General features: G+C 33.4%; 3 protein-coding genes across 6 annotated transcripts in view; all 3 read left to right on the forward strand.

Annotated features, from left to right (window-relative positions):
• Positions 1-18,873: 18,873 nt before the first annotated feature.
• Positions 18,874-39,182, forward strand: Rab1 (RAS oncogene family member Rab1). Of its 2 annotated transcripts, none has more exons than XM_074176019.1 (7): positions 18,874-19,058; positions 21,092-21,164; positions 21,435-21,482; positions 32,437-32,484; positions 32,566-32,793; positions 32,878-33,095; positions 38,418-39,182. In XM_074176019.1, exons 1-6 carry the CDS (start codon positions 19,045-19,047, stop codon positions 33,073-33,075), a joined length of 609 nt encoding a protein of 202 aa, XP_074032120.1. In that variant the 5' UTR covers positions 18,874-19,044; the 3' UTR covers positions 33,076-33,095; positions 38,418-39,182. The 2 variants fall into 2 exon arrangements, with proteins under 2 accessions (XP_074032120.1, XP_074032119.1); XM_074176018.1 differs by having other exon boundaries at positions 18,876-19,058; positions 32,878-33,087.
• An 8,823-nt stretch (positions 39,183-48,005) lies between these two features.
• LOC141482540 (uncharacterized) lies at positions 48,006-56,325 on the forward strand. Of its 3 annotated transcripts, XM_074176022.1 has the most exons (4): positions 48,041-48,631; positions 53,811-53,947; positions 54,012-54,120; positions 55,982-56,325. In XM_074176022.1, the coding sequence occupies exons 1-4, from the start codon at positions 48,377-48,379 to the stop codon at positions 56,018-56,020; spliced, it is 540 nt and encodes a 179-aa protein (XP_074032123.1). In that variant the 5' UTR covers positions 48,041-48,376; the 3' UTR covers positions 56,021-56,325. The 3 variants fall into 3 exon arrangements, with proteins under 3 accessions (XP_074032121.1, XP_074032123.1, XP_074032124.1); XM_074176020.1 differs by having other exon boundaries at positions 48,006-48,631; positions 54,012-56,325; XM_074176023.1 differs by lacking the exon at positions 54,012-54,120 and having other exon boundaries at positions 48,052-48,631.
• A 6,694-nt stretch (positions 56,326-63,019) lies between these two features.
• LOC111511963 (probable ATP-dependent RNA helicase DDX43) overlaps positions 63,020-72,089 on the forward strand; it is a 10,409-nt gene continuing 1,339 nt past the window's right edge. Inside the window, exons 1-6 of the mRNA XM_023168043.2 lie at positions 63,020-63,468; positions 67,415-68,165; positions 68,224-68,333; positions 71,028-71,314; positions 71,373-71,614; positions 71,696-71,858. Of these exons, the coding sequence (XP_023023811.2) occupies positions 63,204-63,468; positions 67,415-68,165; positions 68,224-68,333; positions 71,028-71,314; positions 71,373-71,614; positions 71,696-71,858 (1,818 nt within the window). The 5' untranslated portion in view covers positions 63,020-63,203. The remainder of the gene's footprint in view (positions 63,469-67,414; positions 68,166-68,223; positions 68,334-71,027; positions 71,315-71,372; positions 71,615-71,695; positions 71,859-72,089) is intronic.

Below are 72,089 nucleotides of genomic sequence, written 5' to 3' on the forward strand. Positions count from 1 at the left end.
CAACCTTACTGTGCGTTACAAACCTAAAGGGATGTACAGAGTGGGCCAAATTGGGCACTTTTAAAGGAAAACTTCTGTTTCAAACTAGATAAATGAAAACTAATGGCTGTCAGGTCAAATTTCATGACAAACTTAATGGGGAAAATCGCATATCGATTCCTATCAGTGTTTCGAGTTACAGCATGTTTTTCGAAAATATGTGCATTTTCAAAAAGTTGCGGTAACTTTTTTCCTGGCAAAAATTTCTTGTTTCTATGAAAATATTTTCAAAGCACTTTATTACGTAGAATGGGCTCATTTAACAAATTTTTTATATCATTATTTGAAAGTTTATGTTTCAAATAGTACATCTGCAAAAATCTGAATTTTCACTCTTTATCTTCCCCCTCAAATTAATAGTTGAATGTGGCGTTCACCGAAACGGGGCGTGGTCAAGTTTGACGTCACATCAGTCGACTCGGCTGTGACTTGGCGACAAGAGAGTGCTGTCGGATAAGCGAAATACGTGTGCTAAAGCCGTAGAAAGGAAGTTGTGTGTTGTTTACTGCAGTGTGTCAACTGCGGGAATATGAATAATGATAAAAAAGGACGTTATAAAAGTATTGCATCGTTCCTAAATGCAATAATTCATCGGTAACTGTACCAGACAACATTTTTATTTCTCTGCCAAGTAACTTAAAATCACGAAAGTTATGGCAGCGCGCTATGCGGAGAGCCGACTTGTAGGTATCTGCCGCATTTTTGTTGCGAAGATCATTTCAATGTAATTATGAATAATAATGATTAATAAAAAAAATAGTTTACTCTGAGCACTACTTTGAATTTTAGATTGAAAAAGACTTAGAAAATTACATGTATATCAATCAAAACTATGAAAGTGGGAAAAATTATATTGAAACCAGGCGTAATTCCGCATATATTTGATTGCCAGATTGATAGACCGACGGCCCATACATCTAAAGCTTCACCGTTTGTTCAAAAAAGGAGAAACAAATTTTGTTTAATACTTGTTACTTTGTAACGAAGATATCGCTGAAAATCAAAGCATGTCTGATGAAGCAGGTACACAGGAAAATATCTTTGATGTTGGGATTCAAGTTAATAAACAGGTTTTTTTAAGATCAAAAGCTACAGCGCTTATGTCGTCCCTACGTTTATTAAAATATTCCATCACCATGAAAATATCGACTTCAGGTAAATTACCCGAATCAGCTCTACTTTAAAGCTGTCTTCTAATGAACACATAATGGTCCTTAAATTTTAAAATATTTTAAAAACTAATGAATTCAAAAATACATAACATGTTGAAGTTAGTATGTTGGCAATCCTGTAATTGACGTGTCATCTGTTAGTTTTTTTTTAGCTCTGTACTCGTGTGAGTTGCATGTTGTATGTTATGTCGACGAAGTGATTACTTATTAAAACGTTAATCAAGGTGTGCCTTATTTAATTGCCCAGTATCTATTTGATGGTATTTCAAGGCGCAGTTCAACAGGTTATGGGCCCAGACAACCTTTTCTTGGACTTTTGAAATACTAATATAGAATTGGGATAGAGGTTGAAAGCGTCAGAGGAGTGAGTGATTATTCTGGAAACCAAAATGGCGATGGCAGTGTCACTTGGACAATTGAAACAATTTGATGGGACCGGTTACTCAAATTGGGAGTTTCGTATGAAACTAGTACTGGAAAATAATGAGGTACTAGATGTTCTGGAAATTACGGACGAAACTACGAGACAAACTGCAAAATTCAAGAAACAGGATGTCAAAGCTAGGAATATCATAGTGCAGGCGTTGGCGGATAATATCCTTGATAGTGTAAGAGATGAGAAATCTGCAAGAGATATCTTTTTGACTCTTCAAAAGACATACACAAAAAGTGGACTATCAGTTCAAGTGAATTTACAGCGAAAGCTCAGAAACATGATGTATGAAAGTGGTTCCCTTGAAAGTTTCATAACGAAATATGAAAAGACTGTTCAAGATTTGAAGAGTAGTGGTGGAAAAATCCAGGATGAAGAAATTATTTCCCAGTTGCTGGCTGCGATGCCTGAACATTACCAAGCTATTACTACTACAATAGACGTTCTATACAGCCAGAACCCTACTGAAATGAATTTTCATTTTGTGAAAAACAAACTTTTACAAGAAGAAGCTCGTCAGAATAATAGTAGTGCCTCTGTTAACAGCGAGGAAGCAATCGCTCTAGTCAGTGGAGGTGGAAAAAAATTCCGTCATGAAAATAGACAAAGACAAATACACAATGTGAGAAACATAAATAATAGACACAGTGTAGGCAATAGACAATATTTTCAAGGTAACAGTTCTAGCAACATAAATTTCCGGTATAAGTGTTACAAATGTGGCAGACCTGGACATAAAAGAGTTGACTGCCCGGAGCTACGAGGAGTGGAAAAGTCACGCACTTATATCGCTTCAGAAACAGAAGAAGAGGACATAACCTTTTTGGCTAATGTTGGTCATACTGAAACAGGGATGTGTGTCACTGTCAACAATGTCACTTCCCATAATTTTGACAACTCCACAATTATTTCTTTTATTGTTGATTCTGGGGCAACAAATCATTTAATTTGTTCAAATACAGGAAAATATTTGAAGGAGGAAAAATTCGTGGATTATTCCATTGGTGTGGCCAAAAGGGATGTAAAAATCAAAGCCAACAGAAGTGGAAACTTGTACTTGAAAAATAAAGACAATGTGAACATCAAAATAAAAGATGTTCTGGAATGCTGTGATTTACCATACAATCTACTTTCTGTAAAAAGACTACAACAAGAAGGCTTCAAAGTGATTTTTGATGGCAATAATGTGCAAATTGTTGGGAAAAAGAACCAAGTTGTAATTGAGGGAAGCATCAGAGGAAACTTGTATATTATTGACTTTGTACTTGAAGAAGATTCAGCAAATATGACTTCCAATGAGAAGAGTTCTTTGTTACATAGGAGAATGGGTCATTCTTCCTATTATCCCATAACGAACATTTGTCAGGTGTGCATGGAAGGAAAACAAACACGTTCCTCATTTCTGAAAGTTTTGCCCACTGAAAAAAAATCTAAAAGAATATTAGAAGTGGTGTCTTCTGATGTAGCTGGACCATTTGTTCCTGCAACTTATGATGGAATGAAGTATTATGTTTCATTTACTGACCATTTCTCCCACTTCACATGTGTTTACCTCATGAAAACCAAAAGTGAGGTTTTAGAAAAATTTAAGGAATATGAAGCAATGGTTTGTAATAAGTTCCAAACCAAAATAAGTAAATTTAGATGTGACAATGGTGGAGAATATACCTCCAGAGATTTCAAAGACTTCTGTAAGAAAAATGGTATGGAAGTACAATATACAGTCCCTAGGACACCTGAACAGAATGGTGTTAGTGAACGTCTCAATAGGACACTAATGAATATGGCTCGTTGTCTGCTACTTGATTCGCAGATGTCAAAGTCATTTTGGGGTGAAGCTATCAGATGTGCAGCTTATCTTAATAATAGATTACCAACCTCAACATTAGAAAAAGGCCAATTACCAGCAAATATTTGGTATGGACATAATGTAGAACTCAATAACATCAAAATATTTGGATGCACAGGCTACGTTCACATACCAGAAGAAGATAGAACAGACAAATTTCAGAAACATAGTATCAAAATGAAAATGTTAGGTTATGCACCTAATGGTTTCAGAATGTGGAGCTCTGAGAAGAAAAAGTTGGTTATAGCTCGAAACATTGTATTTGATGAAAGTGAAAACAATATTGTGACGCCAACACATGAGCAGAATGAAATTATTTTGCCCCACTTGATTGAAGAAAACATAAATATACAAGAAGAAAATGAAGTCCAAGTTGAAAATGAAGTCCAAGCTGAGCAGGAAGGAAATGGGGCAATTAGACAGAGCATCAGAGAAAGAAGAATACCAGCTAGATTTCAAGACTATGATGTGGACCTTATGATTGCTTTGGCTACAGGCTACTTACCATCTGATATACCACAAAGTTATGATGCTGCTGAGAAGGATGAAGGATGGAGGAATGCCATCAAAGAAGAAATATCAAACTTGACCAGGAACCAAACATGGGATATAGTACCATGTCCTCAGGATTCTACTGTAGTGGATTCACGATGGGTTTTTACACAAAAAAACATCAATGGTGAATCTACAAAGAAAGCAAGGTTGGTAGCAAGAGGTTTCCAGCAAGATGAAGTACCTTATGAAGATGTGTATACACCAGTGGCACGTATGGTAACAATCCGAATACTTCTAGTATTGGCTGTGGAGAGGGATTATCACATGGGCCAGTTGGATGTGAAGTCAGCATTCCTAAATGGAAGTTTGGATGCTCCAGTTTACATGTACCTGCCTGAGGGAGTCAATGGTCCACTTAATCATGTTTGCAAGCTGAAGAAGGCCTTATATGGACTCAAACAGAGTCCAAAGTGCTGGTATGAAAGGTTGAATGCATTTTTGAACTCATTGAAATTCATATGTTCAAAGGTAGACCCGTGTCTCTACATTAGAGCAGAAACATATTTATTGATATGGGTAGATGATATATTTTTAATTTCAGATGATAAAGACAATTTGAATTTGGTTATGAAACAGCTGTCACAAGAGTTTGAAATGAAAGTCATGTTTGATGATAAATTGTTGTTTTTAGGTTTAGAAATTGAAAGAACCCAAGGAAAAGTGTACATTACACAGAGAAATCTTATAGAGAAAATTTTGATAAAATTTGGTATGACTGATTGTAAGGGAGCTTCTCTTCCGATGGTACCAAAATTAAATCTAGAACCAGAAAGTACTTCTGTTTCACATAAATTGCCTTACAAGGAATTAATTGGCAGTCTTATGTACATAATGTTGGGTACAAGACCAGACTTGGCTTTTGCAATAACATATTTCAGTCAATTTCAACATAATTTCAATTTATCTCATTGGAAGCACTTGAAAGGTATTCTACGATATCTAAAGGAGACAAAATATTATGGTTTATGTTTTTACAAGTCAAATCAAACATCATTCACAATACATGCCTCTGTTGATGCAGATTTTGCAAATAATCCTCTAGATAGAAAAAGTATTAGTGGTTTTGTTCTAAGACTTAATAATAATACAGTGCTGTGGAAATCAAAGAAACAATCTGTAGTAGCATTATCAACGTGTGAAGCAGAATATGTTGCACTGTCTGCGTGTTTAACTGAATGTTTATTTTTAAAACAGTTGATGAAAGATATGCTTATTGAAGTTCAACCCATTTTGGTATATGAGGACAATCAGTCATGTATTAAGATTGCTAAAACATTAGAAACCAAAAGATCTAAGCATATAGATGTTAAACATCATTTTGTAAGAAATTGTGTTAGGGAAGGTGTTGCACAGTTGATTTATGTTCCTTCTAATCTACAAATTGCAGATGTTTTGACTAAAGCATTACCCTTATCAAGATTTCTTATTTTTAGGGAGAAAATGAATGTTATCTCAATATTACAGAATGGGTGAATACTGAATATATTTATATTTTAGGCATATGCACTTTCCAGAATTGGGGGTGGGTGTTGAAGTTAGTATGTTGGCAATCCTGTAATTGACGTGTCATCTGTTAGTTTTTTTTTTTAGCTCTGTACTCGTGTGAGTTGCATGTTGTATGTTATGTCGACGAAGTGATTACTTATTAAAACGTTAATCAAGGTGTGCCTTATTTAATTGCCCAGTATCTATTTGATGGTATTTCAAGGCGCAGTTCAACATAACACACGTGGTGGTTTCAAACCAGCAAATGAAACAAAATCCGTATATGGCAGCTATTCATAATCTCCAACTACAGACCCGGTTGCTACCGCTTGAAGCCCATCGTTGCCTGGTGTGACGTCAAGATGTACCGCGGGCGATCTCATATTTTCAATTGCTTTTGCTCAGTTGTTAATTGACATATAAACCGGAAAATTTTGTGGGATACTTGGAAGATGATTTTCAATAAAAAACTAAATTAGCCTGATTGAGCCCATTCAGTGGTGTATAGAACTTATTTTTTCAAATGAGATATCAATAGTTATTGATGAAAAATGATTTTTTTAATGAGTATATTCCTGCATATTTCCATAGCGCTTAAAATTACCTTTCCAAAAATGTAACACTTGATGTTTTGCGCTAGAATCATCTTTGAAATATAAAGCTTCTAGATTTTTTCATGTAGACTTTGAAATACGCACTTTGATCAAGTAGGCTTTGGACTAAGCGGCGATAGAGCAGAAAGACATTGTTCAGTAGTAGCTATCAAATTTTGAGAAAGCTTTTCACAGCAGTAATTAAAACGCATAGTACCAATAAAATGAATAACAATTTATAATATTTTTACTACTAATAAATGAAACTTTCAACAGTAATAATAATGATGATGAACAAACAATGAAATATATTGTTTTTTTGAATTTTTTCAAAATCCTGCTAACTTTAGTTCTTGGTAGGCCTGTTGATATTTTCAAATTTCGCGTTAACGTTTTAGGATTATTTTCAACAGCTCCTAAAACGACTATTTCTTCCAATTTTCTGATTGATTCGGCCGTTACTTGATGAAGATCCATAGTAATTTCAAAAACTACACCTCACATCTCCACAAACTTTATTTGAAAAATATATCACAACATGTTTCGCTAGCACAGTAGTTTGTCAAGTTTTGATATTTCTTCCAACTTCTTATCCCTATTTGATTCATATCATTTTAGTTTTTTTCTTTCAAATTGACCACCATCAATTAGGTTGTGTCGCAATCTTGCGAAAATGTATCTAAAACAAGGTTGTCTTCTCTCTGGATACCTCTTGTGATACAAAATGCTTGCTGATTCTGCATTTTTCCCGGTTTGTATTAAATCATATCCTATTTTTCATAAATCTCATACTTCATTGCGAATGTGTTTAAAAATTGAAAAATTTGACAGCTACTAGTGTTCTTCATTCTGTTTTATCGCCGCATCGTCCAAAGCCTACTTGAAAAAAGTGTGCGTTTCAAAGTCTACATGAAAAAAATCTAAAAGCTCTGTATTTCAAAGATGAGTAGCAAAACATTAACTGTGCTACATTCTTGGAAAGGTAATTGTAAGCTCTATTGAAATATCGAGGAATATACAGGGTGTTTCATTGAAAAAATCGTTTTCCTTCAATAACTATTGATATCTCATTTGAAAAAATAATTTTTTTCTATCATTGAATTCTACGTAAAAAAGTGCTTGGGAAATGGTTTTCATAGAAACAGGAAATTTTTGACAGGAAAAAAGATACAGCAACTATTTCTAGGAGGTAGGTAGTAAGGTCAGATGTCAAATTTAATAGACGAATGTAGTTGTGTTGAGATTAATAAAAAGCACTTAATTAATTGAAAACCTGTTTCCTTATTAGTCTAGTTCAAAAGTGCCTTTCGGTTAAACGAAAAATATGAACGGGGTGTCATTCGATTCGAATTAGCGGGTAGATGATTTTTGAATAAAATCCAGTACGCCTTGCAAAAATTGTAGCAGTTATAAAAAATTATAAATATTGGTCCTATAGTTCCGGAATGTGGGCATTTTTTGAGAAATGTTTCCTCTTCGAATCTTTTTTTAAATTTGAAAACTGTTAAATAGTGTTTGGGATATTTGCAAAAAACCAAACTCCATATTTTTCAGATATTTGATTATAACTTTTGCAAGCGGCACTTCATTTTTTCAAAAATCATCTGCACAGTATTTTGAAACGATTGACACCTCGTTCATATTTTTTGGAGGCGGTGAAAAAAGTTTGTCTACAATGTTGAAGATAATATGAAAAGTGAAATTAACAATGTTTTGCAATAGCTGTTGTACCTATTCATTTTAGTTGAGAAAATTATATTGAAACTTGTTAAGAGAAAATTCGAATCTACATGTAATATAAAAGTTGATGAAAATATGGGTTGTTTTAATAAAAAAAATCATATTTAAACTACAATAATGAATAATGATTTGTATGTAACCGTGAAGAGTGTGAAGAAAATAGTTATAGAATTGAGTTTTATTTCATTTCTACTGTAGGTAAATATTTGGAATTATAAGACAGAATTGCAACGAGTTTTCAGTTTTCATTTTGTTATCAGTTATGAAAAACAGACAGTAAATTTAATTATTCTGTTGGAAATAATAATCCATTGGTTGTTTATTCCAGAATGCGGTGATAAGCGAACTGGAAAATTTATTAACATCATTTGGTTTTGAAAACAATTCTGCAGAAGCAAATTGTGTTTTTGAATTATTAAACGGATATGAATCCAAAATGCGACAATTTTGTGGGTTTTATAATTGAAAGTGTTTCATGTGACGAGAGTAGATGAACAACACCGATTATGGCCCACTTCAAGGTCGCGCGTCGCTGGAAAGTGTTTCAGAGAGAGACTTTAGTGAGTGGAAGAGAAACGTGTAACGTACTCGAGGCAGAGAAGGATGGAATGACTATCGGAGAGAGTCGAAGAGCGTTGGCACTCTAGGCACTCCGCCTCACCCCTCAGGCCTTCTGAGAGCTTCACCCACGAGCCCTCTTGTCGCGTACCAGTCAAGTCGTCCTAGTGGTCATCGGCATCTGAGGGAAATTAAATTAAAAGAAGCGTAAAAGAAACGAATCTGCAAAGCATGAGAATTGAACTCAGGTCATCGGCTTGGTAGGCTTTGTCCTTAGCCTCGACATCAACGTGAGATGTTGGAAATGATTGCGAATTGTTAATATTTTTGGCGGGTTTTTTCTCGGCTGTCATCGACGATTCAGAGAAGGATAGACTGAGTAAAAGAAGAAAAAAGAAGAAATGAAACATTTTGAATAGAAATTCATTATACAATTTTATTTTGGTAACATATCACAAAGCCATTTGTATAAAATATCTACATTTCGGAGACTTCAATTGTAGTTGGTTCAGTGATGCATACAGGGTGAGACACCTTAGTTGTTGTCGATTGTAGGAACCATCCATGTCGTATTGTCATAGCCCTCCACATTCACAACGCGTGTAGGTATATCTAAGTCGTGAAATTTCGCAGTTAGGTAGTCATGTTTTTGATGTTCTCGCACATAAATGACATCGACACCTTAATTTTCCAATAAGGATGGCATCCAATTGATTATATTCCACAAAGCCAGAGAAACACCTCAATCCGTGAATTTTTCGCTCCAAGTAACAGGCGGTATGGTGATCTTCACTCAAACAGGAAAATAGTGTGTTTAGGAGCAGTAAAATGTTATTATATTGCATTCCAATCCTAATGGCTAATTCTTTAGGATGGAATTTTCGCTCAACGGTGAAGCCTTGAATATCTACAACAGCTATTCACATGTTGACTCTGTGATTGAAACTAAAGAAAAATCAAATGCTCGGTTCCATTCTTTAATAATTTCGCTGAGTGGGAGCTGATCTATGACAGTATCGTGCACAATGATGCAATAGATTTGGATGCTTCGATTTCAAGTTTTACATCAACACTGGAACTTTTGATGCTCTCGTCCCTTCGATGACAAAGAGAGCTTTGTTCGTAAAGGCGATGGAAGTGAGAAGAGGATTATGTTGATTAGTAATTTTGTAGCTGGTGCCGAATTGCGAGTAGTAGAAATAAGCTTGCGAAAAATTCCCCTTTGCAAAATTCAGATGCATATTTTCTTTCGGGTAATTCTCACCGTTTAGAGTGAGCATTATATTGAAACGAGGAACGAGGAAGTCTTGACGGCCCATATTTCATTTCTTGCACCATGGGCATGTTGAATGTTAGATGCGTTGTGTTGATGACACCCGTATTGGTGAAAAAAGTCCAACCGGAGGTGGCCAAGTATTTGATATCTTCGTCGGTGTAGGTGAGAAAGCTTCTAACTGTCAAGTCGAAATGCTTCCAATTCCTTACCACTCTGCTCATAACTAGCAGATTGAAACACGGAAGCGTCAGCATTGTTTATGAATGTCACATTACCGTCTCCTTTGCTCTTCTCAACTTTTTCGCTAATGACGCCTGGCATATGTGAAACATCGAAATTATTTTGTATAAGTAATATGCATAAAAAACAGATTATGACAAGATCTAATATAATGTAAAAATGAATTTTTTTTCCGGAAAATCATGATTGTTTTTTCAATAAACATTTATTTTTATTAAATACAAAAATAAAAAATTCAAATATTAATTTCAAATTGTGACAACTCAATTCTTTCAATCAGTTATTTTAGTAATAAATATATTCGATGTTGCCTTCGAAGGTCGATGATAGTAGTACTACTAGTATTGTTCCATATCTAGTAGTAGGTTCTCTTGGATTGTTGTTAATTTGCAAATGAAATTCTTCTTGGAGGAAAGTTATTAATGGTATTGATCCATGATCCATGTTTTGCAAAATTCACATTGAATTTCCAGCTAAAGTCAATGGTTAGTTTTTCTTTATTGGTTTAAAAAATTATTGAACCTATGTGACCGTACGGAAATAATCCCTCATGTAAGAACCTTAGCTAGTTATTGCAATATATTACTAAAAATATCAAATTATAAATATCAATAAAAATGTTTCAATATAAATTTCACCATTATTAGAAAATTGATTAGATAATTAATTTTTGGATGTTCCTGTTCAAAACAAAAACATTCGTGCGCTACTCTCTCAGCTGATTTTGAAATACAATTCTTTCGGTAATAATAATTCTTTCAGTAATAATTATCAATTTAAAAGTATAATATAATAATAAAAAATTTAATCTACCAAGAGAGTAGATTTTACATTTACTGGCCCTTGAGATTGACCAAAAATCAGGCTTAATGCACAGATAAATGCACACTCTAATTATAAAATATAAAAATATAATTAACTTACTAATGTACGTTAGACATACTGTAGTAAACAAAACTGTATATACTATAGGTATCCGAGCTCAGTGTGGCGAAACAGATAGTGTAACGCCGAAGCTTGACATTATCTAAAACCGCTGACATCACTAGTGTCTCAACTTTTATTTTCGGGTCTGAGACTCTTCCAAGCTATTCCAGAGATGATTGAAGAAAACGGCATTTTTTAATATTTAAATAAAAACCTGCGGTAGAAAGTGCCTCTAGTACATGCCAGTGAATATCGAATCTTTCTTCTGGAGTCGCACTAGGGATCAAAATGTCGTAGAAATAAACTAGGGCAATTGAATCCTTCAGATTACTGAGGGCAAGGTTAACCATTCTCTGAAATACAGCCGGTGCATTGGCAAGCCCGAACGGCATCCGGAGATAGCAGTCCGGCGTGACGAATGCAATCTTATAAATGGATCCCTCCTCGTTTGGTATCTGATGGAAACCGGAAGCCATATACAAAGATATGAAGTAACATCGCTTGCCCAGCCTGTCCAATTGGTCGTCGATGAATGACAGAGGAAAGCGATCTTTAATTGTGAAGTGGTTAAGTTCGTGAAAATCTACACACACTCGAAAGCACAGGACTGGCACTTGATCTTATAATGTTATTCCTCATCAAATCTACTGTTATTTCTCGAAATGCCACCCTTTCATGGATAGCCAGATGATAGGGAATACGATTGACAATAATGTCTTTCTCTAAGCGTATTTTCAGGCTTATATTATTGACAACTTCTACTTTATTTCCAGTTGTAATCATATCGGCGAAATCTCGCTCGAAGAATCACTTTTAGATCACCGTGAAACTCGTCAGGAACATCGACTTCAGACAACTCATAAGTAAATCCTTCAGAAATTATATGAATGCCTGGTAACTTGCGACGTATTATATGAGATCCTGTATAATCTGTTATGATGGTTATAAGGCTTCGATCTTCAAAAATATTGCGTCCAATTAGGATACCGTTATCAAGATAATCATCGGCAATGTAGACATAACTCACTGGAAAATAAATACCATAAATGTTTGTATAACCTGTGAATATTTTAGTAGCCTCAATGATGATATTCGTGAGGACCTTCAAGATTATGCTACAGGGAATAACTTCACTTTCAAATTCATCAGAAATTTATCAGAAATCAGCGATAATTCAGCTCCAGCATATCAATCAAAGCCCAGAACTAGTGGTCATCAATAACAACTTTCATTAAACCTACAGGCTCTTAGAAAGCTGTTCAGAGATTAATATTGTGCGGTTTCTCAATTGCAGCTTTGGTGAAACAATTGAAACATTGTGACCCGTCTTGACGCAAAAACTACAAGTTTCGGAACTTTGTGATGAACTCGGCACTTCATGTTGATTGCTAGAGAAACTTCGGTGGTTATGGATTTTTGGCATGACAATTTGCCTTCACATGTCCCATCTTGTCACACTGGTAACATTTTATAGGCTCTTTAGCAAATCCACTTGTTTGTCTATCAGAAGAAGGAGATTTCCTCTTAAGTGAAAAAGTGTCGCGTCCAGCTTTTTTTTGTCCCTCGTTAATACGAGGAGGTTTCACAAAGAAAGACAAAAACGCCAATAACTCAGAAATAGTATGGCAGTTAACGTATTCTAAAAACACTTTATTGTGTGATTTTCACTAGATAGTTTTACAAAAACGCAACACGTGTTTCGCCATACAATGGCTTCCTCGGGCGTGTCTTAATGATAATGACAGTTAGTATTCATAGCAGTCTTGCGTGTTTCAGGTTCAGAGATTCCATCAACAATTAATTATATTGAGTCAATCTCACACCATTTTACGCGTACACTTTTCAGCATTGCTGATTTTCAATGTACATACGATTCATAGATGTTTGCGAAAGTATTTGAGAATTTAACTGCATCTTCTATCATATGATCAAGATTTCTTCTCGGTGGAAAAGCTCTGATATAACCAATACAAAAAGTTACCCAGTGTCTGTTATGAGGGTTCAAACGTTCAAACCAACACGTTTAGTAAGAATCAAGCAATTCTTGATAATGTTTGAAAATCAGACCAGCCTATTTTATTAGCTGCTACTTGACTCATCCATTTACTGGATTAATTATTTCCAGGTCTAAAATAGGCCAAATCTACCTGTTTACCAGATCGCTGTGTCGTCAAAGCTCTAGCCAGTTCAGCTAAAAGTATTCGAATTGAATCTCCCTCCTGTGAAGTCATTTCCACAATTATAGACAAACAGCAAAACAAAAAGAACAATCTTAGTAAAGTATTTTTTGTTTGCGAAAATCATCGAATTCGCGAGTTCATTATGCGCGTAAGGCACAATTACACTTCTGATGATAGAAACAAACATTGGTCGCATTTTGAATAACACCTTTTATTCCCTTTCACGTGAACTAAATCACATTCAACGAGTCAACATGACCGGCTTCTGTATTCGAGCACGGAGCATAATGACAGCTTAATCTTCCGAATAATATTCCATTGAATCATCCAAAAAACAAAAACCTTTCGATATCGCAATCATGATTCAACGTCTCAGCTTCCCATGACTGGTGACCTGTCGCCAAGCCGGTTTTACGTGCGACTATAGATGTTTCACATCAATAATAAAATAAATACTAATGAAACATGTTTGTTTTGTCATTGATACTAATTATACGAATAATTATGGCACCACATGACAACACTAATCAGCCTCACGATTTCAATACTTTTGAAACATGTATTAGCCTTTGCCGAGTAATAAACATTTGAAGGAATTACAAAAAAAGATAATAATTTCAGAATAAACTTACAAAACATTTCTGAAAACAAATAAATTTTAAAAATAAATTAAATGAAAGACATTTCCTAAATCAAATAATCATTAATAATGAAATTAATATTCTGAATAAATCAAATAAACATTCAGGACAAACTTAAATAAAACATTCAGCTTAACAATAATCAGAGTATTCAGAGTCGCAATTGTTGCAAACATATAGCTAATATCTTTTGTGCATTCTTCGTGAGCCCACTCTGTAAACCAAGTACATACATTGAATTCACATTTCTCCGGATCTGCTCTCTGATTATGATGACTAGCAAACAATATAGTGGCATTCTTCCCCTTCTGGTTCCTGCTGAGTATTTTTTATTCCTTTTGAAAATTTTCTCTAACCTTTTCTTCCGTTTCAATTTTTCTTCATGGTCTTTTCATATCGCTTCTTTCTCTGGTGTATTAGTATGAATTGTTGATTTTTTAGTTTTTTACTCTTCATTCAATTTCCTTAAGGGTGCTTTTGCTAATGGCCTTACTTTCTTCGGAGTAAAGACGATACGATCATTAGTAGCTTGTGCACTTGTAGACGGTCTTGGTGAATTTTTTTTATGGATAATGATGCTGCCAAGTCTAGGTGGTATGTTTATAATTACTTTAGGTTTATGAACGTTTACTTGGTGAATTATTTAAACTGGTGAGTCAACTGTTGCCTGGGGAAACAACTGTAATTCTTCAGACAAAAAAGAAGGCGATAATGGAGGTGTTTCACCTTCAGTTGGATTTGCATTAGATATAGTAACAACTGCAGACTCAATAATATTTTCTGAATTAGGTCTATCTGTTCTCTCAATTGTATTTTTCGGATTAGGTATATCTGTTACAAATGCAGGAGCATAATCGATCTCGGTAAACAAATTCCGGTTATATGGGTAAATTCCCATTTTGCGAAAGATGGCTTGAATGTTGGGATCGTCTATGAGGAATGCATCTTGCTTTCGAATGTATCTTCGTAGTGAATTTCCGCAATGATGATTGGGTCCAAGTATAACATCATATCTAGGAACATTATCCGTAGCAGCCTTACAAAAACCAGGCTACCAAACGCGGACTGTGATTCCAAAAATTGCATTTACTGGATACCCTGCGAATGCGGAGAATCATACATCGGTGAAACCAAGAGTCCATTGGAAGTTCGCATTGCCGAGCATAAGAAGCACACACACAGTGAGGAGAAACCAGCGAATCAGGAATAGCAGATCACGTTTAGACTCATCAACATAACATCAAGTGGTCTCAAGCTGAAATCATCCCCAAGGAGGAACACTGGTTTAGGAGAAAATTCAAAGAAGCCGCATATATGTTGTCCAACAACGCATTTAGCCAAGCTAACGTAGATATACGCATCATATAGAAACCTCTAATCAAGCGGAACATGACCAACTCCCGTCAAACGGTTAGCTTCCGCTAAAACCGATTTTTTGGTTGTTTTGCTTGTATTTTTATTTCATTGTAATTTCAGTTTTTTTGCTTAATATAATTGTTATTTTCAGCTAATCTTTTTTAATTTTTTACAGATTCTGTCAGGTATTTCAAATCAATTTATATCATATTAGACAATAGAAGTTCGAACTAATGAAATACATTTGAAATAGTCATAATTCCTTATTCTTCCAGCGTCACAATAATCACAAGCACACACTCAATATATTCACTTAAAAAGAACAGATAATATAAGCATTAATGTCAGAAGAAAAATACTTACTTTTGGGTAATAAAAAACAATATGGCGTCCTGCACACAACGAAAACGCGCGATATGCGGCGCGGCCCTGAATTCGAGTTCGGACATGTCGTCCGCTTGTTTTACCCTTGCAGCCCTCACTCACCACTCAACTGTTTACTAGATATTTGCACTGTTTCGACCGTCCTGTGTTTCAACCGTACCCAGTCTATCCTAGTGGCATAAAAATCATTTTTGAGATAGTTTAAATAATAAAGGGTAGAAGTTGCTGAAGGTGACTGGAGATATGGGTGCGGTTATAGTGATAATGTAATTAGCATTTTTCGAAAACCACTTTCCGAAATTTTGAAATCTTCACCAATTTCAGAATGTTAACATTGAATCAAACTAATAATATTGATCAGATCAAAACTGAATTCAAATATTTACTTTCGAAAAATTTGAAGGTGATTGACAATGTTTCATCATGAATTTCATTAGTTCCCTGAAAGAACTAATAATAATTATTATAATAAGAATAGCAAAGGTACGGAAGTGCAGAAGAGCCACATATTTTTATTATTCGTTTCTCGGAAATTACGACTTTAAACTCAATATTTCGACTTTAATCTCGTAACTTTCGACTTAAAGTCGAAAGTTGACTTTAATTTTTCACTTTAAATTTCACACTATAGCGCGTTATTGTTAGCTTTCAGTGAAAGAAAGCTACCATAATGATTGTTTTATATAGTTACCATAATTATTGTCAGTTTTGTTTCTGAATAAAAAGCAAAAGAGTAAAATAAAATCTTATTTTGCCGAAAATAAGAAGTTTGCCTAAACATTTTGGTCCTTCAAGTTTTATTCAGTACCTTTTCGAGTTGAAGCCGCATTCTAAGAACGCAGAACGTATTTCGAGACCACTGCGACTGCGCTATTTATCGTATATGAAAAGTTTTAATTAGACAAGCAGGCAGGTAACTTTGAAATATATTGATAGTTTGAGTTGGCTGTCATTAAAAACTTTCTTGGGTGTTTACATTTAAATAAAAACATGCCACACTTCAGTGTCGTTTTTTTATTTTTCTTCATTTTTTCAACCATATCAAGTGGAAATGAAAATTATATAATTGCGGAACCAAAAGTTCCGCAGCACTTAGAATTTAAAGAAATGCTTCGTCATGGTCACAAGATGAGGATGGCGAGATGAAGACGATAAAATACTGTTGATTTGTCATGGTCATGGTATACAATGTATCCTTGTAGTCGAAAATCTAGTTCAAATATTACCTAACCTCAATCACCAACTAACAAAATCAAATAAACGATAAAGATATCCTAGAAATATATGGAGGGTAGAGATAAAGAGAAGCGTCTCATATGGGAGGAATCTTGAAAAAGTGTCCAACTTTTAGCAGTAAACGGTTCAAAAACCCTCCAAAATGGCGCTAACATTATGCACAGGCTATGATATGAATTAAGCAGTTGTTAGGTTTATTCTGGTTCTAACATCCGAAACTGTTTGGAAACTGCATACAAACAAAAAATCTCAAACAGTCCGAAATAGTCTCGGTCTCGGACACTTGCCACCACTGTGCCACTTATAGTATATATAAAAAGATGAAGACGAGAAAATACTGTTCATCATGTCCATTTTGTTATGTAGCATATCTTTGTAGTCAGTTCAAATGTTATATAACAGGTTAGATATCTAACCTCAATCATCAATTAGTTGAATCAAATAAATAAAAAAAACATCTTAGAAAGTAGCCCAAACTAATTTCCACATGAATGCGCATTAGCAACGGGAACAGTTCTCAACAGTTCAGCCTCGAGAGCAAGAACGATTCAGGACGGTTCAAGACAGTTTAGGATCATTTCGCAGTCGAAACGAGAACAGAGTATTCACTAATACGAACTATCCTCAGAAAACCAGATCGCACTATATCAACTTTTTGTAGAACAAACCTGATATGACCCAGGTCATTTTTTGAGATAAAGAACAGAGTACGGTTTTATTTTCTCTCAGGATATATGCACCTTCTTTAAATGTGTTCAAGACCTGGGCACATGAACCCACGACAAATGAAACATCGTCTGAAGATGACGAAACAATTAAATGTATTGAACAAATAAATTTTCACTTGATTTCCGCTAGGTTTATTAGGTTTTCATTTCTTTTTCGATTATTGTCCAAATGAACCTTTTAAAACAATTAACCTGTAGTTCTTTGTTTTCATCACCGTAGTCAATAACATTTTTATTAAGGTTTGATGTAATTTTTCTGGTTACATAAAAAATATAACATAACCTAATAAATTGATGGATATAGCCGTTACTACGTGATAGGAAATCATAATGAAGAAAAGAGAATTGAAAACTTTCTATCTTTTCTACCAATTTTATTTGTAACTAACGTTACTGCAGTTTCGTCCTATAAGGACATTTTCAAACTTATACATATGTATATACATACTTATACAGTTTAATACTTATATGTATATAGGTATATACTTATACAGATCAAGTTGTTAGATATTAAAAGGAATGTGGTTGGCTCACCTGAAATAACACTAATATAAAAACGAATTGGTGGACCAACTACGGGCCCGTCGCCAACCTTGGACCAACCTCGGTCCAATTCTCGAGTTATCGGAATCATTTTCTGAAAGAAAGTAACCGAATAACGACGCATTTTGATATTCTGGAACATATGTTGATCATTTGTGGAATTGGCCGTGGTGGTAGTGCGCCCGACTCACGATCGGAAGACCGTGGATTTGATTCCCGCCTCGACCAGATATTTTTCTCGAGAGAATTTATCTGGTTGAAGCTGGAATGATTCTGCAACCGTGTTAGGACTCACACGTTAAAAGGTAAGACCTCGTTAGTCCTTAGCTCGTACAAGTTTCTCAACTTCTGAGAGTTGTCGTTCTATGGGGGCGACAGCTAATTAACGGAAAAGCATATTTTAAACAGATTGTGAGTAGTTTTGAAGACGACGTGACATTCTACGGAAAAAAGTTTTTCGTGACTGAAGAATCAAGCCACAGGGGCTACGGGAAAAATTTTTTCCATAGAAACTGACGTCGTATTCAACGATCTGTTATGATCAATGATCGATATATGCCGAAGACTGTCAAATTATGTCATTTCGACGTCACACATCCCAGTCAAAAATATTATCATGACTCGAGAATTAGGCCCCTGGTGAAAATAAGAATGTACCCATTTGTCTGGACAAAAATGATTGGTTTTAATTTATTATATTTCTTTAAGAAAAGCTACATTCAAATTGTCGCTACCAATTCTTAATAATAACTAAAACAATCAAACCAATTTTTATATTCGAAAAGATTGATTTTTGATGTTGAGTCACTAACTGTTAATTAGTATGCAATTCAACTGAAATGAAGCAAAAAATAGAGATGAAAAACAGATATCAATTAGAACAATTTTCAAAATTCCCACATTTTGCAATGCTGCACGTCATTCAACGACTGCGCTGCCACTTTGGCAATACGTCAATCAGTAAAGTTGTTGGAATCGAGGAGACGTCCCAAATTTGTCCATCCATTGTGTACAATAATTCTCTGAAAAGCGCTAGTGAAGTGATTTAGAGGTGCAAATCGTATTTGTTTTCGAATAAAAGTATCCAGCATAATTCATACACATAGACAATGAATCCGGAATAGTAAGTATCGATTTATTTATCACTTTCATCTATCCATTTTGACAATGAAGGAAATATTTTTTGACGTGAATTGCGCAGTAAAGAGGCTAGAAAGTAATACAATAAAAATCTCTTTCTTCCAGTTTCTTAATTATAAGGTTTTGAAGTTGAAATATAAAAAGGCGGATAAAATATATTACATTCTCAAGAAATCCACCCACTATTTACTATGATTACAGGGAGTAAGTACGTCATACTGGACAACATGAGTCAATTTGAACTGTAGTGAATTATATCAATTTTAATATTTCATGGATAACGCTTCAGAAAACTAATCGTTTATGTTTTCAAAAAATTTTATGGTAAAAACATTGATTTTCATTTGGAAGCTAAAGAAATATCCACCAAAATGGTGGTATATGTTGGATTATACCTACCTTTGTGTAGATAAAAGTTTCTTTTCTGCAATCCATATGAACTATGAAACGTGCGTGAATACTAATAAGTATAGTTATATAAGCATAAATATTAGTAATATCAGTAGAGGTCCTTTTTTATTTCTGTATGTGAAAGTTACCAACTAGTGATTAAACTTTATTGTGTTAGGTGTATAAGCAAATTGTGGAACTGTTAAAACAAAAAAAAAATCAATAGACATTTTTTATTGTGCAATTGGAATTTCTGATGAAAAACACAATTCTGGATTCTTATGAACAAAAGGTTACAAAGAAATTCAGAAGAAATATAATTTCACATATCTCAAATTTTTGTGAATCAATGATCCAACTGCATATGACTTATTGATCATTGCATGCAATTTATGACTTGGAAGAACTATATTAGGTTATTTCAAAAGCTTTGTGGTTTTTATGAGTCTACTACAGCTCAGTTTCATTTAAATGCTATAATTGTCATTCAGAAGAGGGCTCTAAGATGTATCATATGAGCTAATTTTGAAGACTCCTGCAAACCAATCTTTAAAACGTTGAGAATAATGACACTTTACTCTCTGATATTTTTTGTAAAGTTACTATATGTCAAACAAAACATTAATAGTTACTCTGTTGTGTCCGATATACACGGTCACAATACTAGAAATAATAAAGATAATTTGATTTTACCTCGAACCCGGTTACAAAGAATGGACGATACTATTGATATTAAAATGTACAATGCCCTACCTCTTACAGTACGTTCTCTGAACTATAGTAAATTCAAAAAATATTTAAAGACATTACTTACGGAAAATCCCCTATATGGTATTAATGACTTTTTCCATTCATTCCCGGGAGACCATAGAGCAAAGATGCTTTTCACGATTGTATGTATGTACTGTATTATTATTTTTATTGCACTGTATCTTCTGAAGATTTTATATTTTACTTTTGGCATATGTTAATTTGATGGTATTTTGTGACATGTTCTAAAGCTGTAGCTTTGTTATGAACCAAATAAAAAATTTGAATTTAAATACCTCAGTGAAAGCTATTCAATTTAATTGAATTAAGCGTCATTTGAATCAGTGTACTTTTGCCAACATAACACGAGTTGATTAACTCCGATAGCATAAAAAGTGTATGCCCGACACTTCAGCCAATAGCAACGCATCAACAAGAGAGGCGGACTACCTGAGTCAACATAAATACAACTTACGAACTCAAAATCACCAGTCATCGGTGAATCATCAAGATGAATAAACCTCTTAAGAAGCCAACCACTCGTGCTGGCGAAACGTTAATCAGGCGTTAATCAAGCAGTTCCAAACTACAACGGCTTTCAAACCCAAATGAATATTGTAACACTGAAAATCTCGGCCGCGAAAGCCTTAAACAATTTATCAATATTACTGGAGTTTTATCCCAACACCAAACCGTTATTTTAACACTTTGACAAGTGTTTCGATCCCCAAGTGGTCATCTTCAAGAGGAAGAATAAACTAGATGATCGCTTGGTGATTGAAATACATGTTGAGGTGTTAAAAATAACGGTTTGGAAGTTTTGATGAAAATATCAGTTGCTATTATTTTATTCAACTAATACATTTTTTGTTTCAGTGATTACCTATTCAAGTTACTCCTTATTGGCGACTCTGGTGTAGGTAAATCGTGTTTGCTCTTACGATTTGCGGTAAGTAAATTTAATTTGAAGTAACCTTCAAATTATGTAATTAAATTGGTTTTGGCTACATTTCTAGCAGTCTAAGTAAAAAATTGAACCTTTTCCTGTTCTTGGATACATATGATATTGTTTTACTGATACTTTTTTTGATAAAGAGATCTTGATCAGAGATAAAGTTTTATTTTTTAAAGTTTAAAAATCATCATAGAAACTGTTTTTTTTTCACCTACATTGCTTCAATTTATTATGAAATTAACAAAATTTTATCTTTTTTTCCAGGATGATACTTATACAGAGAGTTATATCAGTACCATAGGAGTAGATTTTGTAAGTAGAATTCATTGATGCTAATAGTTTGTTGTTATTTAAGAAGTGACATTTGCTCAAGAAATGTAATCATTTTATTATTCAGTTTTGTTTTTGGGAATTACTATGATGGATCGGCATTTGTTGTGCAATCAATGAAGTTGAATAAAAAGGGTAGTTAATTGGTAGAATTATTGTTAATTGATACAAGAAAAACAAGCCCCTAGTCTTTATTCTGTTTTTTTGAAGTACTGTATTAGGCATAATAAGAAAATGTAATCAGTTTTACCATTGACACCAGGTAAAACACCACCTACTATAACAATTTTTATGTAATTACCTATGTGTTTAAATAAATTGAAATATAATTTTCATACGCCTCTGCAGAGTTGGTAAGAGGATTATCTGTTGGTCACTTCTAGTGCGACGTTGCTAATGAATCACCTTCAATTGAAAATTGTTATAGTATAGCCAGTAAATACTACTACTACCACCTTATCTTGCGTTTTTCGTTGAAAACCCAGTTATCCATAACTGTCATCAAAAAATGAATCTTGGAATTTGTCAATAATGCCATGTGTTAAAGTTTCTTTCGCGTGTAGATTGAATCCTTTTCATTTTGAATTATATATTAGAAGATGTGGTGCAAATGGTGTATGCTTTGGGGGGGGGATAGTGACTGAAACTGCCTCCTTGCATATAGGGATTACAAAAAAAGTTCCTCGAAAGAAGATAACCAGATGGAAAGGCATTTCAGGTTCTTAAGAACAATATTTGAAAGAACTGATAATGTCAATCAAGAGAAGTTCGAATGTGTTTGCCCTGTAATAAATGAAGATAATACATTTCACCTTGTTGAAAATCCCCATGTTTGTACGTGAGCAGGGAATTAGGATTTTCTCAAACCAGCGTGTCTCGAATGATACGAGCAAGCAAATTTCATCCTCACCACATGCAATCGATGCAAGAGTTAAGAGGAAGAGATTTTGAAAAACGAGTTCAATTTTACCGATGGGGCTTAGAAAAGATCAATCAGGAAAATATTTTTTTCGATTTGGTGTTATTTTCTGATGAAGCGACTTTTCATAAAAATGAAACTGTGAATTGGCATAACATGCATTTTTATGCAACGGAAAACCCCCATTTCGTTCGTTGCCTGAAACATCAACAGCGTTGGTTACTGAATGGGGTGTAATTCTCGGAAAATGAGTTATCGTTGCGTATTTTCTGGATGGACATCTCACTGAAAGAAAATATGTAAGATTTCTTCGGCATGAGTTTTTGAATTTATTGGACGGGATTCCATATGGAACAAGAATTAGAATGTGGCTACAACAAGACGGTGCACCACCACATTTTGAAACTGAGGTACGGGAATATCTCAATGATCATTTCAATAAAAAATGGATAGGTAGGGTTGGGCCTGTGGTGTGGCCACCCAGATCATCTGACCTGACCAAAATGGATTTCTTTTATGGGGGTATATCAAATGAATTGTCTACTGAACTCCTCCAACATCTATAGAAAACATGAAACGAAGAATCACTAGAGTTTTCAGGGAAATCCCAGAGGATATGCTGGAACGTGTAGAAAATTTGTTTAAAAACAGGATGACATTTTGTGTTGCAGAAAATGGTCGCCAGTTTGAATATCTTCTGAACTCCCCTATTCAATAAAAAATTTAGACGTTATTGTTCATATTGAAAAAATTTAAAGTGAACGTAAATAAATTTTTTGTGGTTACGACAATTAATAAAAATGGGTAAAATATCTTGTTTTTCGTATAAAAATGTAGTGAAATGTTGAAACATTTCATACAAATGAAAAAATACAGGGTGTTCCATTTGAAAAAGTTGAATTATGTCTGTTTGAAAATGAATGAAACTTAACCGGTTTTACCAAGCACCCTATATATGGTTTGCGTAAGTTGAGATTCCCGAAATTATCATAGTGATGTTGACTAACTATTCCTAAAAAAATCCACTTAATTGCTGTAGACATGCGGGTGGTGAATTAAAAAAAAAATGTCTGGCAAAATAGGTTTCTCTGGAATAACTTGTCAATGCCGCAATGAAAATTCGACAACAAAAATTCCTTTCAGAGCTAAAAAAAATATGGAATCGAATAACGTATTCATATACTGGGTGTTCCATTAAAAAAAATATATAACTTTGGTTGGCCACGCTCGGCTGAATCACCCAGTATGTGAGAAAATAATTTTAAAAGATAGTATTTATCAATATGACTGTGAAAAAAAATTGAGCAATTCAAAAAATTGTTTTCTCTGATAACAATGAACCGAGGGAATCTTGTGACTTAACATGTACATATTTGATATCAACAAAATAATTGAATTGAAATTGGGAATTGTTAAATTGATTTTTTTCAAAAGATAATAATATTATAAAGAGTTCTTTATCTACCTTTTATGGGTATTTGTTACATTCCACAATCTGAAAAATATAAAACTTATAATGGAGAACTTTATACAAGTGTAGAAAGGCAAACTTTTTAGTTTACCCCGATAAGTTACTGCGTAAAAATCAAAGTATTTTTTCATGAAGAAAAATTTTCTATTTATCAGTAACTTGTCGTATTTATTTTGCTTATCAAAAAAATTGTTAATGAATAATACAATACTTATATTAACGTTTCGTAGGCCAAAATCTGCCTCCGTCTTCAGAAATGGACAAAAAATTCTAATATATTGGCAGTTATTCGTTTTTGATTATTTATTTCTTTACTTCTTCGACAGATGTCAAAGGAGTTTTGAACTATGAAATTATGTCAATGTTGTTGATTGACAACTGAAACATTCGATACAAGGTGCTCTCCGACATCAGTCTGTTGTCATTTCACCACTATCTAAATTTTTCTTCAAGATGGGTAGCCAAGTACGGTCCATATCCAAGGAGCTATTCGAAATACAGTTCTCTCCAGATATGAGAATATACGCTGATTCTTTTAGCTTACGTCTCTTAGAGTGAGGCTCATTCATTGGTAATCATTCTTTTGTCCTATAGTTGGATTTTTCTAGAATGATACAGGGCATTGTCTATTACATTACAGTTATTAAGTTTTGGCACTCCCAAGTGGAGTAAACACACTGTTATTTAATATACTCCGAAATTGAATTGAAGTGTATACCAGTGAAGATGGCAGTGTTCTATGTGAGTGCAATTTGTTACCATTCATTTAAAGTAGAACTCATGTGAATGATATCTGAATTTTATTCCACAACGAATGTTTGAAATACAAACTGCGTAGGGAAAAGTATCTTCCGTATAATTCAGTGTTCATATAGAAGTATTTGTTTCGAAAGAATTTTTTCTTTCGTATAATTCAATGTTTATATGAAAGTAGTTGTTTCAAGAGGACTTTCTTTCAGTTTGTGTCTGAAAGTTACTTCTTTGCATGATCTACACATCCATGTATAGAGTTACTTCCTTCCTTTCTTTGGAAGATTCCCTCATCCTTCTTTTTTTGTATCAAGATGGAGTAGTAGAAAGCCAAAAACTTTCTTTCCCAAAAATTAATCACTCCTAAAAAATATAACCCCTTCAATTCAAATAAGATTCCTCTTGGCTCGGTTTAAATCAAATAGGAGAATGAATGTCATTACGATGTCATCGATGACATAAGTAGATCAAGCTTATTCCGTGACATTAAAAAATCGTAATTCATGAATGAAGTGTGTGTATTTTCTATAATGTTATCCAATTTGGTACTGAAGAGCCTTAGGGCAAGTGTCTTAAGGCGAAACATCGGTGTATACCAGTGAAGATGGCAAGTGTTCTATGTGAGTGCAATTTTTTACCATTCATTTAAAGTAGAACTCATGTGAATGATATCTGAATTTTATTCCACAACGAATGTTTGAAATACAAACTGAATAGGGAAAAGTATCTTCTGTATAATTCAGTGTTCATATAGAAGTATTTGTTTCGAAAGAATTTTTTCTTTCGTATAATTCAATGTTTATATGAAAGTAGCTGTTTCAAGAGGACTTTCTTTCAGTTTGTGTCTGAAAGTTACTTCTTTGCATGATCTACACATCCATGTATAGAGTTACTTCCTTCCTTTCTTTGGAAGATTCCCTCATCCTTCTTTTTTTGTATCAAGATGGAGTAGTAGAAAGCCAAAAACTCCGAAATTATTTGAATAAAACACAATATTCAAACTACAAGGTATGGTATTTAAAAAGATGCACTTCACACTGAATCTGAGTATGCATCTGCATCAAAACAGTGAAGAACATTTGTAGCAGTTTATGGTCGTTTGACCAATGCCATTGCACATTCCAGCAAGCCACAAGACGATCAGGCGCTTATCATTCTTTATATACGTTGAATCTTGGATTGAAATATACTTTAGTAATTTCATTTTAATAATAATAATAATGATATTTATTCAGCCTTAAAGACGTTGACAAACGTATAGGATAGGTCAGTATTAAGCACATAAAAATCACATCAAACGATAAAATTGTAGATCCGTAGGTAGAAATAATACAATAAAAATTTATACAATAAAAGTCAGAACTACAAAAATTAAAACAATTGTAGTTATAAAAATTGAATATGTCATGCCAAAGCCGTATGAACCCATTCAGTCGAGATGGTCCGAGAGAAATTCACCAATACTATAGTAGTCCTTAAAAAGAAGCAATGTTTTAACTGCTTTTTTAAATGCTACAGTGTTCATCTGTTTTAAATGGTCTGGTATCCGATTGAATAATTTTATTCCCACATATTTGAGAGAATGTTTGAATTTTATAGTTTTATGTTTAGGAATGCTCAACTCCTGCATATCGAGTTGGGTAGCTATGATAGAATGAGTTCTTAGTACAGTCTGTTATACATTCGCGAACATATAAAAGTATTTTAAAGATGTTGATGCAGGGAAAGGTTAAAATTTGATGACTAATGAAAAATGTCTTGCATGATTCCCTCCAAGGAATGCCTAGTAATTTCCTAATAACTTTTTTTTGAGCAATGAAAACCCTATCTTTGTCAACACTGTTTCCCATAGGATCACATTATAACTTAGATGGCTATAGACCAGACTGTAATATACATCTAAAATGGTGCGTAAAGGCATACAATTCTTAATTCGTGAGATTGCATAATACCCTTGATTGGTTTTTTTACATACAACTGTGATATGGTCAGACCACTTCAAACAGTTGTCTATAGTAATTTTGGAAAGGAATTTTGTACAGCTTGTGCATGCCAGTGCCATTCCATTGATTAGTAAGGCAAGGATTGCTTTTTTAGATCATTTTTTAAATTAAAATATATTTTATTTTGGTCAAGTTTACAATCAGATTGTTCATATCACACCAATTTAAGAACAGTGATATTAATTATTATTTTTCCTGATTTTCCGAGGTTTTCTAGGTCGCTGTATTTGTCTCCCTCTCCAATGTTTTCGTTATTGTTATGTTATTGAATTAGCACCATTAACTATTAATTATAAGGTGAAATTTCATATACTGAATGATCTGAAGCCGAAAAGGTTCAAACTTCAGCAATAACAATCCAGACCAAAGTATATTTCTTCGATGATTCTTAACATCCTTGTAATATGGCTATTTTCAGTGTAGTTGGTATCACAATTCGCCTTGTAGCGAAAGTGTTGAAATTCAATACACTTAATAGTTGTTGTGAGTGTACCAACCCGTTTACTAATTCTGAGAGTAAAGAAGTTGGAAAGCATTGAACAACCCTTAGTAATCTTGAGTTCCAGACATTTAGCTCCAATTTGTAGGAAAGATGTCTCATGTTTTTTTTGGTACTTTTTTTCATCGTATTTTCGTGCACTCCAGCGTGTTTTCCTCTATTGATATGACAAATTTAGAAATTGATAGTTATTACTCAACCCCTTTTTTTCACTGGAGCATATATAACTTGTGAATGATGAGTTGTTTGATTCCAGCAATGAAGTGTGAGCAGGTTTATTACGAGCATTCGAAAATTTCTAGGCATGAGCCAATCAATACTCCAATATCTTCAGTGATTTCTCTGATTGTGAGTCATTTATCGTTTATAACCATTCCTTTCACTTTTTGGACGTTTTCATTGGTTGTTGATGTGCTGGTGTGTCTGGGGCGTTCGTCTTGGAATCGCTTATACCACTCGTAAACTCTTGTTTTACTTACAGCAGACTCACCATAGGTCTTTGTTAACATTAACGCACTTTGTTGAACTTTATTTAATTTTTAACACAAAATTTGATACAAATTCTTTGATCCATTTGTTTTGACAAACAAAAATCGACGAGTTCCTAAAAACATGTCTAACCATAGTAGCTGCAACAGATAAATTTAACTTTTTTGTATATTTCAGGGGCATGTGTAAATGAAAAAAATGACAATCGGACTCTCCAATCCTTTCTAATTAAAAAATTCCCCTTATTTTCTGAACATACTTTGCACTTTCATAAAGCATCCTTTTATTCTACAATTGAAAAATAGTTTGCATTCAATCAGTAGAAGTTCTCATTGGGACTATAGCTCTCACTCAGTATGTTGAATTCACCAATTGATTTGACAATTCAATATAAAATTTCTATCGTTTGAAACGTTTTGTTCTACATGAATAGTTGTTTTTAGAACTAATAAATTGCAGACTAATAAAATTATATATCTATTTAGGTCTAATGTTTCACATACTGGAATATTCAAATTGCCAGTTATCACTTAGAATAGATAGATAGATAGATAGATTTATTTGACTGTTTTACAATAAGTTTACAGCATGTCATATATAAAAAATGGTCATAGAGAGACGTGGTATATATAAATCAATAAGAAAAAACTTTTTATTACATTAAGTTTTAAAAGGACAGCACAATATAGATTATTACTGGAGTTTTTTCCCAACACCAAATCGTTATTTTTACACCTCGACACGTGTTTCGATCACCAAGTGATCATCTTCAAGAAGAAGATAAAACTAATAACTACTCAGGTACTACTACTAATCAGGTACATCATACAGATTTTCAAGGAACTAGGTATGAAGGTGGTTTTTAAAACAAGTCATACACTGCAGGACCTTTTGGAAAGTCCAAAAGACAAAGTCGAGAATTCGGAAAAGTCTGGAATTTACGAAATTGGAATTTACGAAATTGAATGTAAGGACTGCGATGCAAAATATTATGGACAGACAAAAAGATCTATTAAAGTGAGATATAAGGAACACATGGCACACTTAAAATATGGAAGACCTGAAAAATCAGCAGTCGCCCATCATATTTTGCAACAAAACCATTCCATAGACTTCAGTTCTTTAAGATTAGTTAGACAAGTTAATAACAACAGGCAACTAGATGCCTATGAGAGTGTGGAAATAAGTAAACATAATAATATTATGAATAACGACAATGGACCAATACCAAATAGCATACTATATAGCTTGTTGAAATAATATTGTTGGGTTTACTGATTACTACAAAAAGACAGATTGTAAATATATTTAGATAGGCAATATTGTGAAACTAATTTTATATAGCTGAAAATTGTTCTATATATAGCTGTAACATTTGAACATACATAAGGACATATTGTAAATAATAGAAAATTGTAATTGTAAAATTAATTTAGGGTGGTACACTTGTATGGGTGGTATTACTGATTACCTACCTGTATGATGTACCTGATTAGTATAAGTAGCTTTAGTTTTGAGTAGTTATTAGTTTTATCTTCCTCTTGAAGATGATCACTTGGTGATCGAAACACGAGGTGTAAAAATAACGATTTGGTGTTGGGAAAAAACTCCAGTAATATTCATTACTACACCAAAGGTTCCAAACAGTATATCACAAGAGCACAATATAGTATAACGTACACATTAAAAATATGTTGTAAAGTAACATACTTCACAAATATGAAAATATATCAGTGAAGGATTATTGTTCAATATATTAATCAATAGATTATTAACTATTTAAAAATTCATTAATACTATAAAAACAGTGATCTAAAAGTATATTTCTAATAGCCCTTTTGAATTTAGAATTTTCAGTGATCGCATCTCTGAAGTCAACTTGTAAAGTTTCAAATTTATGGAGTTCGTTTTGGATTTTGTTAAACGAAATATCGGCAACGCTATTTGGTTAGCAGATCTAGTATCATGTGTGTGAATATCAGAGTTGTAAGAATAGTTTCTTTTATTTTCGTGTATTTCACAGACAGTTTGGAAAATGTAAATACATGGAAGCTCATTATTCTCAGTTTGATAAATAAGTCACGGCAGTGCTCTCTAGGATCTACTCCGGTTATCAGGCGTATAGCCTTTTTTTGAGACCTGAAAATTTTTGCGGCATGGCAGGAATTACCCCATAATATTGTGCCATAACTAATTCGGGAGTGAAATAAACCAAAATATGTATTTCTTAAAATTTCTGGATTGACAATACATCGTAACCTTCTTAGAAGAAACTAGATACTGGATAGACCATTGTTTAAATTTTCTGTATGCATGTACCAATTAAGAGAGTCATCGATTGTAATACCCAGAAGTTTACAATGTGCACTTGTTGTATAGTTGTTGTTTGTTGAAATTATTCATTTTTGAGTCTTCTGATCATTTAATTGCATGAAGTTGGCGGAAAACCAATTTTTTGCATTGTGAATGGATTCATCTGTCATTTGTAAAAGTGTAGATAGATTTGTAGAGGTGTTGATAAAAGAAGTATCGTCAGCAAAGAGAATAGTTGAATTAATATTAGTAGTATGTAGACAGATGTCGTTTATATATATATGATAAACAATAACGGTCGAAGTACCGAGCCTTGGGGAACTCCATATTTGGTGGTTCGAAGATCAGAAATATTTGTACCTATTTTTACTAGCTGTTTTCTGTTATTTAGATAGGATGATAATAGTTTGAGAGGTACACCTCTGACACCGTAACACTCTAACTTAAGCAACAGAAGGTCATGTGAGAAACAGTCGAACGCCTTGGACAAATCGCACCTTCGACAATATCTCCAATGATCTTCAGTAAAGCCCTTATTGTTGATTTGTTCTTTCGGAAACCATATTGGGTGTTTGATATAAACTTATTTTTTTTCGCAATAATCCGTCAGTCTATCTTTCAATAATACCTCCACTATTATTGAAAAAATATTTATAATTGAAATTGGACGAAAGTTGCTTAAAATATTGGGATCATCTTTTTTAAATATTGGTAAGACTCTAGATATTTTAAATATGTCAGGAAAAACTCCTGAGGTGAAGCACTGATTGATAGGAGTGTTAAGGGTTCAAGCAGTAGTTCCGATGTCTCCTTAACGAGCAATGCATTTAATTCAAAGGCATCTACTGAACTAAAATTTTTGAGCTGGTTGATAGCTGAGAATACTTCAGTTGGTGTGGATGGGGATAAAAAGAAACTATGTTTATGTGATGGTAATTTTCTTAAGAGATCAGTAGGAGATAAATGGGAGTTCGGTAAACTTTCTGAATAATCATTTTTATTTTTATTGCAATTTTTACCGTATTCAAAATTTATCATTCTCCAGCTATCTTTAACTAGATTGGTAGATCTAGTGAGAAAGTTCTCATAGGCAACTCTTTTTGTATTTGTAATCGAATTTCTGTAGTCGATTTTCAGTTTTTTATAAAATAACCAATATTCCGGATTGTTAGTATTATTGCAAATTATTTTGATAGATGATAGAAATTTTCGCTTTTTTTCCAAATCTTCATTGAACTATTTTACTGGCGCCTTATTTGGGGGACATCTTTTTAGGGGAAAACAATTCTTTGCAAGGTTATTGTAAGTACTAACCAACCAATCGGCAGGTTTATTTACATCGTTACCCAAATATTCAAAAAATAAATGCCAATTTGCTTTTCTTGTCAGGTCACTGAACATTGCTATTGATTTTTTCGTCATCTGTCTTCTGTAATCCACTGTTGTTTGCGATCAGTTTAAAGGGACGCTTATGTATTGTCCCATGTGGTTTGACAGAAAAGGATCATATATTCCTAAGGTACGATTTCCGTCAATATCTGTAATTATGTTATCGATACAAGTTGCAGATTGGCAGGTAACTCTTGTATGTTCTTGAATAGTAACATCTAAATCGAAAGATTTCAAGAGGGATAAAAACAGTAATAATTCAGAAGATTTTGATTTAAAATTAATATTGAAGTCACCAGTTACAACTATTTTGAAATTTTTAGTTGATTGATATGAAGTAATAATTATGACATTCAAACTGGGTAATTCTAAGGCACTGAATTCTGTTACAAATTCTTGGTTATAGGCTTTCGTTTCTATACGTCGACATCTAATATTTGACTTTGAGAAAATGCAAACGCCTCCATGTTGGTTTATACTTCTGCAGTAATAGAAAGCTAAATAGTATTCCGCTATATTAATACTTTTCAAGTTGGATTCAGATTGCCAATGTTCGGACAAACATAAAACACTGATACACATATTGAATGTAAAGTACATTGTATTATACAGAATAATAATATGCTAACGAATTTTCTGAAATAAGTCCTTTTTAGTGAACTTTATAAATAAGAGCAATTCTTCATTAAAAATTTCGGTTGCTCAGAGCAGTAGCCACATTATTTCGTTATCGTTACTTTATCGACCTATTTTGCCCCTAGTCTGTCTTTATTTGTGTGTCATATGTGTTTCGGTTTTAATTGAATGTAATTGCCCATATACAATGAACTTCTTTGGAAAATAGAAATCAGTTTCCCATGTGATTTATTTAAAAACTTGATTCTACAACAGACATCCATCAGGGATATGGGTTCTTTCTTAATGATTGGTTTTGAGCTTCCTTGCCAGCAACTAATTGACTTTTCCATTTTCCTAAGAGAAACACTTTCTACTCTTTTTGAGAAAGAAGAAGTGAACTCAATATTGTTATTGTTCACTGTTAAAGAATGAAATACAAGAGATTATCTCATTTTTTTGTGCTTATTTATTTATTTATTTTATAGAAAATCCGAACTATTGACTTGGATGGGAAAACAATAAAATTGCAAATTGTAAGTGCCATTTTTTATTATTCATGTTCTGTAGATTACACTTCTTTCATGAAAACTTTTCTGAAGTTATGTTTTTTGTAGTGGGACACTGCGGGCCAGGAAAGGTTTAGAACTATTACATCTAGTTATTATAGGGGAGCTCATGGAATTATCGTTGTTTATGATTGTACTGACCAAGACTCATTCAACAATGTAAAACAGTGGTTAGAAGAAATTGACCGTTATGCCTGTGACAATGTCAACAAATTACTCGTAGGAAATAAAAGTGATTTGAGTACCAAGAAAGTCGTCGATTTTACTACAGCTAAGGTATAAGTTAAGAAGTGGTTTTTCATATTTTTCAGTATCTGATCTAAGACGTAACGAGAAAAATAATGTGTTTTAAATTTTTAGGAGTATGCCGACCAGTTAGGTATACCCTTTCTAGAAACTTCAGCTAAGAATGCCGTTAATGTAGAGCAGGCTTTCATGACAATGGCGGCAGAAATAAAAAATAGATTGGGGCCACCATCTTCAGCAGCCGATCAGGGTAATAAAGTTAGGTTCGATCAAAGTCGCCCAGTGGAAACTACCAAATCAGGATGCTGCTGAAAATTTTGAAAGGTATTATGGTGTGTAACTCTAGTTTATTGTTAAAAAAAGTATTATTTTATTATAAAGTTAGTTCCAAATACCTTTGTACAGTCTTTATATTTTCATCAAACTCAAAAGCTGTGAGCATTTTCAAAATTCTGCATCTACTTTTGCCATATAGAAATGTAATTGATGAAATGTTTGTGAGTCATATTCAATCCATCGACTGTATAATTATCATCCCTATGTATAAAATTCAACAATTTACAGATAATGCATACAACTATTCCGCTTCTTATAACTTGCAGAAAATAATTCAAATAATCAATGAAAAATTCAAAACGATTATGTATGGTGTTTTGTGAACTCGCTTTAGGAAACGACTTGAAAAAACTATTGATTATGTTACGGAGTAAAATATTACGGTTCATATTAGAGTTGCAAGTATTATTGTTGATGTGAAAAAAATATCAGGATGTTGCAAGTCATTCACACAATTTTGAGGAACATATTCTCATCAATACAGAATCATTTGAATAATTTATGAAGAATTGGGCATTGTTACTGTTATATAATTTTCCCTCAGTTTTTTCTATATTGTCATGAAATTGAAATTTCCAGACTCAAAGACTTCAAAATGAGCAATGTTTTATACTATCTTGGTCATATGAGAACACTGTAATATTTATGTTGAATGTAATGCAGAGGTTGTTGGCTGTCAAAAATTATTGTGAGGTTTAGTAGTAATGAGTAGGTCTTTTGGTTATTTTGACAAAGAATAAAAAAAAAATAGAGAACCCTTTATGTCAGTAGAGTAAAATTAGTTTCTTCCAAAGTGGTCTGAGTGATTACTTAAATTTGACTGAGAGCCATCAAGAAAGAACTGAGATTGTAAACTTTTACCCCATAATAGAAAATAGAAATAGAAAAATAACTCTCAAAGATAGTGCAGTAGTGACAGATGACAAGTTACTCAATTCGAGTCATGATTTTCTGGGTTTTGAGGTTATAAGAGTAATGACCACAGTAATTCACGTAGGGGATAGTTTTGTTCTGAAAAATATAGACCTAAGTACTACTAACAAGTATTTACACATTATTTTCACAACTCTGAAGTTCAAAGGAAGCTGTTGGCCGCTGCTACTATCCCATAATATGTTGTTATTAATCTGATTGCAATAAGAAAAATGCAAATGGTGAGTCCAATGTAAATTCAGAGGCATGGAAACTTCTGATAAAAGTGGTAAAAAATAATAGAACGTTTTCTCATTTTTCATGATGATCTCTGGGCCACGTAGTAACTGCTACATCCATCAATTTAGTGATTGGATACTTTGATAGGGATAAGGATATTCCCAAAGCTGCAAAATGGTTTGATGATATTGAAAGTGCTAGACTCAATCCCTGGAGAATTTGACACTAAGTATTAAAAAATATGAACAAGGCTTAAACTAATAAATTGAGTGCAATTAAATATTAACCAGAAACAACTGATATACAAGAAATTCTCAGATTTCTCGGTCTTTCTGGATTTTTTCGAAGGTCTATTGATAAGTAAGCCATTATTGCCAAACCAGTAACAGACTTGACTAAAAAGGACAGTATCTTTAATTTTGATGACAAGTTGCAAACCATATTTTGTGAACTGAAAAACAGTTTTAAAATTATATGATCATAAATCATTCCAAAAGATGCTTGGAAATTAATAGATGTAAGAAATTTACAAAAATAATTGAATTATATACCTCTGTTGAATCTATTTACTTATATAGAAATTGGTGATTAGTTACATATCCATTTAAGGAGCTTGTAAAATTTCTTTCATAATGTTTATATTTTAAATTAGTTTATAGATAAACTCAGGTAAAATTTTTGATAATTGAGTAGGGAGGTCATATGAATCAAGTTGTTATATTATATAAAGCACTAATTAGGTAGAATTCAGTCAGTATGAACACGCCTGAGGACGCTATTGTATAGTGAAATACATATTGCGTTTTTGTAAACTATCCAGTGAAAATCCCACAATGAAGTGTTACTTGAGTACATATAGTTTTTCATTATGAAGTATCGGCCAATTTTATCATATACAGGCTGATTCACGGTGGATGGCACATTAGACGTTTCTGGTGAACCAGACAACGGATCACTTTGAAAATTTAATGGAGGGCATATTCGGACATTCTCTAGCCAACTAAAATATTTTCGACAATGCGGTGTTGCCGCTTCTATTAGAAAGCAGTAGCAACTTTGATTTTTCAAATGGAACACTCTGTATATAATATTATTTTTGGAATCTCCAACAATTGCCCGACAACTTTTCTTGATATTTCCCTATACCTATCTGTTACCATTTTCGAAATAAAAATTAATTTCAATTTTTTTCTTCGAAAATCATGACTTCTAAAAATGCCGATATCTTTTAGTTAAGAAGTACTATGATATCGAAATTTGGTTTGGAGTTAGGTGATACTTGGACACATCCCACACGTCAGCCTAATCTCCGTTACTTCAATACAGGGTGGTAAAAAAATACAGTTTTTTCGTTTGCTTGAAAAAGTTGCTGAAATTTGATTATTTTAAATGGAACACCCTGTATATTATTGAAAATACGGAAAGCTGCTGAAATTTGCTTTCTTTCTATGTATATCATACCTATACCTAACTAGTCAAGTTTCGGACTTATGAACATTTATTTGTGAAAATGTCCCTTCAGAATGGTATTTCCATTCGGTATTTGGTAAGCAGGCCATGATTACTATTTGACAGTAGCGTTGTGACATTCTCCTAATAATATCGACATTTTCGTCATTTCAGAAGTTGCAAATACCTTCAAAACGATGGAACAAAACTATTCAAACGAAGTTCTTATGAATTTGTTTATTATTTTTGGACAGTGACAAAATTATCAGCAGAACATGTAGAAAGTTCAATGAAATGTATCCGAATCTACCGCCAATGAACCTCAAGAAATTTATACGAATTCAGAACAATTTCAATGCATTTGGATAAACTTTAAAAAAGCACCAAGAAACTTGAAATTGGAAATATTGATATGAATAATTATAAAAAAGTAAAACAATCATGTGGAATATTTCAAAATATGTTCGAATCGCTGGCCGTTCACTTCCAAGCACTTTAAAATGCGGGTGTTGACTGCTTTCGTGGTGGCAGATCTGATTTCATTGGGATCCAAATCTTCAAATGTTTGGGCAATCCTTTCTAACAATTCATCTCTCGAACGGACGGGTATTTTGTAAACTTTTTCTTTAATCATTCCCCACAATTAAAAATCTAATGGATTAAGATCGGGTGATCTCGCTGGCCAATTCCATGGTCCCAAGCGCCTCATCCACCGATCGTCAAATAGTCTATCCAGTTCTGCGCTCACTTCTCTTGTGCAATGTGCAGGAGCTCCGTCTAGTTGGTACCAACAGTTTCGATAATCTTCGAGTGGCAGCTTATCCACGAAACCGTCTACAGTATTCTCCAAAATATTCAGGTAGCTTCTGGATGTTAATGACTCCTCGTATATCACGTACCTCAATTTGTTGTCCATCAACATGCAGAAGACATTAAAACTAAATTTTTCTTGAAATCCGGCTTCTTTTGTGACGTGAGGATTTTCACTGGACCAATAATGACGATTTTTTCTATTGAAAATCCCTTCTCTCGAAAATTTCGATTCATCAGTCCAAACAATGTTATTTAAAAAAAGTGGATCTTCTTGAATGCGTGTCAACAACATTTCACAAAATTCTACTCTCTGTTGAGGAACTTGAGGCTTCATTGCTTGAATTTTGGTGAATTTATAATCATGCATTTTATGTCTTCGCAAGATTCTTTGAACCGATGAATATTTTATACCCAAATCTTCTTCAGCAATTCTTATCGATGACTCGAGAAATGCGTGAAAATATGCTAAGACATTAATCTGGTTGTCTTCGAAAGTTACGGGTCGAGGCAAGTTTCTTGGTGCTTTTAAAGTTGATCCAAATGCATTGAAATTGTTCTGAATTCGTATAAATTTCTTGAGGTTCATTGGCGGTAGATTCGGATACATTTCATTGAACTTTCTACATGTTCTGCTGATAATTTTGTCACACTGTCCAAAAATAATAAACAAATTCATAAGAACTTCGTTTGAATAGTTTTGTTACATCGTTTTGAAGGTATTTGCAACTTCTGAAGTGACGAAAATGTCGATATTATTAGGAGAATGTCACAACGCTACTGTCAAATAGTAATCATGGCCTGCTTACCAAATACCATTCTGAAGGGACATTTTCACAAATAAATGTTCATAAGTCCGAAACTTGACTAGTTAGATATAGGTATGATATACATAGAAAGAAAGCAAATTTCAGCAGCTTTCCGAATTTTCAATAATATACAGGGTGTTCCATTTAAAATAATCAAATTTCAGCAACTTTTTCAAGCAAACGAAAAAACTGTATTTTTTTACCACCCTGTATTGAAGTAACGGAGATTAGGCTGACGTGTGGGATGTGTCCAAGTATCACCTAACTCCAAACCAAATTTCGATATCATAGTACTTAACTAAAAGATATCGGCATTTTTAGAAGTCATGATTTTCGAAGAAAAAAATTGAAATTAATTTTTATTTCGAAAACGGTAACAGATAGGTATAGGGAAATATCAAGAAAAGTTGTCGGGCAATTGTTGGAGATTCCAAAAATAATATTATATACAGAGTGTTCCATTTGAAAAATCAAAGTTGCTACTGCTTTCTAATAGAAGCGGCAACACCGCATTGTCGAAAATATTTTAGTTGACTAGAGAATGTCCGAATATGCCCTCCATTAAATTTTCAAAGTGATCCGTTGTCTGGTTCACCAGAAACGTCTAATGTGCCATCCACCGTGAATCAGCCTGTATTTGCTAGTTAGAACACAATTATATTTATTTTTTCTATTTCTATTTATGAGTAAACATCTCAGTCTCTACGCTAGAAAACTACTTGGAGTTTGTTCATATCCTAAGTTTGAACCTTTCTTGAAATTCTCTAATAATTGTTCGTGGGTTAGCTGATTCACATACAAATTCATTTTGAAAACATTCAACAAGAAAATTATATAAAAGACTCCAGAACTGAAGTTAACTGTTTTACATTAATAATTGACCAAATTTGCACCATCCATTGCAAAAAATATCTGATCTGGTCGATGTTACCTGTGAAAAAAAACTCACAATCTGTTACAATTTTGATTTAACGAACTCCAGACAAAACAGATTTATCCATACATTCATGGATAACTACCAAAGTACAGAACCAATGTATTTTCCATATGTCAATTTATGTACCACTGTTTTCAAAATATATTTCTTTTTTTTTTCAGGTTGAAGGTGATTTTTGTTCATCTCTTTTTGTACAGTAGCATATGCTACAAATTATTTTATAGTAATATCCGTCTGAACGTATCATTTTAAAAAAATCGATAACTTAATTTTCTTGAGAGTTTGTTCAAATTTCATAAAAATACTAGCGTTGATTAGCCTAATTTATACTTTCTGTAATGCAATCGATAATTTATTACTGAGTCGACAATTATGTAAATTATATATATAAAACGAGAAATACACATTCAGATTTTCCACAAAGCTTTGTTAACTTTCTTGCGTTTCAATGGTAGGTTTTTGTTGGTCCAATCGTTTAGAATTGTAATCATTTTTTACTTTGTAGTTGAAAATGTTTTGTTTATTTACACAGAAAATATATAACAATAGTTAAGGGTTAAATTAAATATGTGATGTATTTCCTAGTAAGAATGTATGAATCTTGGTTGAAGGTTTGTTTGTAAAATAATCAAAAACATTAAAACATATATTAGCCAGGACTGAGTTTTGTATTGTATTATTCCTGAAACAAGAAAAACTTATTTATAGGAAAAATTGCACTAGAGAGGAAAGTTCTGCACTAATTTCAAATTATTTCTATTGTTTTCAACCGACAGGCAATCTGCGTTTCGATGGATAGTTAAAAGTTGAAGAAATTTGAATACTAGTTGATTAACTTTTGTATGATACAATACAACTTCATTTTTGTAGATCATATTTGTATGAGAATTATTGTAAACAAGTATAAAATAAAGGTATAATAAGTGCATCCTAGTTTCATTTGTTATTTGTCCTGAACAACTTTTGGTAATTGTTGGGTAAATGTTCTTTTCATAGGCAGTAAGTAAAAAATTATAATGAGTGAATTATGTTGAAGTTTTGATGAATTGAATATGTGATCATCGAAATTGGATATTATCGCTCCTTTAAAAAATTGAAATAAGAATATTACAGTCAAAATTCGGAGAATTCTAGATAAATACAACGTATCAGAGAAAGTTTAAGGATCCCAGAAAGCCTTTGGCAATATTGGTAGTATACTGGAACTACGAAGAGAAGTATAAGTAGCCCGTTCTCTGAACACAAATGAAATTGTTGCCTCGGGCTTACCAAAAAATCAGTTATAGCCCAACATGCAATCAAAGAAGATATTAACATATATCTTTGGAAGAAACACAAATATTTGCTAAAACTCAGAATTACTATACGAAAAAGGAAGGCCATAGAAATTCATAATCTCAGAGACAATTTGAATTGAAAGAAAGCAGAAATTAACATAAGTAAAACCTGGCTACCTGTTCTAAACTGTACATAGATCAGGTCAATTGATTCAACCAATAGGAACGACGTCACACTGACCCGGTCACATCCACCACCAATGAAGTAAAATTGGAGACACCTTCTTATAATACCTACAGGCCAACAACCTAAAATTTCAACTAATTTTTCACATTTCACTATTGAGTAAAAATAAAGTTTATGTATCAAAATGTATATACATTTTTAAATACCTTAATATTTTGGAGTTGGCAACAATATTTTAATGTAATGTGGTTGGCGATGAAATAAAATGTTCTAAGATTGGTAATTCTGATAAATTTTACCATCGTTTAGTTTTATTTTAACTAAGTATAATCTAAATCGTGTAAATATAGACTCAAATTGCTGTGCTTTTTGTTAAAAAAATAAAATTGTTCCACGTGATTGTAAAAATTTTCATAATGACTTTTGCTATTTTTGCCATAATTATGTAATTGAAAACATCAAAGGAACATTACTGACTTTATGAACAAAGTTTACTTTGCATATATTGGTATAGAAATCAGTAATCGAGACGAGAGGTGTTTTCTGGCGTTCAATCTTATTCGAGCATGTATTCATAAACGATTCGTAGTGATCTCATCAATAAAAATAAGATTCGCCAGAATGGAGTGATTCGGTTTATGTCAGATGTCAAATTTAATAATAAAAATACACTTTTCAATAATCATAATCAACTTCTTGAGTCAGCTGAACGTTTCGAGATTCAAATGGCTAGACTCAAAGCTGTTATGTCCAAAGACTCTGGTGCCTGGCTGAATGCTCTTCCCTTGGCTTCTTTGGGTACCCTCTTAGATGATGCATCTTTTAGGATTTCGATAGGTCTTCGGTTAGGTTCTTCAATTTGTGTTAGTCATAAATGCAGATGTGGATCCACTGTAGAAGAAAATGATTACCATGACCTAAGTTGTAAATTAAGTTCTGACAGATTTTCAAGACATCATTCCATTAATGATCTTATAAAAAGAGCTCTAGCCACTGCAGAGGTTCCTTCAGTTTTTGAACCCCTTGGTGTTAGTCGAGATGATGGTAAGCGTCCAAACGGGATGAGTCTCCTTGGAAATTTGGAAAACCTCCAGTTGCAGCTTCACACCTTGCCGCTACGTCTAATTCTACTGGTGCAGCTGTCATGCTTGCAGAAAAATCAAAATTTCGGAAATACTCCACTTTGCTGGATTCTACTGTTTCTTTCTTGTTGCTATTGAAACCTTTGGTGTTTTTGGATCTCATGCTTATGAATTGTTGAAAGAAATTGGTAGAAGAATGATGAATTCCACCAATGACAACATTTTTGATTCAAAGAATCAGTATCGCCATTCAAAGGGGTAATGCCACATCGATATTGGGTACTCTTCCGTCTACTCAAAAATTAGATGAAATATTCATGAACCCACAAATCAAATCAATATTTCCTATGAACAACGCAAAATGGAGTCAGCAGATTGATCATTACTCAATTGTCTCAGAAGATGCAGAGGAAAATAAACAAGTTCTGGAATTATCTTTCTTTCAAAAATTCGAAAAAACCACCATGAACATTTCTAATTCAATTTCAAGAAATTTAACTTCAAATTCCTCATTCCGTTTGTCCAATAATGGGAAGAATCATTACATCTGTGATTACTGGAATGAAAACAGCGGTGGCGAACGTATCACCAACACCTGCAACACAATTGAATCAGTGAGACATTCCTCAGTCAAAACCCTTGTGCTTAATGGGTTGAAAAATATTGACACCTGTTTCATGAACAGTGCAATTCAATGTTTGTCAATTACGAGACGGTTACTGGAATATTTGGAAAATATTCCAATATATCAAGATATCAATACTAATATTTCTAATACGGAGGGTGCTTTAATCAAAACTTTCGCAGAAGTTATCAAGGAATTGTGGTCAGAAGATTCATCTGATAGAGCAGTGAACATAGTTTCCTTAAAAAGTCAGATCAGAGTTTTGCCCCTCGATTCATGGGTCATGCGCATCAAGACGCCCATGAGTTCCTTCGTTATCTTTTAGAAGGTTTACATGATGACGTTAATAGAATCATTGAGAAACCTAAACCGACCTTAACGGAGATTAACGAAAAATTGAGCGACAGCGAAAAAGCACAAGAGTCATGGCTGATTTATTTGAGTACATATAACTCAAAGATTGTAGATAATTTCGTTGGTCAATTAAAATCCACGATGAAGTGCACACATTGTGAAGACTCATCTGTAACCTTCGATCCTTTCTGGGATTTGTCACTATCCCCATACCACAAAGAACTGGCCAATTGAATTTATCACAGTGTTTCGATTTCTTCACAAGAGAGAAAACTTTGGATGGACATGAAAAACCGACGTGTTCAAGTTGCAAAGAAAGAAGAAAATGCACAAAGTCTCTATCGATCCATAAGTTTTCCCGTATTTTAGTATTCATTTTAAAAGATTTTCTGAAACAGAAAGATTTAAAGGCAAGTTGAATGTTGCCATCGAATTTCCTCTAGATGGATTAGACATGAACAATTATGCAGCAGAAAATGTGACTCCTTGTCGTTATAATCTATATGCACTTTCGAATCACACTGGATCTACCTACAGCGGACATTATACAGAATTCTGCAGACATTCTTATACTGGCACGTGGCACGAATACAATGATTCACACGTATCACCAATTTCACCAAAATCGCTTGTGAGTGGAGATGCATACATCCTTTTTTATGAAAAGGAGGAAACAAGTTCGCACCTCTGAGAGTTTTGAAATGTTATTTTTGTACTGTTGTTTTTAATGTTATAATGAATTAGTTATGTAAGATTTGTGTTATATTATAATAACTTTTCAATTTTCTCTAACCTCTATTATAATCGGATGTATGTAAGTAATAATTTTGCTGCTTTATTTTATACATCCTTACAACATATTTTATTAAAAATATAAACTATAACGATCAAAATGAAGCAGAAACTGGCAACTGACGTAACATAACGTCAAATTCCTTGATGTGACGTCATCGTTTCAACGCCAGAATGAATGTATTTGAATCACAGACGAATACCTACGTTTTGAATACATGAGCGCCAGAAAACGCCTAAGTGTTCTATTCATCGCGGTATTTTCCAGTCGCAATCCAACGAAGGAACAGTATTTCCCATCTCTACAGACTACTACTCTATCATATCATGAATGAGCTTCCAATCATTACTTCTTGTGCTGTTATCTATGTGGAACATAATTTAGAGTATTACAATATACAAACGGTAAAAATATGCGACTACCAAAGCATATTTATGAAAGTGAGGATTTTTGTATAAGTACAAAATTGCTAACATTTACAAATATTGCTGTGAGATACTGCTTCAACTATTCAACTTTTCCCAAAATTTTGTTTCTGAACCTGTCGGCTCCAGATGGTTCTCTTATTTGACCAAAAAATATTTAAACTAGTATGCCTGACGTTTTGTCTATTACTGCACTAGATATTATTAAAGACGATGATACAACAAAGTGCTACGGTTGTCCCTAAAGCAGATACCTCTTACATTAAACAGGCTAACAGAAAAAAAGGTTTGTGAAAACTTTTCATCAAATTTACCTAAATCCTATGCATCTTTGTATACTGAAACTGTATTTCATGGCAGTTTTTCTTATCACCCACCATTTTTTCGCAATATGATATCGATTTATTACTTCGAAAAATAGGAAAATTTTGATATAGGTATACGAATTTAGCAAATCATAGTTTTATGAATTGATTATATTTTTGCTTACAATCATATTTAATTACTTAAATTTTAATATAAATGGTTAATAGTCCGGTCAAATTAGAGTAAAAAATAAGAGTGAAAGTACATACATTTACAACAAGCTGCAATTGCGTGTAATTGTTCAAAACATAGTTAAAAATTAGATTTTAAAATTTCGAATGATTGCGATGCCTGGAAAAAAATTTATTCGAAGTCAAAGGTCAAAAATCTCGAAAAAAGTTAGTTTTTCACGATTTTCAGGAAAACGGTAAGTTTTATCATAAAATAACATCAGATAAAAATTGTAGATCATAAAATTCTCTACAAAAAAATGTATAAATACTTTTTTTTTCTTAGAGCCACCGTTTTTGAGATACGACGAGTCAAAAAGTTGTAATCGTCATTATATGCATAAGTATGCCAAATACAACTATTTTTGTTGGTGAAGATGTAGACTTACTCGTACTTCTTACTGCTCGAACTTCACCTTAAGAAACAATTTTCTTTCTAAAGCTAGGAAAAGCTCAAAGTCAAACCGAAATATATTCGTCAAAAAGTTTATCTACATTTGCAAAAAGTCAAAATCATGTACTATTTTTACACGCAATAACTGGCTGTGATACGACGTCTGCATTTTACAGGAGGGGTAAAGCAACAGTCTTTAAAATGTTTGAAAAACAAGATTTAGTTCAATGTGCTGAAGTTTTCAAAAAAAATAATTCGAGTAAACAAGAAATTATCACCAACGGAATTCAGTTTCTTCTTTCTATGTACAAAGCTCCGAAAAAAACCACCTGCTTAGATAAGTATCGATATGCATGTATCGTAAAAAACACTAAAAATAAGAAACAGGTTCCATTAGCTTGTCTTCCTCCACCCTCAGTCGCTGCTCATCAACATCTTTTCCGGGTATATTACCAAGTTCAAGTGTGGCTTGGTTATCAGCTAGACCTAAGAGACTGGGGTTGGAAGTTGGTCGACAATGCATTAGAACCTATTCAGACTTTACTTCCACCTGCGCCGGAAAAACTGCTGAACACAATATTTTGCAACTGTAAAAAGGGATGCAGCGCTAAATGTGGTTGTAAAAAACTTGGACTGTTGTGTTCTCTGGCATGTACACATTGTCAAGGCCAGTCATGTTCTAATGCTGAATCACCAATAGTGGAGGATTCATTTGATACCAACGAGGAAACATGCGATACATCACTCTTGACGCAGTTTACCTACACCCAGGATGAACATCAAGAAGAAGAACGACAAGAAGAAGTATTTGAAGGTTATGACTCAGATGAATACATTTTTACATTTTTTTAATTTCAATCGCTTTTATAATTTCCGACCCTTCCTAATATATTTTATTATGCAAGTTTTCAATCTGACAGAATCACAACAGACATGTGGAATAGGCCTACTGGGGAAACCACGTTAAAAAAAACGCGCTAAGTACACTACCTCATAGGTGGCGTGGAAACGTGTGCATATTATGACGATTACAACTTTTTGACTCGTCGTATCTCAGAAACGGTGGCTCTAAGAAAAAAAAGTATTGATACATTTTTTGTAGAGAATTTTATGATCTACAATTTTTATCTGAAGTTATTTTATGATGAAACTTACCGTTTTCCTGAAAATCGTGAAAAACCACTTTTTTTCGAGATTTTTGACCTTTGACCTCGACTCGCAATCATTCGGAATTTTAAAATCATATTTTCAACTATGTTGACCAGATTATAAATTATAACATTTTTTCATATTTTCTTTCCTTTTTCCCAGTAAAATTCCTTGCCTAGCTTTTTCGCCTATGAATTGTTCTCTGTGAAGCAGTGAACTCAATACTACCCTCGAGAGAGTATGTGGTACTGCACTCGACCAGACGCTACGACGAAGTGAAGACAAAGAGATCGGAAACTGACCAACGTCCTCAGTTCAATCGGTATGGAGCCCAGCTCACTTACCCTTTCAGCTGTTAATTGTCGAAGAAGGACAAATGGGTGCATGACTGAGGGGATAGCGGTATGAAGTCTTCAGACATCAGTACCACCCTTCACGGGGTACCCCTACTTGGCTGGGGTGGGATGGATGAAAAAGCTATTCGTCCGTTAACGGGGGACATGAGGGCCTCATTCGACAGAGTGTCGGGGCCTTCTATATCGGGAGGGGTCGTCTACAGTATAGTCTATAGCTTCCCTAAGTTTCGCGCTTCGTTAAATAGTAGCGGATAGGCTCCGCCCATACGCTCCCTAGCGCGCAAATGCGAATAAAGTCGATTCTGACTTTGCGAATACAGAATACTCGTTATCTTATTTCAGTCAGATTTATGGGCCTATGGCCCCTTATCCTTTCGGCTGTTTGAGTTTCTCTTGGGTTCCTGTGGCGGGGCGGCAGGGGATTGCATGGTCCTCTGTCGGCTTCTTTTGGCTCTTGGCCCTGTGTATGGAAGTCGCAGCGTACTTCTTTGGCTTTGCGGCCGTGTAGGCACCATTTCTTGTTTTATTTTCCGGCAAGCATGGATTGCAGTACCGGAAACTTCACTATATAGAAGCGCTTGCAGCTGCCCTAAGGCCGTTGGGAGACCTTCGGAAGAGCTGTAGGCGTTCTTTGACGATGAGACGTCCCTCGCATACGAGACGTTGCTCCTGATTGTGTTTCTTCCGACAGGCCTTGGGTTTGTGGTCTGTCTGTTTTCGTTCGGTCTATCTGAGCCCCTTTTATTGTCAGGGCGTTCTGGGCACCCATAGAAGCTCGCTGGGTGTTCTCCCTTGCAGTTAAAGCATCGCAAGGGCGAGTTTTTAGGTCTTTTGCATTCCTTGGTCATGTGCCGTCCGGCACATCTGACGCAGGCTGGAAATACTTTACAGTTGCGTTGCGTGTGACCGAACTTTTGGCATCTGTAACATTCTCGGCTTCTGTGTTTCGGCGCTTACACGCACGTTTTGAATTTCGGTGATCTCATATATTTTGTTTTGGTTCCTTGGAACCAAAACAAGCACGAACGGTATCGGTACCTTGTTAGCTTTACTCAGGCGGGCTACGGAAAGGATCTCAAATCCTTTGCCCTGGAGTTCGGTCTTGATGTCGTCACACTCTATGGATTCCGGGACTCCCCGAAAAACTACTCTGAGTGGTTTTTCGCTTTTCTCTTGATTGAGGATCCGAGTAATTCTCCTATAATCATCTGTATTTTTAAGATGGACTTCAATTCCATCTGTTGTGTTCACCGCCCGCAATATGGAGATGTTTTGCGCAGCAGCAATCGTGTTAAAAGCTTTCCACTTTTCTTTTGCGCGGATGGTAATAGGTGGAGGCGTATCAGCTTTTTTGTGTGTTTCTACCCGGTCATTTTTCGGGGTGTCTGTTACTAGTTCTTCGTCGCCTACTTCCATTGAGTCAGGTGGCGGGACTTCTGTTTCCTCTGTATTTGCCGACTCAGTTTTCTGAGTGGGCTTTTGAATTTGATCTTCCAGTGCCACGCCCGGCTTTTGTGATAAGGCGGGTGTGGTTTTATTTGATTTTGGCTTATTGGTCCATTTAGTCTGGGAAAAACCGGGTTTTACCTGTTTGATTTGTTGAGCCGTTTCTGGCTCTTTTTTTCCTCTTTTTTGGAACATTTGCCGCTTGGCTTTCTTCGCCAGTCCAGATCGCTAATGACAGAGTCGGAGTCGATAAGACGATGAATTAGAGGTTTTTTGTTTCTCAAATTCAAGTCCATTCTCTTTGCAAATAATTTATATGCTTCCACTAGTTCGGTACTACTTATTTCATAGTATTCTATAATATTTGATATTATAGCCAGACTTGCTTCTTTTGGCTTTTTACGAACTTTCGTTAAATTTAAAATTGCTTCTATAACTTGTTCCATCTCGAAAGATAGATGCTACACTTTGAAATTAATTTGACTTTGCGAGTCGAGTATATCGAGTATATATACTACTTATAGTCAGGGACATAGCTAGGCATTGGCGGTAGGGGCCCCGCCAAGGGCGCAGAATACATAGGGGCGCAAAATTTCCCTTGTTAAAAAAAATGCAAGTAAAACAAAAAAAGAGTATAGAAGTAAAACAAAAGTATAAGAGTAAAAATAACCTCTTTCACACCAAGTTGCACGAAATGAACATTAACGAAGTGAATCAACAAACAATATTTATTAAATAACTCATTAATTTCTAATTTTGTGGTTTTTTCTGTGCGTTCGAAAGATTTTCGCTCAACCACTTCGTAACGAACGGGGAATTTTCGGTTGAATTGGTTTTTACAGTTGGCAGCGCTCCCGACTGGCCGTCTGCTGATTGCAACTCAGTAGTAGTCTGCACTTGTACGGTAACGGTGTTGTACACTGGTAATATGAACACTGGTAATATGTTCGTTTTACGTTCTTGATGGATATTTTTATAAAATTAAGTTAAAACACTTTCTTGGTATTCTTTACAATTATTTTCTACATAACTTCGTCGACTCTTAAACTCAAGTTTAACTTAAAATAAAGTCAAGGCTCCGTTAAATAAACTGTGTCCATAGTTGGTCGGTCGGTAGCCAAGCGGTTCGGCGTGTGTGCTTTGTTGACTCACTCTAATTGACTGCCGTGTTGGTCGGTGGTTCAAGCCTTAGTCTGAACGATCGATCTTCACTTGTTACCGTCCAACCCGTGTTAGGAATCACACGTTAAAAGGTAAGACCTCGTTAATCCTTAGCTCGCACAAGTTTCTACTTCTGAGGGTTGTCGTTCGTAGGGGTGCGACAGCTGGTTAACGGAAAAACAGATTTTAAAAAACAGATTTTTTTTTAAACAGTTATAGTTATATATAGTTATAATAATAGTTATTTTTTTCTAGAATGGAGGCCGAAAAAACCGTCAGGATGTGCCTTTAAAAAAGCTCGAGAAGCATGGAACGAGGCAGGAACGAAACTTGCTATGAGTTTGGGGAGAGGGTTAAGTCAAGGGGATCCTGGACCATCGAACTTACCCGAGACAAGAGAAAGAGATAGCGTATACGCTGTCACCAGCACAACAGAAGTTTTGGAGAGTGAGGAAGGTCTCACGAAAGAAAGAAGCCAATCTGATAATGTTGTCAGCTTTGAAACGGGAGCCGTAGAACAAATAGCCTCTTCAGAAGAAGAAGTTTGTCTTGAGGAAAATGATATAGACTGCCTTACAAATCTGGTGGAAGTGAGTAAAGTTTCGGAAATTACTTATGACGATCCCTGCAAGTGGCCGAATATCACTGATTTAGTTCGAACTAAGCTCGTAGAACGTAGTCCATAAACAGTATACGTAGACAACTTCAATTTCCCTGTATCTGATGATGCTAGACATTTGAGCAAAAAATGGTTTTTCAAAGGACTTTCAAATGGGGAGCGTGTCAATAAAAGGCAATGGATGTTGTACAGTGAATCCAAAAATGCTGTTTTTTGTTTTCCTTGCATTTTGTTTGGAAAAAAGAATAATTCTGCGCCTGGGTTTGCTGATACTAATGTAGAATTCAGAAATTGCAAACATCCAAATCCTCACATCCAACTGCATGAAAATACTGAAACACAAAGAACGTGCTATGTAGAATGGAAAGAGCTTGAGGTAAGGCTAAAAAAATGCCTGTTTTGATGCGGATTTGCAAAGACAACTGACAACTGAAAAGGAAAAGTGGCGATAAATACTGACAATTGTTATTAATGTCGTAATGTTCTGCGCCAAAAACAACCTACCGCTAAGGGGATCTTCTGATTTTATTGGTGATCAAAACTGCGGCGTGTTTTAAGCACATTAGAGTTGATTAGCCACTATCATCCATTGCTTAGACAGCACATATCTTACGTCAGATCTAATAAGAACGTGACCAGCTACTTTTCACCAACTATTCAGAATGAAATCGTCAAAATTTTAGGGAACAGGGTGCGTTGTCATATTTTAGGAAAAGTGAAAGTAGCCAAGTATTTTTCTATTCTTTTTGATTGTACCCCTGACGTGTCACACACAGAACAAATGAGCCAGATTTTAAGATTCGTTGAGATTTCTAATGGAGATTGTAAGATTGTCGAAAGTTTTGTCGATTTTCTAGTTATCCACAAAAAGACTGGCGAAGGAATGTCTAACGAAATAATCTCCAAGTTAAAAGAAGATGGGTTGGACATCAAAGACTGCGGAGGGTAAGGATTCGACAACGGCTCTAACATGGCCGGCATTTACAATGGCGTGCAGGCTCACATCAGTCGCATAAATGAACTGGCCAAGATTGTACCCTGTGCAGCACACAGCTTGAATTTGGTTGGTGTACATGCAGCAGAAGTGTCTCCAATGATGATAACTTTCTTTGGGAGTTTGTAAAACTATATTTGGACACAACTGTGAAAGGGCACTCCGACACTCGGTGGTCATCGAAAAGGCAGGCAATAACATCTGTGGAAAAGAATATTACAGGCTTATACACTGCTTCAAAAGGGATGACGAACAATGAAGAATGAAACAAAGAAACTACATTAGGAGCATCAAGTATTATCAAGAATATTGACTTCAAATTTGTCTGTCTTCTCCATTTGTGGTAATATTGGTTTCTGTGGTCTGTACAAACAAATTGTTGCAAAGGAAAGACACATCTCTAGACGCTGCATCCAAAAGTTTAAGCGCTTTAAGCAAGAAATTCCAAAAAAGGCGTAAAGGGGGGATAGAAGACACCATAGCCAAAGCTGTTAAAGACTTCTGAAGAAATTGACGTTGACTGTAGCTTCCATGAAAAACGTATTAAACGTAAAAAGACTTTGGATTCAGAAAAGTCAAAAGACGAAGGGTGCTTCATTTCTGCGAAACAATATTTTCAACGAGAATGTTTTTGTGTGTATGACAGACTGACTGCTGAAATGACGACCAGGTCTAAAGCATTTGAGGAAGTTGCCAACAACTTTCAGTTTCTGGTCTTTAGCTACATTGGAGAATTGTGCAATGACTTTGGCCTAAAGTACAATCAAGATGTGGATAGTTACGAACTGTTGAAAAAAATCGGCATCTTCAAATTTCAGATGATTGAGCTCATTGAGGACATTGAATCAGCTTCACATTTAGATATTCTAAAAACTATACATGCTTATCAAGTACAAGATGCGTATCCGAATATCGAGATAAGTTTGAGGATACATCTCACCATACCAGTGAGCGTCGCAAGCTGTGAACGTAGCTTCAGTAAATTGAAGCTTATCAAGAACTACCTCCGTTCACGAACAGGCCAAACACGACTCACAAGTTAGGCGATTCTTTCAATAGAGTATGAAGCTACTTCCAAACTAAAGTTAGATGATGTAATTTCAGAATTTGCATCAATCAAAGCTAGAAAAATAAGTTTTTTGTTACATTTTGTGCATGAGTGTCAATACATTACCACAGCATAGATTAACAATCAGCATGGACACTTGGCCAATGCCGCCTTTGATGTGGAAAAGTATCTAGATGCCATTTTGGGAAGTGACGATAAGAGGGCAAGACTCGCGAAATGGTTTTGGACAGGTTCGCACTCAAACTTTTTTATTTCCAAAATGCCTATATAATTTTGATATACTTTACGGAATAGATCCAAATTCAATTGATATAATAATTCTCGTGCAGACATTCTAATTTCAGGCATAGTGATGTGCAACTAAAGAATTGAAAAACAAATTACCAGAAAATACATACAAAAAACTAACTGTCACGAAAGAAAATGAGTGCACAGCTTGATTTTCAATGGCATTACACATTATGTCGACGTTTCGACCTTTTATTTGGTCATCCTCAGTACAGTTGAATTATTATGAAGGAAACAGTAACATTGTGGTTTCAGGGTTAAAAACATTGATGATATGAATAAAAAAAAAGCTATACATGAAATTTCGAATACTAAAACTGTCACACAGATACCACACCAGGTGAATAGTTCATACACTGAACGTACCAACAAATTAGATTGTTGATGAAAAGTACATTAAAATAATTTTCAGGATATAATTGAGAAGCGGATAGCTCATTTGAAAAAGTGAGATTTGATTTACTTCGTCTAATGAAAAATACACACAGCACCTCCTGTGAAAAGCATTATTTGAGAGATTATATCCTAAAGAAATTAAGACAATGAAGAAATTTTGTTGTAAAAACATTAAGTATCTCTACAATAGCAATGTTGCTGTTTACAAAAATAATAGATAGGCTCTATGAAAACTGATATTAACTTAGTGGAGAATGTGCTTCCCTCTCTTGGTCCTTCGGAAACACGAAAAAACTTATTTTGGATTTTGAACTGTTACTTTTACAACTATTTACAGCACAAACGTGTCCACCTATTAGTTTTTCCATTATGTTAAAAGTTAAAATTCACGATACGCACAGAACACAGGTAACAACCAACAGTTATCACCCATCATTTTGATATTCCACTGTCCCTGGTATCGTTTCTCCATCTCTTTATGTCCCGATGAAATCGTTTCCCTTGCTCATGACCAAGATGCCTAGGAACTCTGGTGCATCAACGATTAGATTTTGTTTAGAACTTTTTGGAGGAACCATTTATTGATTTCAACGATATTTACCAGTTTTTTCAAGATGGCGATATTCTGAATTGTTCGAGTCGCCGCTGAGTCAGTCAAATTAATTGTTATCTGTCATTGTCAAAAAGTATTTTCAACATTTGATGTTTTGAAATTGAAATTTTTTGTCATCCCAATATCTTTACATTGTTCGTAGTTTTTATTATAGTTTTCGTTCGTTAGTTCTTAGTTAGTTTAGTTTGGTTACATTTTCCAGTAGTAATAAGAAATAATTTTATATGTGTATAAGGATACTTTTTATAAAATGGGACAATTTTGTATTTTGTGTGGACAGTGTAAACATTCGAGTAATCATCTGAGGCGTTTTCTGTCGCTCAAACGTATTCTTCTGTGATTCAAATACATTCATGGCGTTGAAACGATGACGTCACATGAATTATTATTTGAAACGTATTCATTATCATTCAAAACAATGAGCCATTACCTACCTGCTGTCAAACACGTTATGATTAGTTTAAAATGGAGAGAGTTGAAAAAATACAATGTCACCTCGAAATATAAAACAGATTTCGATACTCAGCCTGAATTTTTTTCTGAAACTTGCCTAATTTATTCAAAATTTGCTAAATAATATTTTATCTAAGATTCCTAAAAACCCTGGTGTTGGTAACGCTTAGATTTTGTTTTGAACTTTTTGAAGGAACCACCTGTTGCTTTTAACAACACTTACGAGAGTTTTCCCAAGATGGCGCTATTCTGAATTGTTCGAGTCCCCGCTGAGTCAGTCAAATTAATTATTATCTGTCATTGTCAAAAAGAATTTTCAACTTTTGGTATTTTGAAATTGATATTTTTTGTCATCCCAATCTTTACATTGTTCGCATTTTTTATTATAGTTTCCGTTCGTTAGTTCTCAGTTATTTTAGTTTGGTTACATTTTTCAGTAGTAATAAGGAATAGTTTTATATAGTGTATAAGGATACTTTTTGTAAAATGGGACAATTCTGTATTTTGTGTGGACACTGTAAAAATTCAAGTAATCATCTGTATTCAGTGCCAAAGGTAAATGAAACATTTTATAATTACTGTCAATCCACCACGGATAAACTAAGTTTGTATCAGCCTACACCAAAAACCAACTTCATATTTTGAATAATCCTTCACCCTTTCAAATCCACCTTCTGCTACTAGAGTATCTTTACTTTCTTAATCATAATATCAAATTGAAAATAAACATTCACTTATGCTTTTTTTAATTTTTTTTAAATACAACTTAATACCTAGTTGCAAGAAAAGTGTACTCATAGAATCATAGATACCTACAGATGAATATTACAGTATGCAGATAGATTTATTGCATTTCTACAGAATTATTATGAGAAGTAAGTAAGTTTACAGTTACATGAAATTCAACATCCATTCAAAATATCATGATATTAATATCAGCATAAAATTTAAAACAAATAAAATTAAATCTATATCAACAATTAATAAATCATAGATTAAGTTTGAAAATCACTGACTGAGTAGGGCTCCACATCAAACAAATAGTTTCCCAAGCCTAACAGAATGTTGTATATTTTTGAAATCTTGTGGAAAATTATTGTAGAACTCGAGGGTGTTGTACTGTGGACTTGTATAAAAAAAATTTAGTGGGTGGTTAAAAGACTACTCATGTATGATGAGAAACCTAATGCTCTCTTAAATATATACTCGTAGTAATTGTTAGCATATAGAATTCCAAGCAACCAAACAGTATGCTCTTTTAACTTTACTTGTTCTCAATTGGTGATTTGAATGGTTTTATTTGTGCATTGTACCTGATCAAAATCTGTAATTTATAGGATGAAAACAAGAGGAAACTGTGGATGGATGCTGTTAGAAAATATCTGCCTGATGGTGCTTTTATTTGCTCAAAGCATTTTCCCATCCATTTTATTGGTGAGAAAAAACTATTGAAGGTTGCCAAACCATCATGCATGTGAGTATTCAGTTTCTACAGCACTACCTATAAATCCTATCAAAGATTTGTATATTTTTTCAAGGTGCACTTATAGAGAAGTACTCAATTGTACGAATTTCAAGAAAACGTGCACCATTTCCAGAACCAGTTTACTAATAATTTCTGCAGTTGGAAAGTATCCGTTGAATAAGGTATCAAAAGCAAATTTGATCACATACAAATCAAGAGAGAACACTTGGTGTTATCAGAATGATAAATATCAAATTATTCATATATGAAATGATAAGTAACCCCTTCTAGCTTTACCTATCTACAAAAAAAGGTTCTTTTCAACCGGCTGTTCTCTAACGGTAACCCTGAGAAGTTCGCAGTTGGAAACAAACACTCTATGCCATTCATTTCTCTTGAAGTTCAATTCAAGCATATCAATGTTCTTTTACAAATTTCATATAAGGCTCATAACGGACTTTAAAGAAAGTTATTGATAACATAATATGAGAAGAGATATTTATGTAACCATTATTTAATTGAATCATGTTGAAAAAGGGATATGTCACAAATTGTAAAAATGTGTGGAGTTTAGTTATAACATTTCATATTATTTTTCATTTCAATGATCGCAACTGCTGTTTTGTTCAATATTTTACATCATATTTTCCCTTGATACCTTTCATAAAAATACATCATTATTCAATACGGGCTAATATGTGCTAATATCATTCTATAAATAACAGGTGATAGTGGAAGAAAGGGGTAAAGTTGAAGAACATTTTCTATAAATGCCTGATTCACAGAAAATTAACTTCATTAACTTTACCCTCTATTTCCTGATATTTCATATTTGTCAATATCTGTGTAAGCTTACTGCTTATACATGGAAATAATAAACATGTCATTATTATAAACAGCCTCTTCTGAGAACATAATAAAAAAAAGCTTTATCTTTTAGAATCTTCTTGTGAGACAGTTATAATGAAATGCCAGTAGGAATTTAAAAAAAAATAATGAAAAAGTTGTTATCGAACAAAGGGTTATATTTAGTTTAGAATCGCACGTTGAAAGGTAAGATTTCGTTAATTCCTGTTCGCACAAGTTTCGACTTCTGAGGGCTGCCGTTCGTAGGGAAACGACAGCTGGTTTACAGAAAAACCAATTTTAACAAATACCATTTTAGTTTTTTGTCCATATTTATTTACAGGAATCTCAATTTATTCAGTTTTGTTTACAATAAATTATATAACAAAGAAAGCTTGTGCTGTAACCACTTATACTACTACTACTATAATTATTATAGACACATTTATGTGTGTTTAATGAAGGACAAAATTAAAGTAATGAAAAACATTTGCATGAGTAAAGAGTGAGATTCTTAAAAATATTTTCATCATCACAGAAGAAATTGATTTTATCAGAGTAGTTATTTTCAAGTCTCAACATTTTAGATGTTGGAGATGGAGGATGATACCCATAGTTAGTTAAGTGATATGGTGTAATAAATAGCTTTATTTGTCTGATGGACCTTCGTGGAACGTTGAAAGTTATAGGGGAGAGAATTTCCGGACAATCAATGAAACCAGATATAATTTTGAATAGATAAAATAATGATTTAGTGTAACTTCGATTCTGAAATCAGCATGAAATATTTCTAAAATCGAACTGAATGTATAAACCCATCCTGTCTAATTTCGTAATAGTTAGTTTCCTGGCTTTGCCCTGATCATTTTCAGTAAAAATATTTGACTGAAACTGAGACAATCATATTCAGTTGCGTTGATGAAGTAATCTTAGAGAATAAAGTTGATACTGAAATTAGTTTCAATGAATATCTTATGAGGAGTACTTCGTCAACGCCGCTGACTGTCATAGTTGCAGTTGAAACGTTTGGAGTTTACCAAAGAAGACAACGGCAAAACCCGAAAACCAACCAAAACATTGAAGTCAGTCATGAAATCATACTACATGAGCTATTGAAAATTGTTGATGAAGGATGCTGAAATTTTCCCAGATTCAAAGATTGATTTTCATTTTTTTATAACTGGTTTTATTTTTCAGTTTGCAGTTGGATTATCCAGCGGAAAAAACTCCGTTTGAAACATGAACAACTGAAATACTTGAATTCCTATATTTAGTTCTGTGATCAGTTTTTTCAAAGAATATTTGATAAAGCTTCTGCCAAATATCTGATAAGGATTGTGTGATTATTTATATAGATTTATTAATTTAATTAAATAACATTTATTGATCTAAAGGGTAAAACATGTTTTAGACAAGTAAATTGATGGATATATAGCCGTTACTATGTGGTAGAAGATCATCATGAAAAATTTAGATTTTAGACAAGTTCTATTGTGAAATTGACGTGATAGTCATTTTTATAATAAAAATAGGCATTTTGATATTTTTTATTTCTCAGTGAAACCGCCCCTGAACTTCCACTAAACGTTTTTCCTAGTCCATCCTGTAGTATTCTACCCGATTCACACTCTGTCACAAAACATCCATTGGCAAATTCTAGCAGTATTCAACTAGAGAATATTCCTAACCCCATTTTGGTTTCAAATACTTGATGACATCTAGATTGAACCAAGATCATTTGGAGGTGATAATGTTCACATATCCATAACAATTCCAATCAACTTTGCTGATATCATTTTCAGCATTTTTGGAATGATGAGAGCTGCAGGTGGATGCAATACTCATCCCGAGTCAATTCAAGTTGGACAAATATTCCGCCTAATGTCCCTCTATTCTCTGATAAAACCGCCCAGGGAAAGTAATGTTAGTGGAGGAGAAATGATGAAATCCCTTCTTCATATTGGAGATCTGAAAGAAAAACAGCAAAAATTTATATTCTATATTGAAATAGAAGAAACTATCTCCGAAATTGAAGAGGACTTCTCAGGTATTGATGAAGCTTTTGCTTATTTCTGTGAATATGTTGCAAAAAAAATTAAAGGCGACACCAAATGTGGAGAATGTTTGGATTCGATATTGGAGAAGGGAAATGAAATATTCAATTCCCTCATAAGAAACAAAAGCAGAGGATTTTTAACATTACCATCACAAAAAATTAATAGCTTTCTTCACGATGTTGAAGCCACAATAATATCAGGTGTTTTTGAGAGGGAACTTAAAAGAAATTGCTTTCCAGTAATTTTAATCAAATTGTCAAATTTTTCTCCCAAAAATATTGTAGGTTGTGAACACCACAAGGAAGAATTGTCAAGAGAGGCACTGAGGGCATATTTGATCTCTAGATTGAATATCTGCTGTGCTAAAGAGCATAATGAAAGAAAATAAAAATTAAAAAAAAAAATACAATTTTCTGTGAGTCAAATTTCGAAAAATCTGAAAATATCTGTTGAGATGTGATACTCTCATCAGCTGTATGTTTTTTTTTAGATTTGATTGAATATTTTCAAAAAACTACCAGTATCATAATTGATGATCACATTGTTTGAAAAAAAGAACTCTTTTACACACTCAATGTAAAAGGTTGTAGTAAGCAATTAAAGTATATCAGAAGACATTTTGTATTTGTATTCTAAAAGACACTAAACTACTTTCATACAGTCTGTAGAAATTCAACCATGGTGTTCTCTGAACATTACGGTATTTTACTTTTCGTGGGAACCTGAATATAAAAGAAATCCCATCACAAGGAAACTGGAAGTTAATTTACCACTAGTAAGGATATTAAATACAATTTCACCTCAGACTGATAAAAAACTAACTTAACTTTTGAACGGTTTGACGTAGAAACATGAAAAAAACGTTTGGGGGCTATTACAGATACTATTTTTTGAAAAAAAAAACACTGTGATTGCTCGATAGATGGCTGGGGAAGGCACTTCAACTTTTTTTTAAATTTTAATTGGCATGGGGGTCAAGTGTCAAATTGGTCTATCAGTGGTGACCTGCACATGCAATCATAGCAGAAAATATGACTCAATGAAATCAAATTAAAATAATAATAATGGAAGATATTTGAATTAAACTTTGTTCAATTTATGCTGGAACTGTAAATTTCAATAATTATAAATACAGAAATCTTATAAACTTTGATATACTTTTACAGACAATAAATAGTTCACATTCTTTCTGAACCAAAGAAGTTATTCAATACATCTGATGATCAACGGAAGGTAATTGACCATCTTACATCTATTGTAAATTAATAAATTTTGCCTTGTAATTTCTCTCAAGTTATTTGCAGAACCCAAAGGCTTGCATGACGAGTTTAAGGTGGGACTGTAGTGCTATTTCTCTTGAGTGATTTTGTGTACTTAACGAGATGTGTATGTATAAAAAAATCAATGTCCTGATTCATGAGTAGAACTGCTAGGTGTGATATACATACATCCATAGTCACTATGAGTAGATGTATTTTGGTTGAATATCTATTAGAAAACAGCTGTGTTTCTACTCATTACATTGTTCTTCGTATATAAACCGCTTATTCCAAATTTTATGCATCAATGAGGAAACTTTTTTATTATTAATTAAAAAAAAAACGGTTAAAAGTTGGTGCTTATCAAAATGATCTCTTAACAGGTAATCGAAAAGTTCGACAAAGAATTCACTGAGAATATTTCTTTGTAATCTAGTGAATTATTCAGTTTTTCCATTCCAATACCATACCAAAAACATGTATTCAAGTATATAATCTTTATACTTACCACCTGTTTTGTGGAATTCATTCCGATAAACAACCAATGTCAACTACATAATAACATCTGCTAACATTTCTTGAGTTGAAATATCAAGAAATTACGCGAAATTTCTTCAAAACTTTGCTTGGGTTGAAACTTCAACTAATAATTCACCAGAACTTGGACACTTATCTTTCAATTTAATACTGACAATTCGTCAATAACACTTAAAACACAAAAATTCATTAACTCACTTTTTAAGTTATCCTAAAATCACAGTAGGTATGAAAATGAAACATGAATGTGGAATTAAATATAAATACAAATACACCCTGTGTGGTCTTATGATTACAGTTTACTGCAATGACTGCTTGCGCCATCTGAAACGGCGTTGATCTCTGCTAATCAAGTTAGCCATAAATTCCTCATTTTACCCCAAACTTTTGCAGGTATGAGTAGATGCACCAGGGTTTTTAGACATCTTAATTTTATCCAAACCTTTCTTCCAGATTTGTTGTTTGATAGATTATTTTGTTTTTCGTATTTTTCCCCACTACCCTTGATGAATTCTCCATAAAATATTGTATTTAATTTAATCATATTGAAACTTTTCTAACAATTCCTAACTCACGATTTGGAAAAATGCTTCTTCCGAAAATTGAAGAGGGGCAATATGTTTCAAATTTGATATTACTTATATTACTTGGGTTCTCTTTCGCGAATTGAACATTGAACAAGTTTCATGCCGACGGATTCTATCACTACGTGTTTTATGTCTAAATAATTGCTTTACCTTGATGAGAGACTACATAAAATTTTGATTTTTTTCTAGTAAAACTGAATTGATTATTAATTCATTGTAGTGACTTAAATTCGAATTTAATTTTTTAATTTTCTAATTTATTCAGAAAATGAAGTTTTTTACGTGCAATAATAATGTTTGTTTCTCCTCGGGAGACTTAATTGAACATTGGCATAGGTTAACCTTGGATGAAATTTGATTCAAAAGTGCTTCAGATATGATTTCCACTCACCTGACACTTATCAAGTGTACAATTAATGAAAAATCATGATTGGGATCACTTTTACATGAGCTGAATCACCCCTTCATCAGGCTTTTGAATGTCATAAATCATCATGCGTATCCATTCCGTTGAGAAGTTCATTATGAAAATATGGATCCCTGAAATATTTAATGATCTCGATTAATTTTTCATGTATAAACTTTTAATTCCTGAAGCAATAAGGGTGATATTTACCCAAATATATTGTTTTTGAACATGAGTGCTTTCTTTTTCCATTAAATTATTGATTCTAATTATTTACATCACAAATTGATTGTAAAGTTGACGCTTTTCGAAAAATTATACGAACACCATCATCTGGTCAACGGTAAAATTGAAGGAATTGGATTTAAATATATAGCTAACTTCAGCTTTATATATATATATATATATATATATATATATATATATATATATATATATATATATATATATATATATATAACATAATAACTGTGATACGAATAAAATAGGTAGGTAAGGTAGGTATTTCATTTATCATATATGTGTATATACATATATGCATATATACACACATACACACACCCACATATATAAACATACACACATACATACACATATATAGACAAGACACGCATATAAATTCCTTAGTAAAAATATGGAACAGGCGTCGAAGATAACACTAAATAATAGTAAGAGGAAAAAAATAAGTAAAATCATTGCTCAACGGAAATCATCTTCCAGGAATTCATCACAACTATAGTGACATTTTTGCAGCAGCAATTGCTTTACTCTACCATGAAACATTTTATCAGAGGTAATTTGTTTGATCTGCTCTGGTAATTTATTATACAATACAGATTTATGGCATTATACAAAGGGGACTTTTCGTTGACTTATGACTTGGAATATGCAAAACATCACCATGACGTGTGTTGTAACTGTGCACCGTTGTGATTGTTTCTAGTTCATGGATGTTAGATCTAGCAAATCCTATTCATTTAAGAATGTATATGGAGGGAGCCGGTAATAATTTTTCCCTAACGAATACTGGTTTACAGCTGTCTCGGTGTTCAATGCTGAAAATTAGTCCAACAATGCGCTTTTGTGCTACGAATACTCTGATGAATTCATTACTGCAACCCCATGCTATGATATTGAGGGATATATGTGAATATGCCATAGCAAACTAGATTTCTAGCAGACCGGCTGTGTCCATGCATGATTTCATTTGCCTTAAAGCAAAGAATGTCTTGTTTAATTTGTTGCAGACATCTTTTATTTGCAGATCCCATGATAAGCTTTCATCCAAGTAAGTTCCTAAAATTTTTACTTCGCTCCTAATCTTTATTTCGTCAATAGTTTGTAGGTCATCTGGAACATTATTTTTCCTATCATAGAAATTTACTATTACAGTTTTTGTGGAGTTTAATATTAATCTGTTTCGCTGACACCAGGAGCTAAAACTATCGATTATGCATTTTACCTTACTAAGCAGTACATCAATATTTCCCCCTGTAACTGTGATAGTGGTATCATCCGCAAACATGGTAAGGTGGCAATCTTTCAGATATTCTGACAAATCATTTGCATACAACAAAAAAAGCAATGGTCCAAGCACTGACCCCTGTGGCACTCCAAGCTTAACGTTGTTGCACCTTGATCTAACATTTTCACATTTTAGTCATGGTACGCCCTTTGAGGTAAGATTCAATCCGTTGTAACAAGTTATTCGGGAACCTAAGTTGGATCAGTTTTGCAACTAGAAATTCAGGAGACACTGTGTCAAACGCTTTTGTTAGATCAAAAAATAAAGACATTACAAAATTATTCGAATCCACTTCTTTGTAGATTTAATTCAGTAAGTGATATGTTGCAGTTTCAATTGATTTACTCTTTCTGAATCCATGTTGATCTTTGCACAGTAGGTATATTATTTTCTGCCAAATAATGCTTAATCCTATTTGCGACTATTTTTTCAAATAATTTAGACAGTGAGCAGAGCAAAGAGATTTGCCTATAAATTTCTACTACCGAGCGATCGCCTTTTTTGAAAAGAGGTATTACTAATGCCTTTTTGATTTATTCGGGAAAGTATCCTTGCAAAAAAGATTAATTAAATAAATAAGTCAAAGGGGTAATCATCCCTTTGTGCTTAGCACCTCAGATTCGCTTATAGGATCATTTTGGAAAGGATGAATTATATGGTGATTCCTTGAGACTGTACAAGGCAGTGACATATTTTGACCAAAGTTTTTTTCAGTTGCAAATTTGGCAGCATTTGAGAAATTGTAAGCAAACAATTCTGTTATTTCATTTAGGTCTGTAATTTCTTGATAATTTTTTAAAATACTGATAATTTTGTTCGATGATCTACTCTTCCTTCCTAGTTCATTATTTATAATGTTCCATGTTGCTTTGGTCTTATTGTCTGCATTCAGAATTTTGTTGTTGAAATAATTGATTTTAGCCTCTTTCAAGTTTTTTTTATGTTCTTTTCAACTGTTTTGATATAAAGTTAAACTTCTGGCATCTGCTTCCTTAGAAGCTTTGATATTTCTAAACATTTCTCTCAAATTTTTTCCCTTCTGGATAATATCATTTGTAACCCAGGATTTAGAATGATTTTTTTACAGTGAGACATCTTTCTGGGCATATGAGACATTAAAACACCAGGAAACAGATTCCAAGAAATATGAAAAGCTGACATCAATCTTCATATCATATAATTGAGGAAACCAGATTATACTATTTAGCCTTGTTTTGAATTCATTTATATTTTCAGGATTTAACTGACGCTTATAAACTATTTGTTTTTTATTTTCTTCCTTAACGTGATTTTTACTTATCTGAAATGTAAGAATATGTGACAGATGGTCTGCTATATTTGGTTGTTTTAACTTGCATTCATAGTAATGATCTGAATAGGTAGATGTCATGTAGTCAATGCATGTTCGGCTTGTGTGTCCATTTATATTTGTAAAAATCCTAGTGGGCCCTAAAAATTTTATATTAAGTTGGTAAGACTGAGTAGTTACTGAGTAGTTTAGTGTTACTATCTTTTGGTGCTAGGTAATTTATGTTGAAATCTCCACACAATATAGTAGCTTATGTTTCAATTGAGAGAACTTATAAAAATATAAGTTTATTAGTTTTGCGTGTAACTCATTAGTAACTAACCCTGCGGTACATTTTTCTCAAAAGTTGTACAATTGTAGGGTTGGTTTCCTACTATTTGGAATTCCGTCGTAGTAGCAACACTGGATACCATATGACATAGATGAATAAGAAGAAGAAGAAAATGGAATCGAAATAGTTGAGTAGATATTGCGCCTGAACAGGAAGCATCGGCCAATAAAGAAGAAGAGTGGTTTATAGGTCGATGTTTTTCGTTATAGTCACAGTATTTTGTAGTTATCATTTTTCATGTTACTCGTGCACAATAGTTTCTAGTACTAAAAAATTGAAAAAAAAGCCTTTGACACTTTTAATCATCGGACCGGACATTAATAAGTGATTTTTGTCCTTTTCATTTAATTACCCGGCATCCTTGAAAAGTAGTAAAAACCTTTTCGATTACTGAAATTTGTAAAAATAATGTGTGAGAATTGGGATGATGATGCTCCTGTGGTAGCTACTGTTATTCCATCATTTCGACGACCCGGAAATAATGACGAAGTTTGGTCTGGCAACACATCTAATAATGATAGACCTTACTATCAGAGGTCCAAACAATATAGTAGGGGTAGAGGAAATTTCAGAGGTAATTCCAGAGAAGGTAGGTCTGATCGAAGAAACGGACGAGCTGGAGACAAATGTGAAGAACTAAGGGTTAAATGCAGTTTTGTTGGAAAAATTATTGGTATGTTTCATAATATTTTCTTATTCATAAGTATTCTGATAGTTGAGAAAGCATATAACAGACCAGTGTGAAAACAGAAATGGTCTGATAGATAGAAATGGTCCCATGGATGAAGTCACGACATTAAATTTACTTCAAGTAACAATTTTGAGTAATTGACTAGTATAAAATGTTTAATTTTATAAATAAAACATATAGGGTTCTAATTTATTTCTACATATCTATATCGAAGATTGCTTTTCTGACATTTCTTGCATTTCCGAAAATGTTTCTACTATACCCAAGTACCTTGCCTCAAAAATAGTTCAAAGGAAAATCACTGAGGAATAAAAGTGACAAGTTTTCTATTCCTGTCCACAGTTCTTCATTTTTCGAGAGATCTTTTTCTTATTTAGTACCTTATCTGCTAAATAATATGCCCTCAGAGTATCATAATTTATCTGCTCCAACTCTGGAGAAAAATCTCGAAAGAGGTTATCCTACATGGGCATCTGAATTCAATAAATTTTAGCATATTTCAGTCCTATCAGTTTGTTTGTATCATATGTTTTTTACCTGTTTTTGTTCTGGGTTGATATTATTTTAAATGTACTTGGTCCTTTTTTGTGTAATTTTGTATTTTATGACACAATAAATACTTATTATTATTATTGTAATACCAGGAATTATAGTTCATACAAAATGATAAGTTACAATTTTAAATCATCGATTACACTATACACTATGAAATGTTCATATTAGCATTAACAACATATCTGATGACGCCATTGACAACATATCTGATGTTAACATTTGGACAATTTTAGATTGGAATTGAAAAATTTGTGTTTTTTTTTTCGTTCTCCTCTTGTTATTGTACAATAATTGTAAGTCACTGTTGTGAACAATAGTCTTAAAAGCAGTGGCGGACCCCTGTCTGCAAAAAGTTTAAACAGTTAAATAGATGCTGCCAAGAGTTTGTAGAGACACTAGCTACAGAAATCTGTTAAATAACTAAAAAGTTTCACTTTTCTTTGTATTCATAAGTACCAGATTTATCAGACAAACAATTATTTGCACCATATAATAAAAAAAATTATAATACTAGAAAGTCAACTTTGCTGGGAATGTCAATCCACAGACTGTCTGGATCTAAATCAAGCCCCTTTTATATGAGTATCCAATTTAATTAATAAATTAACAACTTGCATTAGAGACATGTTGGTGAAGGAAATCAGTATGGAAAAACTTGATTGACGAAGCTTTTTATTCTACAGCCAAGCTCATGTTAATTGAAATAAAGAGGGGTCGTTTCGGTTAATGCATTTTTTTTGTTATTGTATCAATGAGTATTTAACAGATTCTGTATAATATAAGAGTTGATGTCTTGATGAAATTAACAAGAAATTATTAAGTAAATAATTTGTTCTATACCTGATAACAGGTTGCGAAGATTCATTTGAAAGGTCTGTTTTATTATGAAAATGTTTAGAAAATGTAGTTTTTCATTATCAAGTAATCATTTGATCAAAAGCTTTTATTTTCTAATACTGGGTGAATCAAAAATAGAATACAATTTTTATGCTGATTTTTTTTGTAAAGAAACGCCCTATATATTTTTTTGATTTCCTTCTGAAAAGTTATTTTTTTAAATATGGAGTTACACGAGTATATGCCTAGTGGTTTGAGTAAGTGACACCAAAAAAACTGTAATGTTCCAAGGATTATCTTCTGCTTTTATAATCCCTTTCAAATGCGGTGTTAATTTGAGGTTATATGCTTACTGTCAACAGTATATGTCGATCGCACTCTGAACAATGAGTCATGCGAAAAGAGGAGAGAGAAATGTCTGTCCGAAATACGGTTAGCCAGCCCTGTGGGTTTGAGTGGGGAGAAAGGGAAGCCAGACAGACTGATGTTGTGCGTTATGTAACATAAGATGTTTTTTTTGAAACGTTATGTCATTCAATACTTTATTTGCACTTTGTAATTTTATAGGTAAACTGAGCCCAAAATTTTTGGTATTCGATTGTAGATTATTTTCCTGTCAGGGTTTTCAATACATTTTATAACTTTTTTTGTATTCAATAATAGTCTTTACTTTATCAAAATTGAGTTGAAGTTTTTGCTGAAGAAGTTCAATGTTAAAAATAATATATTTTTTTAAAATATTTTTGTTATAACTTTCGAAGCGTCAGATATTTACCCATACAACCTCATATTTTTAGAAAGATCTTTTCACGGAAAAACCAAATGTTAAATGAAATATAGGGTGTTTCATATTACGAAATCAAGAAAAAATTTATTTTTAAGTTTTGATGCACTCAGTATTTTCAAAACATCTTCCGAACCGTACATTTCAAATGGGTTTTCTTTGAAAATAGGGACTGTTGAATATATTAGCTTTTTGTCCTATAACTTTTGAACGGCTATATACAATCCAACATTTTCCAAAATAATTTTTTTTGACAGAAACCGAATATGGAAAACAATATGTCATTGCATTTAAAAACTCCAACTTTGATATACCACACTTCTAATGAGTTTCCTGTAACTTCACTATATACTTCAAAACACATTGTATATGTTTGTACATTTAAAAGGGTGGATATTTTCTGGAATGTATCAAATTAGTAAAAGCAGAACTCTGAGCCGTGTGTGGCTGCTGCAGTCCAACTGTCAGGATTCCCAGTTTATTTTTTATAGAAGTTTCTTTTCTTTTGAAGCATTCACCTTCACATTTTTTTGTGAACTATGACTGGTTTACTGTTCAAAGTGTTGATCAAGACCAATTCATGTTTTTGGGAGATATGGCGTCAGGAGAGTAGGTTTCGGCAATTGCTCTCAAAGAAACAATTAATAATTGTGGTAAAATTAGTAGTGCTGATTTGTGTCAAATTCCTCTGCATGTCAAATATGGAATTTGTGTTTCAAATGATGAAAAATATACAATTTCGTCATGTGAGTGTTCCAAAATACTATCGGAGAGGGAAGATTTGAATATATCCAATTTGTTGGTAGAGATCATTTTTGGTAGTGATAAGTGTTGAATATCACTATTCCGTGAACTACAGAATGAGAACACACTATTGAGGAAGATGGTTGAGCACATGACCGAGAGAATAGAATTAATGAGTTTCAAAATTGTGAAGGCCCTGGAAAATGATCTGGCATTCAAAATTATGATAACCACACATCTAGGAATAATGTATAAACGGGATACCGTGATACATGCCTAACATTTTTCAATGAACTGGGATTCATGACTGTTACATCAATTTTCATTTTTCACCCATTACATGTTATGTTGCATAATAAAAATCTTGAGTAGTCAAAATTTAAGAAACTAAGATCTGATTATCAAATTAATGGTTTTTGACATAGACAAACGTTGTTTCCAGTCAATCGAACCGGCAAGTGGAACGAAATTAAAGTTGCGAGAAAAAAGTTCTACAATATGAAAAAGTATTGTGATTCAAGATGGATCAAGGCTGTCCAGAAAAATATGTTCTGACAGTAATACCTAATTTGAAGGTAACATCTGAGAAACCAAAGTTATTATCAATTCATACAGATTTATATAATTTAAGAATTGAACTAACAGAAAATTGAGAATGAATCTTATTGAAATAGGTGAAACATATATGCAAAAAAACATTTTCCACTTTTCAGTTGATAATTTTTCTAAGTATTGAATTCAAAAGTCACTGAATAAACTTAATTTTCTTATAATTAGTTAAATCATTGAAAGTTATTTATCTTACTAATTCATAAACCATGAACATGTTTGTAGATTCAATTTTATTAGTTGGTAGCTTAGTATCCAGAAATATATGAGTGAGAATTATTAATTTATAATGACCAGATAATCATTTATCTTTTTTCACTAGGAAATAATGTGTGAAGAAAACCTTTCACATTTCAACAGATGTAGAACATATGTTGAATCAATAATTGATTTTTTTAGGTCGTGCAGGAGCAAAAATTCAAGAATTACAATCTGAATCTGGAGCAAGCATTCAAGTAACCCAAGAAAGTAATGGTGAAACAACACTAGTTAAAATTTTTGGAAATGATAGCACAATATCTAAAGCTAAGGAACTCATCGAAGAGTTAACCACTGATTCTATTAAGATAGTCCATGCTAAAGACCTTCCTCAAGAAACAGTAGAGAAGAAACAGCCTATTCTTGACTGGGCAAAATTCATGCAGGAATGTGATGAAGCTGAAGCAGCTGAATGGGCAAAATATCCTCCAATCAGAAAACAGTTCTACAAAGAACACCCTGAAGTAATGAAGATGTCAGAATCACAAGTGGAAAAGTTCCGTGAAGAGAACAATAATATTGTGGTTGACAGAACTTTCAAAACCGAAAATAGTGCTCCCATTCCAAAACCATGCCCTAAGTTTGTTCATGCATTCCACGAATATCCGGAAATTCTTAGAGAAATCGAGAAGGCCGGTTTTGAAACTCCGTCTCCAATACAAGCACAAGCATGGCCAGTACTTTTAAGTGGTGAAGATTTGATTGGTATAGCCCAGACAGGTACAGGGAAAACGTTAGCATTTTTATTACCAGCGATGATCCATTTAGAAGGACAAAATGTTAGTAGAGAAGATAGAGGAGGGCCGGCAGTACTGATAATGGCTCCAACAAGAGAACTAGCCCTTCAAATTGACAAAGAAATCAAGAAATATCAGTACAGAGGTATCAATTCGTGAGTACACTAAGTTATAGTAATAGAAGGTATATTAATCATTCTTTTTTTTTTAAAGGGTATGTGTTTATGGAGGAGGTAATAGGAAAGAACAGGTTGCTGCAGTTACTCGAGGGGTAGATATAATCATCGCTACTCCTGGAAGGTTAAATGATTTCCATGAATCAGGTTTGTGAAACAATTTTCAGAATGTTGTTGAATCCTTAAAATCCTACTTAAGTTTTGATATTTTTGACAATTTTATTAACAAAACTAATCAATACAGTTTATTGTATGATTTTCTCTATAAAAGGATTTCACGGTTTAGTTTATGCTTGAGGAAGCTATTGTATAGCGAAACACGTGTCCCGGTTTTTGTAAAACCCTTTTATAGTGAAAATCATACAATAAACTGTATTGATTAGTTTTTTAATATGGATTTTCATCAAGTATCAAGTTCAATTTTATTAACACTAATAGTGAAAAATAACTGTATTACAATAGGATACTAGTGGTGTGTATTTTCAGATCTATTAGTATTTTTGATCAGGAGTTCAAAAATTATCAATTGTATTTCAATTGTGAGATTTCCACTTTATAGTTTACAAAACTACGACATGTGCTTTGCTATACGATAGCATCTTTGGGCGTCACAAGTATGTGTAAGAGTATTTTGACCAAACAGAATTAAATAACGCCCCTTTACTGAATATTTTTTCAAATGTGGAAACTGGTAATTAACTGATACATGAGCTCATAATTTCATTCACTACATGTTTATTTGAATGAGTTTGTACTCTCTTATGTTGATGTTGATCGATTCATATCAAATTCTGGTATACGTTTTTAATATTAATTGTGTAGGTAAAACACAGGTACTTAATATTCAGCTACTTCAAATAGTAAAATATATATAAAGCATTGAATATGTAGATTTTAGTTAGTATAGACACTCCTAAAGAAACTATTGTGTAGCAAAAGACGTTCTGCGTTTTTGTAAAACTGTTTAGTGACAGTCTCACAATAAAGTGTTTCTTGAATATGTGAATGAAATTGTTCAGAATATCGGTTATGGCAGTAAAAGTATGCTCATTTAAATATTTATTTATTTATTATTATTTTTATTTATAAACGGGCGAACCCCTCTTTCCACAATATAGACAATATACAATATGAGAAATAATATTAAAAGATACTAATATATATATATATATATATATATATATATATATATATATATATATATATATATATATATATATATATATATATATATATATTGGCATTTATTAGGATTTAAGAAAATACCATTTGATTCAGACTATTTTCCCAAGGAATTAAGGTCTTCCTGTAGTTTGTAACAATCACTTGGTTTTGTAATGTTTGTATATAATTTTAAATCATCAGCAAAAAGGAGAAATTTACAATTTCTGAGAATGGTACCAATATCATTAATAAAGATATTAAATAACAAAGGACCCAAAAGAGATCCCTGTGGAACTCCTGATGTGACAAGTACAGAATCTTAGCAATATATGGCTGGGTTTGCAGATCAAACGATAATTTGCTATATTTTACCAAACCCATATTTTTGTAGGCTGGAAATCCTTTGGACACTTTTATATTAAGAAATTGACCTCTTGGAAAAGATTCATATATTAAATAAGACAATATCTCGCAACGTCTCTCACAATTTTTCCGTTCATGTCATCAATATCCTTTGTAGGTTTAGAGGTGGTTTTATTTATAAGAAAAATTACTTTAGTTGGTGTTGGAGTTTGCTCGAAAATGATTAATTGGTAGGTGTTATTCCACATAAATGAAGTGTTGATAAGTTATTCAGAAGGTCACTAGTGAAATATGCATCGCTTTAATATGTTCTACATTACAATAAGCATGCTGCTTACAAAATTGTTATGCCCATGGCAGTGGGATATGTTATTTTAGGTTGGTGTCTAGAACAATTAAAAAAAAGATACAAATATTTTGAGGCTCAATTTGTTTAGCATTTAATAGCTCTATTCTTAGCATTGATATCAGCTGTATTTTTACTTCAGATGCATACTTGAGTTTGGTTTCAGACGATTGAATTCTGTACTATTCAAATGGTAACCCAGCTAGTCGGAAGTGATACTTCTTCAGATGTTAAACACATCCTTATGTGGTATCATAGAAAGATGTGCGTGGCTTGTTTTGTTTCTTTTATATTACAATGACTTTGAAAATTGAATTGAAACCAAGCCCAACTACTTGCCTTGCAGTGAAAGACAGGAGATGAATCTCGATGTCGATGCTTGACTGTGCAATGCACTGCCTTTAGGATTTTTGTTTATCATTGATATTTGGTTTGAGTCTTCTGTCTACCACATAGATTGTGTCTTCATGAAAACTGAAAGCAACTTTTTATTTTTCAGATGAAAACACTTTGTTTTCATTTTTTTTCTGATTGAAAAGGCCGTTACTTGATTATACACATTATAAAAAGATAATTAATCTTCATACTGAATTGAACCCTAATATTTCTAAACTACAAGGATATTTCCTTTGTAAATGAATAAATAAAAATAAGACAATTAAAAGGAATATCTTGTGGGTACAGAAATAAATGAATGGATATCAATGATTTTGAATACACTATTGATTAATAGTGAAATGGAGGAATACTCATTGTCTCGTATCATAGAATAATTACTGTTGAGATTACCAGTAAAAAAAGCTCTTTGAGAAAGTTATAAAAATACATGACTTATTTAATTGTCTGATGAAAATGAATTTTTTTTTAATTTGATATTTCTTGAGTTTTTGTAACTAAAATAGAATATTAACCGAAACACAATTTAATAAATTACTACTCTTTCTGTTACTTCATCATTTTTTCTTCAGGAATTGTGAATGTGAAAACCGTCACATATGTGGTACTGGATGAGGCTGATCGAATGCTGGATATGGGGTTTGAACCTCAAATTCGTAAAGTCATGTATTGCATAAGGCCAACTAGACAGACTGTTATGACAAGTGCTACCTGGCCTTTGGGTGTTAGGCGTCTTGCCCAATCCTATATGAAAGATCCTATTCAAGTATATGTTGGAAGTTTGGATTTAGCAGCTACCCATACCGTTACACAAGTTATACAGGTGATGGAGGATAACGAAGATGTCAAAATGGATGCAGTATGTTAGGAAGAAAAATTCCTGAAAGCAAGTTTTTGAACTGATTTGTGTTTTTCAGGTTATGGAGTTTGTTCGAAATCTAGGACCAGATCAGAAAGTCATTATATTTTGTGGTAAAAAAGCACGAGCTGACAATCTTTCTACAGAGTTTGCGCTGTCTGGTATTCAATGTCAGGCCATTCATGGTGACAGGGATCAGTGTGATAGAGAACAGGCCCTGGTTGATATCGCCAATGGTACTGTTCAAATACTAGTAGCAACAGATGTGGCATCAAGGGGCTTAGATATAGATGATATAACGTAGGTTAATTTTAAATTTAAAAATAATTATTTTAATCTATTTGTTAATAACATAATTACTGATTTTCAATTGTGTTATAGGCATGTACTGAATTTTGATTTCCCAAGGAATATAGAAGAGTATGTGCACAGGGTTGGCAGAACAGGTAGAGCTGGGAAATTGGGTGAGTCAATAAGCTATTTCACAAGGGCTGACTGGGCACAAGCTAGGGAACTCATTAAAATATTGGAGGAAGCTGATCAGGTAAGTTATTTTCAGTTTAAACCAGGTGCCCTAATAGTGCGTATTTACTCAGTATATCGATGATGCTAATTTTTCAACGTTCTTGGAATCACATATTGAAAAGTAAGGTCACATTGATCCTTAGTTTGCATAAGTTTCAAATTCCAAGAGTAGAAAAAAGTCTCGTTTCTTGAAAATAGTTCATTATGCTGTATCACAAAAAAATACATATTTCAAATGGAGCAACCATTT

The sequence above is a fragment of the Leptinotarsa decemlineata genome, unplaced genomic scaffold (assembly GCF_025532065.1).
Source record: "Leptinotarsa decemlineata unplaced genomic scaffold, Ldec_3_MD MMD2_tig00001393_RagTag_RagTag, whole genome shotgun sequence".
Classification (NCBI taxonomy): Eukaryota; Metazoa; Arthropoda; class Insecta; order Coleoptera; family Chrysomelidae; genus Leptinotarsa; species Leptinotarsa decemlineata.

What these genes read in the sequence shown, in the direction of transcription:
- LOC141482540 (XM_074176020.1), top strand. Translation starts at nt 48,377, where the DNA reads ATGAGTTTGGGGAGAGGGTTAAGTCAAGGGGATCCTGGACCATCGAAC. An exon ending in GCCTTACAAATCTGGTGGAA is followed by an intron (nt 48,632 to 53,810) that starts GTGAGTAAAGTT and finishes TGTAATTTATAG; the next exon opens with GATGAAAACAAGAGGAAACT. An exon ending in GTTGCCAAACCATCATGCAT is followed by an intron (nt 53,948 to 54,011) that starts GTGAGTATTCAG and finishes TATTTTTTCAAG; the next exon opens with GTGCACTTATAGAGAAGTAC.
- Rab1 (XM_074176019.1), top strand. An exon ending in GTTTGCTCTTACGATTTGCG is followed by an intron (nt 21,165 to 21,434) that starts GTAAGTAAATTT and finishes CTTTTTTTCCAG; the next exon opens with GATGATACTTATACAGAGAG. An exon ending in TCGATTTTACTACAGCTAAG is followed by an intron (nt 32,794 to 32,877) that starts GTATAAGTTAAG and finishes TTAAATTTTTAG; the next exon opens with GAGTATGCCGACCAGTTAGG.